Genomic DNA, 72089 nt, shown 5'->3' on the forward strand with positions numbered 1-72089 from the left:
GCACGCTGTTAAATTAATGGACATCTCATGTATCCTGGCTAAAAGAACAATAGCGATGGCCTGGAAGACGCCGTCGGGCCCCAGGCAAGAGAGATGGCTCAAAGAACTCGAGAGATGGACAACAGCTGAAACCAGGGCCTGGCAGGAAGGAATCACGAACAGTGGCGAAACCGAAGGTGGCACTTTGGAATCATGGAAGGCCCTCCTCAGAGACATACGCTTCAGCGCTGACTACAAACCCCCCTGAAGTCCCACACCACTGCATTGACACTGCTCGGATGCCGGCATTGGTGGAACCACCCCTGTGTTTGACCCCTCTTGCTTCCTGAAACTTTGGGTCATTGCCCCTAACCCACCCGTCCACTGTAAGTTTGCTACAACATGAAGACTGTTGTTGATTTGTTTGTTCCCCCCCCCTTGTTTCCCCCTCACCGTCTCCTCCCCAGTTCAAACCAATGTTGATTTCTTGTTGTATTGCACGTTTTCTTTTTCTTTTTTCTATCAAAACCAATAAAATACGTTTTAAAAAAATAAAAAAAAAATAAAAAGGAACATGACATATGTAAGAACTAAAGCTAGAAATATATAAAACAATACCCATATAAGAAATGGATACATTTACTTTCTACCTATACTTTCATTTTCAATACTACATCATAATAATAAAAAACATAAAAATCATTCATAACAACTCTAATATTTTTGTCCACATATAATAGACTGCAAAGTTGAATAGCATTGACTTCCCTGAATATATACTTTCCAAATCATGATCATAGGTTGTATTTGTAAATTCATATTTTAACCTTCCATAACCTTTTTCATAGATTTCATCCAATTTTGGACATGATGTAAGTAAGTGTCTGGGGGTTTCAAATGCTTAATTGCATAACCTGCATGTGCTAGATTCATACAGTAGGCCCACTCAGGCACCAGTTCGAGAGAGAGCATAGAAAGCAATCCCAAACATAAAAACAATACAAATCTTCTCACTCTCGGGTCAAAGAGTTTGACAAGGTAATGACGCACATATGATCCACATTTTTTAAATTTAGAGACATTTGCATTACAATCTCAAGTGGTGGCAGTTTATTTTCCAACACCCCAAGGGGATCATCAGCATTCATTTGGAAGCCTATCTCTACAAAGAACAGGCATACTTCCTTCAACCACTGCTTTAGGGGGTTGTTTGGCCCTACTTCCACCAATAAATTAGTAAAGGCAGCGAAAATAGAGTCCCTGTCATCCTTCTTATCAAGTGCATTAGGAAAGAATATTCCCATTTTAGTTCTCAAGTGGGTGTCTAAAGATAGTAATCCCAATTCACAATTTATCACTTCAGTTGGAGTATTTATATCCAAGCGCTCTTCTCCACAATCTCCCTTCCAGGATCTGGACCCACTGTCTTTCTTTGTTTGTAAATATCTCCAGTCCACAGTCAATACAGGGCATGATGCAGGTTTTAAAGAGTTTTACCAAACCTCTGATAGAATAACCAGCCTCCTGTCCAAGTAGATTAAGGACAGCTACAAATCTTCTTTCAACTTTCTGGGAGACGTAATTCTCCAGACATTTTCTGATCAGTGTGCTAGATATATGTACCCATACATCTACAACTTCAATGGATACTCCATCCATCATCCATACAAATTTAGTTCTGCCCTTCATATCATAACCTTATAACCAATAGACATTATTTTGGGTTTACTATAATATAATTTACTATAATTTATACTTAGATTATTCAACCACGAGTATTCACACAAACTGTTCATATTGCGCTGTAATCCGATCAGGGTACAATAAACCAATAGGGTATCGTCCGCATAGGCTAGCCAGCTGAAAAATTCTTTATCAATCTTAGGAGGGAAGTTACCAGTGTCCCTCATATGCTGACCCATATCGGCCACATATAAATTATAGAGGCCAATGTAAAGCCTTGTTTTAGGGCAACATTTGTGTTAACCTTTTTCGGCAAGGGAGCCCTCCTGATTCCATCGAACTTGTGTATAGTATCAGAGTACAATTCACGGATGAAGTATAAGATTGCCGGATTCAGATTCCAAGTTTTTAACTTAGTCCACAGGTTTTTTCCTGTCTACCGTGTCAAAAGCACTCTTGGAATATATAAAGCAGCGATACAATGAATCAAGTTTCATAAATCTGGCTTAGCACATAAGAAAGATTAGGGATCGTAGATTGGACAGGGATCCCATCCCCTGCCTAAAACCAGTTTGGAATTTCGGTCATTAATTATCTTTCTTTTTCCATTTCTTCAATTGAGCTAAAAGGAGCTGGTAGAAAATCTTGGAGCAAGCATCGGTCATGGCCAAGAGCCTATCATTTTCAGGATTATCTCTAGAGCCCTTTTTAAACACTGGTATCAGTATTGAAGCCCTCCAACTCAATGGTATAAAGCCTGTGTTAACAACATTTTGAAATAGGTGAGACAGAATAGAGCCCCAGTATCAGTATTCAGGCTTAGGATTATAAATTAAATGAGGTATCCCATCTGGTCCAGGAGCCTTAGATGGCTTAAATTTCCTAATAATCTCAACCACTGTATCATATTCTGTGTCGATTATAGATTCATCATCGCTTTGGCTGAAAGGATCTTTCTTGGTAATCTCAGGGTTTTATAATACAAGCGAGTAATATGTCTCATCCACGCCTCTTCAGGAATGGGATTTATCTCAATTCCCTTTCTTATATCGTTGGCTAATGAGTTTTTATAGATGTACCAAAATTAACGCCCGTCAGCTTGTCTTAGGGCATTGTACATGGAGAGCCGTTTAGCATTGTGGATCATTGCTTTATGTCTTTTAAGGAAATTTGTGTACTTAGTTTTAATATGTGACGTTTTTTCCTATCTCAACTCAGCAGTTAGACCCTTCAGTACTCACATTTACGCTTTTCACAGGCTACATCAGTGTCATAGGGTTTTATTTTAATAGCTGTTTATTTACACTACTACAGGTTTCTGGATATATCTCTTACCACACTCTGATAGCCAAACAAACATTTTGACAGAGAACTCTCCCTTGGATGTATTCTTAGGACAATAGTAGTCAAAGTAAGAAATTAATCAATTGAAGTTTTTTATCGACCACTGTGTCCAGTTACCAGTTGAGTTTACACACATCTCACCAACCATCTTTGTTTTCATATTTATATCTGAGATGATAGTACACTTTTTCATCACATGGTCACTTTCAGTGGTGGGAGTGATTTCGAGTATTCCAAGGAATTGGCACATAGCAAAGGTTACAAGAATATAATCAATCCACGATCTATAATTTCTAGCAAACCAAAGCCATAAGGATGGCCATCAGACCCCCAACTGGTAGGGTGCAACTGCAATAAACCACTAGAGTTAATAGAAATGTCCCAGGGATCATCATTACCTATGATTTCATCATCTGCTATAACAAAAGAAGCTTAATTATTATTTGATATTAGTTCAAAGTTTGAGTAAATGTCTTTTTGATGGAATCTTGTGTAGTTAAGATCTCCAACAATCAAGTACAGGCAGCCTATGTTATCTTTAGTCCATTCCTCCAACAGCCTCTTAAGATCAGAGATAATCAGAGGTGAGGAGACATTTTTCAGAGGATTATATATATTGATGATGAGAATATTTTGTAAGTACACATCAATTTTGCATTCTAATATTCCCGCTAGTATATTAGTAGACAAGAGGGGTACAGACATAAGGTCTCAAAGACAAATCTGATTGTATTCCCAAGATGAGTTCCCCCAAGGGCCTCCCAGAATTCTGGCAGCTAGCTTTTAGCTGGAAAATCTGATAGCCATCCATTGTATAATCACCCATCATGCATGTTTCTTGCAGAAAAAACATATCTGCCTCCAATAAAAAGGCCATCTCATCTCTATTTGATACAAAAGAATGAAAACCTCTGGTGTTCCATGAGATGATTCTTAAACAACCCCCTCCCCATCATTACATCAATCATTAGCTTCACAAGGGTTCCCACAGTTATGTTCCATATTTTGTCCACAGACATCAGAGGCACTCCCCCAGAGACTCTTAACAATTTGTTTAACCAATTTTTCCAACTCAGTATCGGAATTAATTTTGGACGTGTCTTTGCTCTTATGCAATTTACTTTTTCCTTGGGTGGCTTTTCATCAGTTTTACTTATGTCGTATCCCAGCTTCCTAAACTGTGTGGCATATGAGAATATGCATTCAGTGACAATAGGGGAAACTAGGCCCAATTCAGATCATATATCGATTTGGGTACCTCTACTCTAGTTAGGTCACGGGTCCCAATAGCTTTTAAGTCTGGTATTTGATGTCTAAGTTCCAGAACATTGGATCTATTCAAGAAGGGACTCTGTGCCGTGGCGTATGGGTCACTGATTCGAATCCTCTTTATTTGTGATTTAGGATGGCATAGTATATCCCTCAAACTTGTTTTTCCGCTTTTGATAGTATCCCTTATCTGGTTATCATTTACCAAAGCATGACTAGGTATACACCCCCACTGTTGTTTTTCCAAGTCTTCAGCATCAACAAGTAGTTCACCTTCAGAGCACTGTTCAACATTATCCCTATCGGGTGCGGAATCAGCATTGACGTTGTTTTTTTTATCACCTTTCCTAGCTCCAACTGTGGTTCAAGGTTGCCTTGTGTGGCTATTTTGTTTGTTGCTGCTAGTTGAACTACTCTACCAGCTTTATCATTCTTTATTTTACCTCTTTTATGGTCTTGATTGCCTCCCTCACACTCTTCCTCTTCCATTAAGTGGAAACATGAGGAAGATGCCACACATAAAACCTTCTCTGCAGATGCAGTAGCCAAGGCCTGCTGCACCTTATTATTTTTATTTTTGCAATTTTTTGGGGGCAATAACTTGGGTTTTTTCCTAGACCTTTTTTTTCTTTTTACAATAACTATTGCCTCATCTCTTTCTTTACTTGAGGCTCTCTTTCACTGTGGTGTATACTCAGGACCCTTTACCGACTTTTACAGGTCATCATGTACAGTTAAAATAGAATCATCCACATCTAACTCGCTCGTTTGTGGCATTACTGTCTTTGCCTTGTCACCTGGCGCATGTCTAGTCAGATTGGCCTGCGTGCCTATAAATCTATAGTCAATATTATTTAAAACCACCTCTACCAACTTGGTTACACCTACTTTCAAAAACTGTTGTTCTTTATATATGGAATTGCACACAGTAAAGAGGGCCTTCAGTATCCCCATACACTCAGACTCACCCCCAGCTCCTCGTCCAATGTCAGTGATGAGGAGAAAGAGTCCTCTGGATAGGTTGAGGATGCCTGTGCCTCAGATAGATCTATGTCATTACATCCGCCAATGCCAGGATGGACTTCTACGACCGTGCATGCAGCAGTACTGCACTGTATAATAATAAATTTCAGGTAAATTGTGATCTTATCTTGCGCCTTAATAGGCTTTCCTCTCTTGTCCCAAACCATTTCAATCACCCCCTGCGTCATACTCTCTGAGGGCGTACAAGCTCTGGTTTTGGTTCTAGCAATGAGCGGTTTCCTACCAATCAATACACCTGCACAACGTTTGCAAGCAAGTTTTGCATTACTACGCAATTGGTATAATTTACTGGCTGCCGGCATATTTAATGGGGTACCACCAAGATATATTAAGAAATCCCCACTCACCCAACTCACACCACGAACAGCGAACAGCACTCAATGGTGAACTCGCTCGGTGAGCGTGCGCAGGTGCGCGTGACCTTCTGTTTAAATAGCGTGGGCAGGTGTTAGGGGGCGTGGCCAATTTCCAGGATCAAAACACTGCAAAAAAAGTAAATTAATAAGATTTAGTAAGGGTAAATCCTTTGAATGTCCAATATATAGCCCCAGTGTAATCAACAATCAGCAGTATACCTCCAACAATGGAAGGTCAGTAAAAAACAGTAGCACCTCAGTTGATGGCACAGGAAGGTCACGGGAGGTTCCCAACAGCGACCAGCACTCAACAGTGCACTCGCTCAGTGCGCACATGCAGGTGGGCGTGCCCCGCTGTTTAAATAGTGTGGTCAGGTGTTAGGAGACATGACCAATTTCCAGGATCAAAACAATGCAAAAAAAGTAAATTAATATGATTTAGTAAGGGTAAATCCTTTGAATGTCCAATATATAGCCCCAGTGTAGTCAACAATCAGCAGTATACCTCCAACAATGGAAGGTCAGTGAAAAACAGTAGCACCTCAGTTGATGGCACAGGAAGGCCACGGGAGGTTCCTAATGGCGACCAGCACTCAATGGTGCACTCACTCGTGGCACACGCCCCACTGTTTAAATAGCGTGGTCAGGTGTTAGGGGGCGTGGCCAATTTCTGTGATCAAAGCACTCCAACAATGAAAGGTCAGTGAAAACAGCAGCACCTCAGTTGATGGCACAGGAAGGCAGCAGGAGGTTCCCAACAGCGAACAGCACTCAACAGTGCACTCGCTCAGTGCGCACATGCAGGTGGGCGTGCCCCGCTGTTTAAATAGCGCGGGCAGGTGTTAGGGGGCGTGGCCAATTTCCAGGATCAAAACACTGCAAAAAAAGTAAATTAATATGATTTAGTAAGGGTAAATCCTTTGAATATCCAATATATAGCCCCAGTGTAGTCAACAATCAGCAGTATACCTCCAACAATGGAAGGTCAGTGAAAAACAGTAGCACCTCAGTTGATGGCACAGGAAGGCCACGGGAGGTTCCCAATGGCGACCAGCACTCAATGGTGCACTCGCTCGTGGCGCACGCCCCACTGTTTAAATAGCGTGGTCAGGTGTTAGGGGGTGTGGCCAATTTCTGTGATCAAAACACTCCAACAATGAAAGGTCAGTGAAAACAGCAGCACCTCAGTTGATGGCACAGGAAGGCAGCAGGAGGTAACCAACAGCGACCAGCACTCAACGGTGCACTCGCTCAGTGCGCACATGCAGGTGTGCGAGCCCCACTATTTAAATAGCATGTTCAGGTGTTAGGGGGCGTTGCCAATTTCCAGAATCAAAACAATTTGTGCACATTAGTCACTGATACCGTTTATACTCCTTTACAACAAGAACATCAACACATTATGTTCCCTCGATACTACATCGCCACTGGCAACGTAGAGCTCTTTTCATTAGTATCATGTTGGCTTTTAAAACACATCATGCAAGTATTTTTGTGCAACGGCAATGTTGTCAAATAAATGATTACTTTAATGTATAATGAAATATACAAAAGGACCAGTGTGGGTTTCTTCTAATATTGCATAAATCTAAATGTCCCTCAGATTAAGCCCTTAATGGCACTTGGTGAGGTGCCATGCTGTGGATAATGTTTTGCAGCAGGTGTAACAACAAATTATCCATAAATGTGTCTCAGGGTAGAACACAGACAACACAATTGCCAGCCATGGTATTCGCCCCATGGTCATTTCCTACTTCAGCAACCACTTGGTGACTCTTGCGTTCCAACTAAACACAATGTGGGTTGGCCAGCCAATCAGCGGCAACATGGCCATGGGCTGCACCTACTGGTGAAAGCCTGCATTCCCAGCAGTCTGGTGACTGCTCCCACACGCAGCTCCCGTTTACCTCCTGCTGACCCCGTTTTAAAGAAAAATAAGATTACCTTTATCCCTAACTCCTTAGTCCTCCATTGCCCTCCACTTACGCTGCAGGTAAGATGTCATGAAAATAGAAAAGGAGCTCTTTCATGGCGGCCATACATTTTTGATAGGTATTAGTTGTTTTGAGCAAACAGGTTTTCACTACATGCTCAAAGCAAATCTGTTTTCCAAAAATTAAACTAAATCCGCTAAGGGTGGTATTTGTGTGTACGGGCGTGTGTTTATGAGGACTTACTCTGACCCTCTTTTGTAATCTCTTGAATGAGTTCTGAGAATAAAGGTGAAAGGGGCAGATTTGTGGTGCACCAGTGCCACTTTTGCTAGCTGGAGAGAATGCCAAAGCTGGGGGGATAGATCAGGGTATACGTGCTCATCTTGGAAACAAGGCTACACTGGTTTGATACCAAATGCAGCATGAAGCGCCATATGAGGACCCAATTTCGCTGATCTCTTTTTAACTAACTGTGGAGCATGTATAATGCCACAGAATAGCTTGTGGATATGGACAATATTTTAAGAACAACTTCAGGAAATGTGTGGTTTGGGCTTTTATTTCTGCCCTTAAAGAAAAATTGGAAAACTATACTATTATGAAAACTATACTATTATAGCATTGTTATAAAAACAAAATGAGTTGGTTAACACGTTACAGCAAATGCTCCTCTTATAAATGTGAGGATAACTTGGCAAGTGTGAGTAATTTAGTTAATCTGCACCTGTGATAGGAAAATATGTGGCGCTCCCTCTTCTGACAAGGCCAGTGCCATTGGCACACTAATTTGCCAAAGAACACACGTGGTGCCCCTTCACTGAAACGAAGATCTGGGTCTCTCTGTTCACCGGACACAATGATATAGATGGAGTGGCACTACATGCAATTTAAAAGATTAAGAGAGAATACAGATCTGTCGAAAAGTCCCTTGCCGGGTGTAAACTGTTAAGCCAGTCCTGGCTGCAAATCATCTTAAATTAAGCTTGCATGCAAGTGCATTAAAAGGATGCACAATGCACAAAGATGGCAGCTAAAAGTGGGTGCCCTGTGGAATATCTTTTGGGAGCTCTTTATATTTTTTGAAAATAAGTATAAATGATGGAGTGGTGCAAGATTAGAACAGTGGGCAACAGTTTGCCAACATTCCTAGTGTGATGTCTGGGCCACCACGGATGGCCTCGGAGCGAAGGCACAAATAAGGAAATGCTCAGTCAGGTTTGGTTGGTTGGACGAAAGAACCATTGGTGAGCTTTTATTACCCTTTATTAGCTTGGCCACATGGGCTGTCATGGCCACGCTCTCTCTGGTTCTCTTGGTCCCCTGACCATCACATCCCTCCCCAACTTGGTCAACAAAAAACAGATTGTTTTAACTAGGTAATGTCTTCCAGTCCATCTGTTGGGCCAAACAAATAAACACAGTTCTATCTTACTGTCTCATCGCCTCCCTCCTTCTAGGGTCTCCCACTCGTTGGTAGATCCCATACAGTGCAAACCCTTACAGCCTAGGGGACAGTGCTGGTTGCTGCCAGAGTGAGTAGCGGCTGCTTCCTTCCCTCCTCTGGGTATCTTCGGTCCTGGGAGATGCCGGTTCTTCTTTTGACTTGGTATGCGTTGGCTGTGTCTGGTCAGGTGACCCTGTCCAGGCTCTCTGATCTGGCCTGCTGATCTGGTGCGGTGTGTGTGGTCAGTGTTGATGGGTTCTCTAGGACCTCTTGCCAGGTGGTCACTCGTATCCGTCTGAAGTGGGATGCATTCTGTGTCACTGTCTCAGGCCTCGGGATGCTGTCCCCATTCCATGGTTCTTGTGTGTGACAATCCACAGTTGTGATTCATACAGGAGAGCCATTTTACTGGGAGGGGCATGGTTCCTGACTAGTGTTGTGTCCCCCACTTGTAGCTGGCTGGGCGTTGCTCGCCTTTCTTTACGCTCCCTTTCGTTGTGTTTTTGTCATAGCTCGACTTGTTACCCGTGTGGTGAAGGGGGAGTCCTGCTTGGATGGGGACTCCAAATATGAGTGCTGCTGGGCTGACTAAGGTGGATGAGTGTGGTGTTTGCCGGTATGATCGGAGGATCCGGTAGAGCTCCGGAAGCCAGGGTCGGCATTTGTCTTTTGCTATCTGCACTACTTTGCTGATCAAATATATGAACCTCTTGGCATCTCTGTTGGCCTGCGGCCAGTATGGCATGATGTTATGGTGCCGTACCCCCATGTTGTTGAGGAATACCTTGAATTCATTGTTCCCGAAATGCGGGCCATTGTCACTCTTGATTGATGATGGTATTCTGTGGATGGCGAACATCTTTTCCAGTGCCGTTGCCACCGAGGTCGCATCAGTGGATCGTGTGGGGTGAAATATAGCACCTGGATGCGAGAAATAAAGAGGCCAGAGTAATTTGTGCATGCTCCCCGAAATATAAGGCCAGACCAGAAATTAGGTCCGACATAAGGCCTATTGAACTTAAATCATAAAGGAAAGAAAGTGGGCCTAAATCCAAAAGTGCAAAGATGTGTGCAATGCATTTCAGGAAGGAAAAGGAAGACATGTGGCTGACAATCCACGAGAAAGCTGCACTGACATATAAAGAAACTGCAGTGCACAGTATCTTCAATGGGATACCGGAATTGTGCTCCAAACAGCAAAAGTGAAACAGAGCATTTCATGTGAAATAAATAAAATAATGTCTTTTTCGTTTTTCCCTCCTCCAAATTGACAATATGCTAAGCGAAATGCTCACCAGACTTTCGAAGTGTGAACATGGTTTCTGCAAATAACAGCCTATGGACAAATTCGAAGTGACATTTATATCTGTTGAAACTGTGAAAGCCGTATAAGGTGCTGTGTAAAGTTACAATTATGTGCAAGTTTAAAGGCTATTTTCTCCCAGTGTGAAACTAAGCTCCAGGACCTCCCCTCTGCTGTCCTGAAGACAGGCCTGGTTGTCACCATCAATCAAGTGCCCTTCTTTAAAAATAAAGGAAATAAATACTTTTTAGATCAGAAACACAGTGAAGACCAGTTAACCCATCTCTGTTCTTGCAGCAGGAGTGACCTCCAGGTCACAAGTCCCATGATTGAAAGGTCCATTAGTGTGGCCATCAGGCATTGAAGGGGGAGGCGGGACCTAAACATGAGCCTCTCTGCTTAGTCACATGCCTGAAGAGAAACACGGAGAGCAAGGGTGGGGGCCCAGTGAAGGAGGAGATGAAACTGCCGTTTGATTAAATGGGAGAAATACATTTTATCGCATAAAATAGGCAGTGCACATGCCACAACGGTAATTCCAGACTTTTATTAAAGGTGATGGTAACCCCCTTATAACCATGCTAGAACGATTTCGGTGTCATAAACTTAACTAAAGTTATTAATGAAAATGTGATTTGGGCCTTTCCTTTGATTCCTAGAGATGGGAAAGTTGGTAGGAGCATGCCGGTAATAACTAATATGAAGACTGTAAAGTGGCATATTTTTCACTGATATGGCTCCTCAATAAATGAAGAAAAACGGTATCTCTGCATAGGAAGGGCGTGCAGATTTCAGACTAGTCTTATCTGATTCACCTTAAAATGTAGTTCTTAAAAATATATGCATGCATGTAAAGATTTGAAAATGCAGGGTACTTGCCATGTTGAGAAATTTTGAGTCAAAAAACATAACCGAGCCCATCTGTCAAAGTGGGATGATGAAGCTTTCTCCTCCCACAGCTATCCCAAATCACTCCCCCATCCCCTTGTCCTATTAGCACAATGGTGGGAGGTGGGTAGTGAGAACCAGCCAATCCCTTTAGCTAGAATCATGACAAGTGGTGATGTAATTTGCCCTATAAGTAAAGTTTGCATTAGAACTGGACTTTTGAGATCTTCCACTAATTCCGAGATCCAACCTGCTGCCAAAATCTGGCGAGAAACATCCCAGCACAGAGGCCTAAATCTTGCATTGCAGACAGGGGCCAGGAGACATAGAAGCTGACTGGGACCCCTTGAAGGAAAGAGAGGAGACTCTTGACTGACCCCCCTGCTGTCCCATTGGTGCCCTGATGCCTCCTTATGCCCAGTTCCAGGCCTCTCCTGTAAGACCACCCCAAAGACACATAGTGTGTAGGCCCTATATTTTCAAGGATTGTTTTAGTTATTTCCCCATAGAAAAATATCCTGTTTGTCTGTGTAGATCCCTTGCACATTTAATCAAAGTAAATCATTGAATTCCCCTATAGTGATCATAGGATGGGTATTGTTGCCATTCGAAACCAACAATCTTTTGCCAGTGTGTTCTGAAATGGTATAGACATAAAGACTTGCCAAAAGAATTAATCCCAAAAACATGTTTCCACATGAGTGCGCAGGGTGGAAAACGAAATTCCCAATTGACCCATTCAGTTTAAATCAGAAGGGGAAGCCTGATAGTGCCTTTGCCGATGCAAAGTGCAAAAACGAAATTGCCCCTTGGAATCCATTGTGTTCTGACTAAAACCCCAAAGCCCTGCTTGTTCTTTTTAGGTGTTGCAAAACACATTTTCCCCTTTGCATTTTGTACATTTGCATTGCATCTGTGCTAATAATACAAAAAACGATTTTCCCATTGTGCTCTGACTAAAAAAAACCAAGCCCTGCCTGTTCTCTTTAGGAGTGGCAAAGCGAATTTCCCATTGTTTTTCTTTCTCACTTTGCATCTTTGATTCTAATCAAGAATAACGATTTTTCCATTGTGCTCTGACCAAAACTCCAAAGCCCTGCCTGTTCTTAGGTGTGGCAAATCAAATTTCCCATTGCTTTTGTTTCTTTCATATTGTCACTGTGATTCAAACCCCAAATCCGATTTTCCTATTGTGTTCCCACTCTCTGCCACTGCCTACCATTCAGAGGAGTCAAGTCTAGTTGATGTTTGGAGGGTCAGCATTGCTGGGAGAACTGTATATCTGACCCAAATCTGCAATCACTGTGTGTCTTGAATTGTTCTTTTCTTATATTGGTGGATGATTTAAAAGGAAATAAGTTTCCCACCATCTTGTTCCTGATTAACTATTGCCCCATTCTCCTTGCCTTGTTCATTTTCTGAACCCATTCACCCTTTTACCCTTACCTGGCTCTGTTCAATCATCTTACCTCCTGCCTTCCCTCACTCTCAATCTCTGCCCCACTCTTCTGCAATCTTTCATTTTCCACTCTCCTGTCCCATCTGTGTCCATGTCACCTGCTCCCCCTCTACATTTCTCGCTCACTATCCTGCCCTTATTCCCTCTCTATTTCCATTTACTGCCCTGCAGCAGGGCTCTGTGGAGCTGGACTAGATATGAAGTGGTGGGTTGGAGTTAAGGAGTCTTTCAAGTGTCACAAGTGGCACCCACTAAAAAAGATAATCCCTGGTATGTTTTGAGATTAAAAGGTGAACTCCTTTAAGTCAGTGATGTTCAATGACATTACAAGTGAGTGGGGTAGGAACACAGGGAACATGCATACAATGGTTCTGCATGCTGTAGGAATTATCCCCTGATATCACCTCCTGTAATATCCCTTCCCATTGCCCATGTTACTGCTCATTGCCTTGAACCCCATCATTTCTAACATTAGCTTCAGGCTTGATCATTCAATATTACCACCAATGACAGCAAAACCTGGCGAGGAGACCCAGCTGTCTCTAGCAAGAGTCAGACCCGCAAACAGAAAACTGTATAAAAAAAACCCACTATAAACCCCGCCTCCATGACCCACCCAGCTGGAGCCCTCTGTCATTTTTGTCCACCTGCGCTTTTGTCTTAAATCCGCCACTGGCGTTACGGGGTGGGGTCTTGGGGCTCCGCATATATTTGCGGCAAAATCGACCAGTAATATTCTTTTTTCAAAACAACATTTTCGATAAGATTACATAGAACCATTGGACTCAACTTTGGAAAAGTAGCTGCCCGGTTTACTTTCTAGACTCAAGCCAATATCTCCACAACACTGCTGAGCAATGGTCCACAGGAGCCCACCCCCTGCTTCCCACCACCTGCCATGTTCTACTGATGAGTTCAGGCCAGTGGCAGTAGCTGTGTCATGCCACAAGGGGACGCTCCATTGTACCTGCCAGATAGGAATACATGTTTTACATTAACTACCAGGTGCAAAAAGTCTGCATTGTAGCCGTGTGTCATAAAATGAGTATATTTCCCCTAAATCAGAAATCAATATGACTTTATTCAATACATTAACAGTATATTAATTCTAAGGTAAATCCCAATCGTATTTGGAGTCCTGGCTGTAGTGGAAGCTGAATTAGCAAGCATTGGCAAAGCCTATCGATCTGGCTCTTGTACTGGAGAGATGTGCAAATACCCCAAGCGCAGTATACGCGCACCATCTTGTTGCCTGAAAACGTTGTCTTCTGAGATCTATTTTAAATGTTTCAACAAAGCTAGCGTAATGATCTGTCAGAGCACATTTAGAAATAGTCTTTTTCCTAGTTCTAGATGGGTTTGTTAAGGTTGCCATTAAAAGTTTTTAAATATTATGGAAGGTGCAGCAGTCAATAACAGCACCCTGCAGAGTTGATGCCACTGTTCCGATGAAAATGGAAATAGAAGAAATACGGTGAGCCTCATTACGAGTTTGGCGGCACAGCCTGATGAATTACTTCCAAGCTTTTTGTCAGTAAAGTGGCAGAAATACCTACAGCCAAAGGCCGAAAGCACCTCTTCCACTACACCACTAAACTTGAAATTTGGTGGCTTGGAAAAGTGATGCTATAGAGGCGGTAACAGAACTACTCCCCCTTACCGCTATTTTTGTCATGCAATGCCCAGCTCGGAATGAGTTTCTATGCCTAATGGGGTCCCTCTAGCTCCTTTATTTATCCATTTTTTTAACGGAAAAAATAGGGGTATGTCCCATATATTTAACACCTAAAATAATACCGTACAGGTTTTAAGAAACCTCGTTAGGGATGAGCTTACATATGATATTTTTCTGTAGAGGCCTGCATGGGACCCAAAAAGTTGATTACAACTTTTTAAATTAAATATAGGTTCCTGCAGGTGATTGCAGGTCACAGCAGGACTGTGGCCATTTGTGTTTAAGATTCCAACCTCGTCCCTGTTAAAAATGTGAAACATATTATTAATAACAGGATCTGGGTACGCCATTAAATAAAAGAAAAAAGGCCCTCAGATCTTTCCTCTTCCACTGGATCCTAATAATGTTTAAAATGTTTTTACGAAACAATGTTAAGCACCTTCCTTGACCCCTCACCCGGAAATAGTTGTTTTCTTATTTCTATGGCGCTACTGGCGGGACTTGAAAATGTTCTCAGTGAAACGTTTTACTAATATCAAGTGTCCTGGTGGGCAATGCAGGTTCCCAAGGCCCTGTGGGTATTTTTTTTTTTAAAGGACATGCAGGATTTGAGTTATAAAAAGAAAATCATACTGTTTCTAACATCATATACCTATTTTTTTTCTTCTTTGTATTTGTGTTTGGTAACAAAAATGTATTTGCACCTTTACAAAAACTTTTTTTTTTTGGACAATACATCATATACCTATTTAAGATTTAATAGCAAATGTTGCAATACTTATGAAGACAGCATGGGGGAGGAGGATGGACAAGGCCACATGAAAAATGCAATTGATCTGAAGACTAAGTGGCATCACGGAGCACCTGGTCGATGCCAGAGTGCCTCTAACGTTGGTGTGCAAGAGACCTGGCACACAGCTGAAGCTCCGCCCAGCCAGACCTAAAAAGGAGAGCTTCTGCGCAATCCACCCCGTGACGTGAGCCTCCGTGTGTGATGGCGATACCTGTCTGTGAGTGTGCCTGCTTTTTACACCTTGGAGAACAGACGAAGACATCAGGGGAGTATCCAGAATCGCAAGAGTGGGGGTTCAGGGAGGTTGTAGGGGGGTGAAGCGGCAGCCCCAAAAAAGTCCTGCTACTTTCCCTCCAAATGCAGTGCGCACAATTCCATATGGTCTCATTCGCACCCAGAGACCGCCCACCCCCGGCCCAATCTACCTTTTTGGTGACATTAGTGACAGATGGCATTATAACACAAAACAAAAAAAATGCAGAATCATTACAGATGCAGGAAACTCATCTTTTAAAGCTCTGTCCAGGTGCTCTGGGGCAAACTACATGCAAACCTCCTAATGTGCATGTGGATTGCACCAACAGAAATGACTTCACAGAAAAGGGCAAAAAAACTTGTGGTGCAAAATACCTCAATTGCACTATTGTTATATATGGAGCAACTGTATAGTCATGCTTGTTTTAAATAATGGGATGATATATTAACATAAACTCTGAAGTGAACCACTTACAGAGCTGCAGACAAGACAGTGCGATTAAATGATTTGCCTAGGATCACACAGTTTGGTTAAATGGTGAAACCGGGATGTGGACAATTTAAGCAACTGAGCACATCTTCACAAGTTTAGTTGATATAGGTATTTGTTAAGGTTTCTCTTTGCATTTCATGTGCTTAAATAATACTTTATTTATAGCACTGCTTTGGAAGCAAAGCACATTACATAATAAACTATACTGTCATAATTAACTTTCTGATGCTTGTTAATCCGTTTAGAATCACAGGCTCGGCATATAGTCAGACATCTAGTGCTAATCGCGTAGTATTGCATCTTTCTTTTGAAGATCGAAAGGGGACGTCGACATGGGGGTGCCTGTAACACTATCCCTAACGTGACGTGTAGTGTACCCAAAATCCCTCACGTGTCGAGGTTAGAAATGCTATTACGGTAAGTAATGCATGTCTTACACTATATGCATCATCATCGAAATATGTTTAGCAATGGGAGTATGGCTTTCGTTTTATTCTGCTCATCCTGCATGCAAAGTCACAATAGCATCATGCAGAATAATGTGAGCCTAACAAATCCCCCTTGGGTAAAGTTATAGGGCCTCATTACGACCCAGGCGGTAAGGGGTTTACAGCAGCGTAAACAGCGCCGACCCTTACCGCCTGAGTACGAGGTCCCTTAGCGCCATGGAGCTTTTAACACCCAGGTGTTAAAATCCATGGCGCTAAGGGACCATGGAGTTAATTACGCCACCGTAATTTACGGTGGCGTAATTAACGCCTTCCCCACTCCCATTATGCCCTATGGGGCAAAAATGGGAATGGGGAAGGGTAAATGGGGATTGGGGACTTACCGCCCCGCCGACCTCGGAATGGGGCGGTAAATCCGCCTACCACCATGGCGTAAACGTAGTTTACGCCATGGTGGTAAAGTCACGGCCCAGGCGGTAACTTACCGCCTGGGTCGTAATGAGGCCCATAGTCATTATTGAATAAAACCTGCAGCATTATGCACCCTTTTCACCGCTGATCTCTCCCTCCCATGCACATTTCTAAAGGGACAAAAGTCCCTGCTAATAGTCCCCCCTCCCTCCCATCAGTGCCTAATGGCTCACATTGAAATGTTCTGTTGACACAAAGCAACGTGGGAGCCCCTCTGCTGCCTGGATCTCCTTGGGACGTTGTCCTGGAAGCGGGACACCTCTCCCGATCGGAAAGGGTAAGGTATCCTGCTGCCAGGGAAATGACTGTGCTGAGCAGAATTTGTTCGGCACACATTGTACTCCCAGTGGGACACCTTTCCCGTTCGGCATCCTCATTGAGGTGCCGAACGGGAGAGGTGTCCCACTGACAAATGTCCCGGTCAGGCTCTCAAAAGAGCCTGCGGGGTGGCAGCTTGACTCCTCTTCCCCCACCCGCCACCATTGCTCGGTTTGCCACTGGAAGACATCAGTGTAGCGTGGCCAGGTGTGTTGTGAATGGCCTAGATTTACTTTTTGTCGCATGACATGTTTAGTCATTCTGCGTGCCCACACAGATTGTAAATTTGTAAAGAACCCTTGCGGAGCTGAATTTTAAAAAGAGGTGTAAATTGATCCTTTTTTTCATTTGCTCTGTGGCTTGCAAAAATGGTGGCGCAGGCGACTTTCTACCTCCCTTTTGCACTCCGCAATGCAAAATGAGTACACGCTGCCTGCCATTTACACATGGGCAGCATGACCATGCCATGCTCGTGTAAAACTAAGTGGGTTTTGGAGGTGGAAGGGAAAAGGCGGGGGGGGGACATAACTCACATTCTGCGCCACTCCCATGACCCTACACCCCTGCCTTCAAAAAGCACTATTATGCCCCAAAGCGTGAACAAACGTCTTAAGATAGGCGTAACATTTTTACGCCTCTCTTTTGCACCTTTGCTGACGCTCCGACGGAATCTGCCTGTTGTATGAATGCCTAAACCTTACTGACCTTTTCAGAAGTACCACCAGTGCTTTAAGTGGGCTGGGGCTAGCCGGGGCGAGCTCCGCTAGGCTCTGAAAATTCTGCCTGAGACAGGGCCCTGCCGTGGCCCTTTTAAGTCCCCTGCTAACCCCATCCCAGCAGGCTTCTAGATGGCAACGTTTTTTTTCTAAAGCCCGATGCTCCGGCAGGGGGTCAGCACTGCAATTTGAAGCCAATGCAACACTTACCTGACCTGAATGTTGGCAGTCAGGCCAGGGCCCTTTTGCAAAATCGAGCCAGGACTCTTATGGGAATGTGGCCTAACAGACAGCATTCAGGTGAGGGAAGTGTTGCCCATAATTGAGGTGCTGACCCCCTGCCAGGCTATGCCGCCTAAGAGCCCCTGCTCCAGTCTGCAGGCCACTTAAAGCACTGCAGTACCACTCGGGTTAAGAACCCTGACTTGTGACAGACTTCTTCTTGACGAGAAATGGGAAGACTTCCTGAACGGCCTCAGCCATACTGTCGGACGTTGCACCCTATTCTTAGCAGGCTGCCTGTGAATGGTCTTGTGATGCCGGGATCCGGAAGAGGAAAAGGGAAGAATACAATCGTTAAAAAAAGCCCGCCTGAGATTTCCCTGCAGCCACAATACTTCCTTGTCAGCCAGTGGGGAAGGCAGGTGCCGTCCGGGGGAAACCACAGAGTGTAAACTTCCTGCAACCAATCCTCCCTCCTGGAAGAGGCGACGTGCCACAAAACCAATCAAAGAAACCCCAAGGTAGCCGTCAGTAAATAGCGCAAGGGCGCTTTGCAAATGCTGTGTCACATAACTGCTGGGGCGAACATTGACACATGTGCTACTATTTCAGCACGTGGTAAATTCTTCCACTTGTCATTTCATTGCTGCCGGTAATAACGATCATAGAAGAAAAAAATGGTCAAAAATGTTGTTAATTAGCATTGAAAACAAGACTGTTTTTAAGCCCGTTATTAAACCCAGCCAAAATTAAAACCTGCTTCCATCAGCTGATGGGCAGACTTGGGATGCCGCTTAGCATTGAGATGGTGTTCTGAGGGGCTTGCGGCACTTTCCCTGACATTGATGTATGTTATGGCTAACAGTATGCATTTTACCACAGGTTTTACTCCTGGTGGCATTTCTTTAACTTCAAAATCGTAAAATGTGTGTTTCACCTAATGGGATACTATAGTACCACTATCGGTGACACAGTGCAGTCATAATATGCAATTGCACTACCGCCGAGACTACCGCTCAACTGAGCACAACACCCTAAAAAGGAGACCCATGGAAGATTCTAGTTCTGGATGTGGACCCGGAAACCTGGCAGCAAAATATCTGTCCTGGAGCCTTACAAAATTCCCCTGAACCTTCATTAGTGATTGAGGAGGTAGCCATCTGCCCCGCGGCAGAGGGGAAGAAGCGCGGTTTCGCAACGGAGCAATCATGAACCACCTTCTGCTGTGTCTGCTATGCCACAGGCCTTCGGACTCCTTCAGTCCCAGCCATGCACCCACCACCCTGCTGCCTCCTGTCCACTGTGCGCTGTAAAGCTAGACAGCCACCCAAGGCGTCGCCAACCGAGGGTTGCCACATTCCACCTACAGGCAGCCATGGTTGCCTGCGCGTGGGGGGAGGGAGTACACCGCCTTTTCCTTTCGCATGCGGGGATACAAATCCTTGCTCAGTCCCAGAGTGAAAAACCACGCACCCCCCATGGTGAAGGGAGGACTGCACATTTTCCAGGGCTGCCTGACAGTGCGGCCCCAAATGAAAAGCCCTTTTCTTTTACTCTTTTCAAAATAGTTTCATGCGTGAGATATGCTAGTAGTGGAGTAACCCCCCTTTCATCAACTGACAGGCCTTAACCACGCCCTAACCGGATGTCCCGCCCCTTGGGGTGTCCATGGCAACGCATGTCCCGCCTTAGCGGATGTCCCTGTGCTGTAGTGACGTCATGTGTTGTGTTGAGGGGCGTGGTGATGTAGGAAAGGGCGTTTCCGGGGGGTGATGTCGTGGGTGATGTAATATTTTGGGGGCTAGGCGTGGTCTAGCAGGTGTGGTGACATCGCGGGAGTGTCCCTGAAGTTTCCCCTAAGGCCTAACCTAACAGTGACGTCATGGCTTGTGTTTAGGGCGTGGTGGTGTAGGAAAGGGTGTTTCCCGGTGGTGATGCTGTGCATGAGGTAATATTTTGGGGGCTAGGCATGTCCCAGCAGGGATGGTGACATCACGGGCGTGTCCCTGATTTTTTTTTTGTAAGGCCTAACCTAACAGTGATGTCATGGCTTGTGTTTAGGGCGTGGTGGTGTAGGAAAGGGTGTTTCCCGGTGGTGATGTCGTGCATGAGGTAATATTTTGGGGGCTAGGCGTGGTCCAGCAGGGATGGTGACATCACGGGCGTGTCCCTGATTTTTTTTGTAAGGCCTAACCCAATAGTGATGTCATGGCTTGTGTTTAGGGCGTGGTGTAGGTAAGGGCGTTTCCCGGTAGTGATGTCGTGGATGAGGTAATATTTTGGGGGCTAGGCGTGTCCCAGCAGGGATGGTGACATCACGGGCGTGTCCCTGAAGTTTTTTCTAAGGCCTAACCTAACAGTGACGTCATGGCTTGTGTTTAGGGCGTGGTGGTGTAGGAAAGGGTGTTTCCCGGTGGTGATGTCGTGCATGAGGTAATATTTTGGGGGGTAGTCGTGGTCCAGCAGGGATGATGACATCCCTCTGGGGTCAAGGTCCAGGGTTTTGATGAGATGATGTAGGTATGAAGTTGTGATGTCAGGGGGGCAGGCCGGGGGGCGTTGTGGGGGTGATGTAGTTGTGGGTCCTCCCCTAGGGGTGGAGTATGGTGTATATATACAGAAGGAGCTCTGGAGAGAGGTAGACGGCGCTCTTGGAGTCTGACTGTACTATTTGCATAACGCTTACAATACCCCTGAATCATGAAGCGTTACAGCTACTACTCTAAGAATACAGGAGGGAAGACGTCAGCAACACCGCTGAAAAGGCTGATAGTCCTAGAAGTCTGACAACAATAATTCCTGTAGCTGATGAGGAATCGCAAGGTCCCACTTATAGTGGAATGGCGTATGAGGATGAGTTGAGCCAGGGCATTTTTTTAATGAATCTGGGTGATATGACACCTCCTGATTCTTATCCATTTAAAGATGCTGATGGGGTAGAGGCTGGTATAATGGATGCAGACTATACAGAGGCCGATCTGAAGGCTATGGACGAATCTATGAAGACTTCTGAAGAGCCTTTGTATGCGGATCTGGGGGTTTTGGACGAGCTGTATCCAGAGGTAGCCATGACCCCGGAGTTGGAAACAAGCGCTGATGAAGATAGGCTGTTTATGGAGACAGCAGATGCTGTGGAAGCCGGTTTGTCTATGGATGCAGCTGTTGCTATGGAGGCGGAGGGACCTGTTCTGTGTAAATTGGTATGTAGGAAAAGGGGTGTGTGTGTGTGTGTGTGTGTGAACTATGTGTTAAAAAAAAAAAAAAAAAAAAAATATATATATATATATATATATATATATATATATATATATATATATATATATATATGTATTGAAGAGTTACATTTCTTTCTTTTTTGAATTGCAGAAAACGGCAGATAAAGTTGACGGTACTGAAAGTCAGCGGTCTTCATTTAATACCGTCAATTTTTACTGTGTGTGCTGTTCAAAAATGATCGAAAGTCCAGCAACACAAGCCCGCAATATGTGTAAGAAGTGTGTTTGTTTAAAGCGCTTTGAAAGTTCTGATGAAGAAGAAGAGGAAGCTATGACTTTTTTGGAAACCTCAACTGTTCAGGCTTTTGCGGCCTGTGTAGTGAAAGTGTGTTTGAAGCGTGATTATTACCGCTGGTGTTATGGACATAAAAGCGATGACCCGCAACAGGATGCTCATGACTGTTTACTTCTGAATTATCACGCTAGAGCAATATGTCAGATATTTTTTCTGTTGAATTCATATAAAGGTTTTCAGCTGCTTAAAGCTGTATATAAAGGCATGGGCATGCGTGTACATGCTAGTATGGAGAGTGTTCTATCTAAAACATGGATAGAAATATACCATTGCCGCAATCCCGAGAAAAAATTGAGATCTTTACACATGGCTGGTCCTGTGCGTTTTACAAACAGGGTAGCCCGTTTAATGGATAAAGGTTTTTGTGACCTATACACTTTTGGGAATCCCCTGAAGCCTTGTGTAGCACGCCGTAGACTGTTTTAAAGAGAGAGGAGAAATAAACAGAGTTTTGTTTCTTATATGTGTATATTTGTTTCTAGGATAAGATTTCTGAAGGGCCAGCAAGGCGTGTGGATCGTAAACTGAAACCGGGCCGTGTATGTGTGGAAAAACTGTTATACGCTATGCTGAAAGAGCGGATATCGGAAATTGCCCCAGATACCCTGAAATATCTACAGATACCTACCCCCCGACCAGACCCAATTTGTAAAAGTTTGATGTGTATAGTTAACATATGTACCAACACATGGCTCCCGGTATTGGATGAATACTGGCATTTGTACAAATATGATGTGGGTTCTTTATATTTACACCCTAGAGAGGTGTTACATCAGCTGTTGGAGCAATTGTATGAACATTACTTTAGCATTAAAGGATACGTTTTACAGGACCGCGAATTGTATGAACTTTTAAATGCCTCAAGTGTTTTATGTATACAGAGTTATATGCGGGGGGAACGGGGAGTTTTGTATAATGCTATTTATAAGGCTGCAGAAAAAATATCAAAAAGGGTCACGTTGTGCCAGACGCTATATGTATAAGAGTTGTAATAAAATCATCTTTCACCCATTATGCCTTTGTTTATTTTTTGAAGTGTTTCAGCGGTGAACATCTCTTATTGAAGCATGCATGAAAGCTATTATGATGAAAGCGGTGTTGGCAGTTATGGGGGTGTTGATGCTCTTTATAAAAAATTACAAAATGACAAGAAACCTATCTCACGCGGAGCTGTTAAGGAATGGTTATCTGGTGAAGAGGCATATAGTCTTCATAAAAATGCTAGAAAACGTTTTAACAGAAGAAGAACAGTGGTTTCCCAAATAGACGAACAATGGCAGGGTGATACTGTGGATATGCGGACCTATGGGAAGCAGAACGACGGGGCGCAGTACATCTTGACGGTTATTGATATTTTATCAAAATACGCCTTTGCCGAAGTTTTGAAGGATAAGACTGGATCAAGAGTGACGGCAGCTTTTAAACATGTTTTTAGCAAAGGCCGGGTGCCTGTAAAATTACAAACGGATGCTGGTAAGGAGTTTTTAAATAGACCCTTCCAAAATCTTTTAAAACAACATAACGTGTATCATTTTGTAACGTATAACAAAGTTAAGGCGGCTGTTGTTGAGCGCTTTAATAGAACCTTAAAATCTAAGATTTGGCGATATTTTACAGCAAAGAATACACATCGTTATGTGGACGTATTACAACGTTTCATAGAGGCGTACAACCATAGCTATCATCGCTCTATAAAAATGACTCCAAATTCTGTAACGTCTGAAAATTCTCTAACTGTTTGGAAAAACTTGTACGCTGACATGGTAAAGAAGAAGGTCAAGAAACCATCCTTTCGCGTGGGGGACCATGTCCGTGTTTCTAAGCTTAAAGGTGTCTTTACAAAGGGGTATCAGCAATCATTTATGGATGAAATATTTATAGTGACCAAAGTAACTGTGAAAGAGGGGGTTTACATCTATCAGCTGGTTGATTATGATGGTGATGGTGTGAGCGGTAATTTTTATACCGAAGAGTTACAGAAGGTCACCAATGAGCCCCAACGCTTTTATAGGGTTGAGAAAATTCTTCAGAGTAAAGGTAAAGGAAATAAAAAACAAAGTCTGGTAAAATGGACAGGGTGGCCTGAGAAATTTAACAGTTGGGTTAGCGCTTCATCTCTAAAGGATCTACAAAGCAAAGGCGCTCCCTGAGAAGATGGAAAGCAGTGGATTTTATATCACCTTACCCAGTAACGCTTCTCACGATACATCCCCAAACAATGAAATATCAAATTATTGTGTTAAAATGGCTAAACCCGTTGATTTACAAGGATTGTGGGAAGCGGGTCTAATGGAGATTCAATACCCCCATACCTGGGACACTGTGTCTAGAAGAGAGGCCAAATTTACCATCAAACGTGAAGGTCCTATTGAACTGTTACACGCCGGTTTTCCTCATGGATTTTACAGCAGTATACAAGTTTTGTTAGAGGCTATCAATAAAAGTCTCGCAAACATTGAACGCTATTCTGATATACAATTGTTTCTGGATAAGGTGCAGAGAAAAGTATTTCTAAAATCGACGGATCTTACCACCGAGTTTATATGTACTGGGAAACTTTTTCGTGTTTTGGGAACCGTTCAACATGTAAAAAGTACTAAAGATTTGGACAAAACACGTGCTGATATTGATGGGGGATTTTACAGTCTTATGATCTACAGTGATATAGTAGAATATCAAAGGGTCGGTGACTCGTACGCCCCGCTAATGAGAACAGCCCAGGTGAAAGGTGAAAATAATGGCATTGTTAATATACAATATATTAAACCTGATTATATACCGGTTTCTAAGAGTCATTTTGACACCATCAATATACAGATAAGGGATGATCAGGGGGAGTTGGTGTCATTTAAATACGGGAAGGTCCTAGTGAAACTACACCTCCGTCCTAGGCTAGAAAAAGACTATTAAAAAACATGGTATTTATGAAAAACTATGGGGAGCCGTACGTTTATAGGGATTATTACCGCCGACAAGCTGGTTATGGCAATCAACCTTACTTTCAAGGGGCACCCGTTATGTATGGTGCGGGTTTCGGAAGTATTTTTAGAAGCCTCTTTCGAAGGGCTATGCCGTTTCTACGAAAGGGGTTTGAATTAGCCAAACCACATGTGAAAACAGCAGCCACAAATATTGCTAAAGATGTGGTGTCTACGGCTACAATATCCATCGCAAATCGTTTTAACCAACCACCGCAAGAGGGTTCTGGGCTGGTTTATGTGAAAAACAACACAAACAAAAGAAAAAGGAAATCATTGCACAGATGGGGCCCTCCAGGAATGCATAAAAAACTAGGATCAGCAACGAAAACGGCTCAGAAGAGAAAAAGAACTCGCAAGAACAGATCGTCAAGAAAAAAAAAAAACAGCCCCGGCATTAATATTTTCTAAAAGATGGCGTTTATCCATTGTGCGTCAGGGGAATGTGTGAAATCTGAACTCGATCTGTTTGCTGTACCCCCGACACAAACTAGCATTGAAAACAGCTTTTTCATGGAAGTGGCTCCCCTTGCTGCACTATCTCCGCTAGCGCCTATAGAGTTTTATATATCAGGCTCAACAGAGATGTATCTGGATTTAAATGACACGTTACATTACCTCACTTGTAAAATAACAAAAGCTGATGGATTAGCTATCCCCGCAACGGCTAAAGTTGCTACGATTGCTTACCCTGTGGCTACCCTCTTTAATCAAGTGGATATTACTCTAGGCGACCGGCTGATTACACAGAGCGACAACATGGATGCGTACAGGGCCTATATAGAAAGCATTTTGAACTACAGCAATGACGCTTTGGACACTCAGTTTACAGCGGGGCTTTTCTATAAGGACACAGCAGGCCATATGGAGGATTATGCTCTAGATGGGGCTAATGCAGGTTTTATAAAAAGAGCTACACCTGCCAGAGGGAGCAGAAATTTTGATTTACTAGGCCGTCTACACTCCGATCTATTTTTCCAGGAGAAACTAATGGTAAACGGCGTTGATCTGAAAATTAAACTTTCTAGAAATAAAGATGCTTTTTGCCTCAACAGCGATGATGCTGAAGCCTACAAGCTGATTATAGTATCAGCTAGTTTATTTATTAAAAGGGTGAATGTGTCACCCACGGTCAGATTAGCTCATGCTGATGCTCTACAAGTATCAAACTTAAAATATCCGGTGGAGCGGACATCTTTGAAAGTTTTCAGTGTTCCAGCGGGTAGCTGTGTCGCCAGTCAAGATAACATATTCCTTGGACAGTTACCGAAAATAATCATCATTGGTTTTGTGGACAACACAGCTTTTTCTTGGGCTTACGCCAGCAACCCTTTTAATTTTAAAGGAGAGTTCCGGGACTTTTTTTTTTATTGTCCCTACGGTTCGGCCATGTGTTTTTAAGCATAAATCGGTAGATGGTAGAAAACTTTCCTATGGACCTTACCCGACTTTTCGTCCATTAACGCACTCGAAATCAGCCGCCATTTTCTGATAATCCTATCATTTCCCCCCATCGCCCTGGCTCACCTGCTTTTGCGGCACTAAATCAAATCCCCCGGCCCTGAAACAGACTTTATCAAAACATTCATATTCCCCGCCTCTATCCGTGACGTGACTGTGCTGCGTAGGCAAACGCGCCCAGGCGTCTTCTACGCGACTCCACACAGAACCCGGAAATCAACACAGATCAGCTCACAACACAGCGCGCCACAATTGGGAATATGAAACTGTACTTTTAAATCAAACCGCAAGATTGTAAATTTGGTAAAGTACATTTACTTGACATCAAATGTTTAGAGAATATTCAGCGATTTTCATTTTTATTTGCTCACGTTCCAAAAAGTTCGTTTTGAGGCACGCGATGTTCCTTTGCTGTACACAGGGTCTTAGATCATCTCACAATACAGCGCCACAATTCGGAATATGAAACTGTGGTTTAAAAGCAAACGGCAAGATTGTACATTTGGCAAAGTACATTTATTGGACATCAAATGTTTAGAGAATATTCAGAGATTTGCATTTTTCTTTGCTCTCGATCCAAAATAGTTCCTCTTGAGGCAAGCGATGTTCGTGTGCAGTACACAGGGTGTTGGTTTACGATAAAATAAGCTCTTCGGTCGCACTGATAATCGCATGGCTGTTCCAACAACGAGGCACTAGGCCACCACAACGGTCTGTATGTTGCATCTAGCCGTTAGTACCGCGTAAGGGCATACTTGTACTTGGCGATCGTCCCATAAAATGGTCAGGGTGGTAACGTTGTTCACGCGGAGAAGCAACTGGCGGTTGAAAAACCCATCCGCCGGTGTCTGGTACTCGTGACACATACAATAATGAGTGATGTACCTGTTTTAAAAACATAAAAAATGAAATTAGTCTCACCATCAGATCTTTATTAAAATTATTCATTTTATATATTAGGTCGGGAAATTATTTCATAGCTAGGACAGTGCAACTGGGTATTATACGTCATTTCCAGTAACCCACCCCCTCTCTTCCGCCTTTTTCACAGCCGCCTGAGCGCCAGTGGACCACTTCGTCACTGATATGATATAATATGGCATTTGCAACGCGCCTATACACAAGTGTTTCAAGGCGTGGCGAGGCGGGGGGGGGACAAGGAGAAGACAGACAACGATCCTACAAGGCCAGGTGTCATTCAGATCGCGCAAGTGCAGGGGTAGGGGGAAGGTAAAAGTGCAAGGGGAAGGGGAGGGGGGAAGTGGAGTACAAGGTAAGTAGCATAAAATAATAAATACATAGGGCCAGCTGGTGGCGAGTGCAAGGTAAGTGCAGAACAAGTGCTGGGAAGGGGGGGCTGTAGGATACTGTGACAGTCCCCCAGTGCAGGGGTTGACAGGGAGGCAGTGCAGGTGGAGAGTGGAAGGGCCCAGGACTGAGGTCGCAGACAGTGGACCAGTTGTAGCAGGGGAGAGGGAGAGAGAAAGCAGAAGCAAAGAGTAAGGTTTTGAGGTGCTTCCGTAAAAGGAGATTGTTCTCCTCAAGATAGTGCGCGGTACAAAACAATATGCCACATTGAACGAACAAGTACAACTTAACCCGTCTTTAAAGCTACTGTATAGTAATTAAATTGCGGTATAAACTGATCTAAAGAGTTACTTACATTATATTTGCATTTTCCATCGTTTCTTACGTTATTGCACCACACCCCCAAAAAGAAGTCTTTCGGGATGGTCCCGGCCTGTCAAGGTCAAATAACAATAGAACCTTATACTGAGTCGTGGGCCATTCCGGCACCCGAGCAAAAAATCAAAGCAGCTGACCTTCACTTTGAACGAGCACACATTCCTAGTTAGCTACATTCAGTGTAAGGCCATCTCACAGGACTTGAAATTTACACTCCATCTTTGCATTTTGTCTGCGTGCTTTGCAGCCCCAGAGAACCATAAATACGGAGACATTCTATATTTTTTGAAAAATTATTTATATTACTGTTTGGTTTAATTTAATGCGCAAATGAACAAGGTTGGACAGACACATTGCATGTACACTGAGCAATCACTTTTATTTACACAATACATAGCTACACATATTCAATGGGCCTGCGACATGAGGAGACTCGAGAGCAAAGTCACAGGTGACACCCGGGTGGTTCGCACTACTGCACGGTGAAGGGAGGGGCAAGGGTGGAGAGACACATTGCATGTACACTGAGCAATCACTTTTATTTACACAATACATAGCTACACATATTCAATGGGCCTGCGACATGAGGAGACTCGAGAGAACAGACAATCAAATTACAATCATTTAAACCGTGATGTGTATTTCTCAATGAGCTCTGCTTTAGGTGGACATGGAACAGAGGCAATGTTGGGTGGCAATGCAGTTGTCCCCTGCACAGGTTCGTTCACAACTCCATGTATGTGCCTATCTAGGACATCAACAATAAGTCTCTCAATAAACTCATATTGCATATCCTCAAACACTGGTTTGATCATCCATTGTTTACTTCTTTTAGTGAAGGCCTTATTGTAGCGAAGTGTCCCTAAAGTTCCGGTCGTCCTACTTTGTTGACGGCCAACATTATGGTTATGTGCCAAGACCGCTAGAAGAGTCCGATTTATCATGCCCTCCATGCCAAAATGCAATCGTTTTGGCCTGTACTTTAGGCACATATTGTGGAACACCTCCAAATCTCCTGTGTGGCAGAATTCCGTGAGTCCCCTCAAATCTCTTGTTATAGTTTTATTAAATACAATCTTTTCAATGGCTTTGTGAGTGGGTGATGAAGGAATCAACCACTTCTTCTTCCGTGCCTCCTCTGTGGACAAATGGCCATGTTCACAATTGTGGAAATGTTGGTTTGTGTTCCAACGGTGAACGTTGGTACAGTGTAGCATTACTGACCGCCATTTTTCCAGTAGAATTTCCAACGACCCTCCACATGTTTTTGAGCTCCACCAAAGATGGTTGCTGATTGACTTGGACCACTGTGAAATACCTTGCATATCTTTTTTTTTTACCTGCAGCCGACATTTTTTTATTGATTGTTTTTGCAAGATGCCAAACGTCAAATTGGTGATTTATATTTTTGTACTCTTCTCTCATTGTCTTGGCAATTGAAACGTGTCTGTCCGTGGCTATCAGGTCGATCACCATTCCCCGCGATTGTAGTTCTTGCAATGATGCTACAAAGCCAACTTTCTCCATGGCCACTGAGGATGTACTTTGTGACACCTGCACGACCACCGAACTCACAATTTTCTTACTTTCCATGTCCTGAAAGTGGTAGGTGCAGTACTTGGCTGAAAATCCTGGGCTGTCGCACTGTCCATCACCGGCTAGCCTGAACCGTTTGCCCGCGAATGTACGATCAATAGACATTTTTTCCATTCTCCAAGCTTCGCTAATGGCTGGAAATAGATAATCGGTTTGGTATTTGTAGAACTGAGTTTTCGCAATGAAATGGATTCCCACAAACTGAAAGAAAGACTCTAACTTTTTAAAACTTGAACCACTAAAAAGTGCAGCCGCTGCACAAAGTAGATTGCCTGCTGGCAGTTGCCCCAGCATGGGTTGTGCAGACCATGAGAAAGGATGATATTTTGTACAGGTGGCATGTATTTTAAGGTTAGTGCCTCGAATTGCACGAGTCACATTAATCAATGGCTCCCCACATACTTCCCCACCAACCGAATGCCCACATTTCATCCGAATAATAATATCAATCAAACAACTATCGAATACAATGAATTTGGCCTCTTTCCTTATACTTTCACTCTGCATCCCAGCTGGTTCGGCCTGTAACGTTGAGGACATGTCACTCACATGAAAGGTAGAATCTCTGATATCGTCTTCCGCTATGTTCAGTGATATTGATGGTGTTTCATTGTCGTCCACTTCATTCTCTTCCATTGCAACATCTGTTCCTTCTCCGGCGATGGGTGAATAAAACAATTTCTTCAACTTTCTCGCGGTCTTAGTTTTTGCGGGTGTGGATTCTGTGAATTGATCTCCGACTGCATCCGAACTACCAGGAGGACATTCACTATCAATGGCTGGTGGTGGTATAGCTACGTTGTCAATCACTTCATATTCTTCCCATTGGCACGATGCATCTCCAGTCTCAAGTCCCTGCCAAAAGGTTTGACAAGCAACATCTCTCGTTCGCTTCACTGTCTGTGTAGATCTAGTTCGTACACCCACTCGCAACTAGAGGACAGATTGGAAAAGGGATGTTCAGTTTAAACACAACTTACAGTATTGAACTATTAACAGTGAAAAACAACATAATATAGTGACCAGGACACTAACCTTCTTTTGCTTTCTTTTCTTTGAAACTTTCTTGCCTCGAACTTCAACATCAGGACGCTGTTGCTCCGACTCGTGTGTGCATGTCTCCACTTCCTCTTGCGCTGCAACGACTATATTTTCATGATAAGCACATCCATCACGCACTGACGCTCCATTGACTCCCTGAAACATAGAACTTTCATTAGTATGTATAATAATATCGAAAACACAAAATGTACTTGGGGACCAATACCCACGTACATCTCAATAGCAAAACACGAATGAACGCTTTGTGTAGAACATTCAAACGACAATTATTCACGCATTGTTGATCTAGTTAGATGGAACTGTCAAGATCCATACCTCGGGCTCCTCATAGACTTCCATTGATGATATTATTGAAGATGATGCTTCAGTAACTCCCTGAAACACAGTAATTGCATTAGTATGGTTTTCTATTTTGTTAAAAAGAACATAAACTTTGTGCAGGCGTCAACGGCTCATCTAAATAGACCTGCACAAATGATCAGTTGTCTAAAATAAATAATGGATATGTAAATATGATTCGATTTGCTCGATCGTTGGAAGTGTCACCACCCAGAGATCTGCATCAACTACTAGGGGTGATGTTCTTGTAGAAGAAGCTCCGTCATCTCCCTGAAACATAGTACTTGCGTTAATAAAGAAGGAAGTATAGAGGATGTAATCACGTCATATGATTTCGCTTGATCGAACTGTCAGTATCCATACCTCGAAATGCATAAGAACATCAAGGGACGATGTAACTGCGGTGCACACTTCTGCAAGCTGTTGCACAGACCCGTAACTGCATGCTCCCCCTTCTTCTTGGACTAATGCTCCATCGACTCCCTGAAACATAGGACTTTCATTAGTAATGAACACAATATTGAAAAAAGAAGACACATAGGAGGGCGACGACAGAAGGACATATCAATGGCTAAAAACGAAAGAAACATTGTGTGTAACAATCACGCTACAAGAATGCAAGATCTGATGATCTCCATCGATGGAACTGTCCGGAAACGTACCTCGAGCATCTGAGTGACATCAACGGTTGTCGTCAATACGTTGGACTCCTCAGCATCTCCCTGAAAGACAGTACTTGCATTATTTTGGATAACAATAATTATAACTGAAAACAAAGACTAGAGGACGAGTACAAGGGTGTACCATTAGGTAAAATAATTACACGATAAATTAAAACTATTGATTTACATGCCTAAAACAAGTCAGTGGCAGAATAGCCAAGTAAGATTACCCGATAGGCGCTTGAAGTGGCTGATGACTGCAATAACGACACGGATGGAGAATCTTCCGCCTTCATATTGAGAGGATACATAAATGGGGAAATTATTGTTAGCTAATGCTACACACTACCGCAAGGCCGAGAGATAAATACGTAAACTTGACTCACCAGTGGAGGGATGTGGACGAATAGAGTGGGAATAGCGGTTGAGAGCAATTTTCGCCTCGCTCGCGGTGTGTTCTTCTTTATTAGCAATGATGTGGAGTACATGTCTGAGCTAAAGTGCCTGCTGCAGATACGGTATCGATCACCCCTCTTGTCCGCAAAGACTTCTAGGACTCTACTTTCAAGCTCAGACGGTGTATATCCGCAATATCGGACCCATTCTCTTATCTGATCTATTGTCTTAGGGAAAACATGCATTATAGTACCTTCAGATTTATTATGGGTCTTCGAAGGGCAACCGCCAATGGAACAGGCAGGCATTGTGGAAAGTTCTGAAAAGTAATGATCAACAATTCTCTATGAATACCAATGTAAACTCAGAACATGTGACTAGTTCCTTGCATGTACTGTCTTGAACGAAAAGAAAGTGGATGCAAAATGATTATGGTACATGGCCTTACCTTGACGAACAAACAGTTAGATGCAGGGATCAGAGTAGTTTCTTGTCGTAGAACAGGGAGCAGTTCACAGGTTGCAAACTGAGGAGTTTCCTCGAAGTGTTCACGGAAGTTCACAGAGACGAAGAGCAGATAACCAGCACCTTCACGGGTTGACTAGCAAAGCGCAAAGAAGTGCTCATTAGAAATATGAAGTGGGTTATAAAGAATTCGAAACAGGGGTGTGTTTGTGAATGAATGACGTGTATATGTCGTGGCATTATGCGGTTTGCAGGGGGCCGTCCAGCGTGAGGGGGGATGCTTGGCAGGAGACACGGGGTCTGGAGGTAGACATGGGAACAACAACCCATGCTCTATAGACCACTTTGAAGTGTACATGGTCTTTGGCACCTCTTGGCCTTTATCGCTCCCTGACAGCTCCACTTGCCAGCACAAGTACCCCGGTGCGAACTGCCTTTGATAGGGCGGGGGTGGATTGAGGCGGTGGTCGTGCAGACAAGACACAGGAAGACTCGTGAATGGAGACACACTTATGTGGATTGCAGGGGGCCGTCCAGCGTGAGGGGGGGATGCTTGGCAGGAGACACAGGGTCTGGAGGTAGACATGGGCACAACAACCCATGCTCTATAGACCACTTTGAAGTGTACATGGTCTTTGGCACCTCTTGGCCTTTATCGCTCCCTGACAGCTCCACTTGCCAGCACAAGCACCCCGGTGCGAACTGCCTTTGATAGGGCGGGGGTGGATTGGGGCGGTGGTCGTGCAGACAAGACACAGGAAGACTCGTGAATGGAGACACACTTATGTGGATTGCAGGGGGCCGTCCAGCGTGAGGGGGGATGCTTGGCAGGAGACACGGGGTCTGGAGGTAGACATGGGAACAACAACCCATGCTCTATAGACCACTTTGAAGTGTACATGGTCTTTGGCACCTCTTGGCCTTTATCGCTCCCTGACAGCTCCACTTGCCAGCACAAGTACCCCGGTGCGAACTGCCTTTGATAGGGCGGGGGTGGATTGGGGCGGTGGTCGTGCAGACAAGACACAGGAAGACTCGTGAATGGAGACACACTTATGTGGATTGCAGGGGGCCGTCCAGCGTGAGGGGGGATGCTTGGCAGGAGACACGGGGTCTGGAGGTAGATATGGGAACAACAACCCATGCTCTATAGACCACTTTGAAGTGTACATAGTCTTTGGCACATCTTGGCCTTTATCGCTCCCTGACAGCTCCACTTGCCAGCACAAGTACCCCGGTGCGAACTGCCTTTGATAGGGCGGGGGGGGGTGGATTGGGGCGGTGGTCGTGCAGACAAGACTCGTTTGCCGCAGGGCCTCACCAAGGAGAGGCCATCTAACTGCATGTAAGAGGCAGACTGCAGGATCTAGTACATGGAAGGCAGGGGGGTGAGTTTATATATACCTCACCCTCCCAGGAGAATATATGGGTGCAGTTCACCCTGGAGACCCTGGATGCCTAGGCAGTTAGTCAGCAGCAGGCTGTCCTGTGGTGGCAAGGCGGCACGGGCCAGAGGGGGTCATCTCTGTACCCGGTGCCCAAAAGGATGATTTATTATGATCAACTATATTGATTATTTACCTATAACCATGTTTTGTATCAATAAAATCCAACGGCCTTTTATTGCCAACGCTTGAACAAAGTGGTGTGGTAAGTATTTTTGGGGGAGGAGGCAAGGCCGGGAGGCTTGATGCCAACCCGCAAAATAACATATGTATGTCTGCTGCATATGGGTTCAACGGTTATGTGGATTGAAGGTGGGTGGCCAGCGTGAGGGAGGATGCTGGCCGGAGACATGTGGTGTGACAAGACAAGGCACAGGAAGACTATTCAATGGAGACACACTAGATTCATTTAAAAAATCAAAACAACCATTGTTAAAATATATGTTGGGTTTTATTTTAGATCTTAATTTCAATTGAACATAAATAATAAACATTACACATTGTAAAGTTCCGGTTGCAGCACATCCAGGGAAAATCCGCGGTATTGTCCACTGTCGATGGGGAAATGTTGTCTAATGGCAAGTACCGCACAGGCAGGTATTACTCTCCAAACGCTGTGTCCGAGCCTCCCGTGAAGCCACCAAGTGAAGCAACGATATGCCACCAGCCTGTACCACCTGTGAAAATGAAAGATGCAAACTGTATTAAAATGACAAAACTTTCTTATCACTGTCGATTCAGGTAAAAAATGTCATTCTGCTTTGAAAAAAATTCGATCTAGAAAATGCACAATATGGAACCAATTTACATGCATTCGAATGATATGTAGATGTAATTTTATATATGGGAGACGACCATGAAATAGTAGTGGCATCACTGACATCACAACCAGAGTATACTTACTCGTTACTCGGTTTACGTGGACGAACAGTGCCGCGAAGATCGTGCATAAGCACCATCATCATCCTCAACACGGTCCGTGAGAGGCAGGCTTCCCTGAACTCTGGCAGCTCGGTGATGCATTGCGGACTTGGCTCGCCTTCCGAAATGTAGGCCAAGCACCCGGAATTTTCTCGGCAGCAGCAGTTCTCCTCCTCAGTTGGCATTAGCTCGCACCGATTGCACGTGCACCAGGTGGAGACGCCGTCCATGCGACATGGTCCAGGCTCTTCATCCGTTGACTGGTCCTCCCAACTGCCGTCCGAATCCCCATCGTTTTCGCGTGCTTGCCTTTCCAGTAGTTCTTCCTCGGTGTACTCGGGCTCGTACATATACGGCCTTATTGTAGCCATTGTGTGGTAAAGAAAGTAAAATAATTTACAGAGATGGTACTGGTGTTCACAAGGCCTAGAAGCGGCGAAGGTAGCTGACCAGAGCACAGAAACGAGTCACAGAATACTCAAAGTAACACAGAGAGAGTAATGGAATCGAAAATCTGCTGCTGTGTGTTGTGAAACGGTGTGTTTATACTTATTGAGGAAAGAGGCGTCCTGCCATTTCCATGGCGACACTTCATTAGCTGAGGCGCAGCGATTGTTGACACGAAACGTGCTTTGGCGTTGGGAAATGGGCGGTACGCGTCTGCTGATGTCAGGCTCAGGGGCGGGGGATTTGATTTAGTGCCGCAAAAGCAGGTGAGCCAGGGCGATGGGGGGAAATGATAGGATTATCAGAAAATGGCGGCTGATTTCGAGTGCGTTAATGGACGAAAAGTCGGGTAAGGTCCATAGGAAAGTTTTCTACCATCTACCGATTTATGCTTAAAAACACATGGCCGAACCGTAGGGACAATAAAAAAAAGTCCCGGAACTCTCCTTTAAACATTACAACATCAACTACGCAGCTCTTTTTAAAGACGGGGTCGTTATACCGTCTAAAGCCTACAGTCCCAGTTTTCAACAAAAAAATACAATTAGGGAGTATTTGGGACTTGTCTCCATCAGCGGTAAACATCTGCATGATAAAGGTTTTGTGATACCCCGGGACGATTATGATGGGGGTTATACTCTCTTAGCTTTTGATTTGAGACCTGATAATACATCAACCGGTCATTATAATCTTATTAGAAATGGTAATCTACGCATAGAAGTACGCTTTGCTGCAAATTTACCCAACACGGTGAATCTAATTATTATGGCTCTATTTGACTCGGTTATGGAACTCAACAATCAACGACAAGTCCTGTACGACATGTAATGGATACTTACCAGATCAAGCGTTTTCTAAGTAAAGACAAACACGCTAAGAAAACATTCAAGGGTGTGTATTCATGTGATAACCTTCCAAGAGACATAAGTAATGAGCGACCCATTAGTCTTGTGGCGAACACCGATCCCCAAGATCAGGAAGGCACCCATTGGATAGGTATGTTTATAAACAAGGATACAATAACAGTCTTTGACAGCCTGGGGTGTTTCCCAAGCCACCCCATATACAGAGGCGCTATCCTGGACTATGTGAAGGATATAGCACCCGTTATACATTATAATAAAACACCTGTGCAACATCCTGAAGACATCACATGTGGCCAGCACTCCTGTTACTTTGTATCTAACATGTCTGAGAAACACTCGCTGATAAGGGTTATGCACACCTATTCACTGGACCTCCGGCAAAATGATGTCATGGTTACTGCTTTTGTGAATAAGAACAGCTTTCGGAGATCCCCTGTAAATGTTTTTGATCGTTGGCAAAAATGTACTCTTATTACTAAACCTTAAATTGTGTACACATATAAATAAACACATTTTCTTTTTAATTGAAAGTCTTTTTTGTCTTATTTTTTCATTTATTTAATATTTTATAAACATGTTAGACATGATCAAAATGATTAGACATAACGCCTTTGAAAGTATGAATAATATTTTTATTGCAATGAACTTATAAAAAAAAAAAAATAAGTTCATTGCAATAAAAATATTATTCATACTTTCAAAGGCGTTATGTCTAATCATTTTGATCATGTCTAACATGTTTATAAAATATTAAATAAATGAAAAAATAAGACAAAAAAGACTGTTTCAATTAAAAAGAAAATGTGTTTATTTATATGTGTACACAATTTAAGGTTTAGTAATAAGAGTACATTTTTGCCAACGATCAAAAACATTTACAGGGGATCTCCGAAAGCTGTTCTTATTCACAAAAGCAGTAACCATGACATCATTTTGCCGGAGGTCCAGTGAATAGGTGTGCATAACCCTTATCAGCGAGTGTTTCTCAGACATGTTAGATACAAAGTAACAGGAGTGCTGGCCACACGTGATGTCTTCAGGATGTTGCACAGGTGTTTTATTATAATGTATAACGGGTGCTATATCCTTCACATAGTCCAGGATAGCGCCTCTGTATATGGGGTGGCTTGGGAAACACCCCAGGCTGTCAAAGACTGTTATTGTATCCTTGTTTATAAACATACCTATCCAATGGGTGCCTTCCTGATCTTGGGGATCGGTGTTCGCCACAAGACTAATGGGTCGCTCATTACTTATGTCTCTTGGAAGGTTATCACATAAATACACACCCTTGAATGTTTTCATAGCGTGTTTGTCTTTACTTAGAAAACGCTTGATCTGGTAAGTATCCATTACATGTCGTACAGGACTTGTCGTTGATTGTTGAGTTCCATAACCGAGTCAAATAGAGCCATAATAGTTAGATTCACCGTGCTGGGTAAATTTGCAGCAAAGCGTACTTCTATGCGTAGATTACCATTTCTAATAAGATTATAATGGCCGGTTGATGTATTATCAGGTCTCAAATCAAAAGCTAAGAGAGTATAACCCCCATCATAATCGTCCCGGGATATCACAAAACCTTTATCATGCAGATGTTTACCGCTGATGGAGACAAGTCCCAAATACTCCCTAATTGTATTTTTTTGTTGAAAACTGGGACTGTAGGCTTAAGAAGGTATAACGACCCCGTCTTTAAAAAGAGCTGCGTAGTTGATGTTGTAATGTTTAAAATTAAAAGGGTTGCTGGCGTAAGCCCCAGAAAAAGCTGTGTTGTCCACAAAACCAATGATGATTATTTTCGGTAACTGTCCAAGGAATAAGTTATCTTGACTGGCGACACGGCTACCCGCTGGAACACTGAAAATTTTCAAAGATGTCCGCTCCACCGGATATTTTAAGTTTGATACTTGTAGAGCATCAGCATGAGCTAATCTGACCGTGGGTGACACATTCACCCTTTTAATAAATAAATTAGCTGATACTATAATCAGCTTGTAGGCTTCAGCATCATTGCTGTTGAGGCAAAAAGCATCTTTATTTCTAGAAAGTTTAATTTTCAGATCAACGCCGTTTACCATTAGTTTCTCCTGGAAAAATAGATCGGAGTGTAGATGGCCTAGTAAATCAAAATTTCTGCTCCCTCTGGCAGGTGTAGCTCTTTTTATAAAACCTGCATTAGCCCCATCTAGAGCATAATCCTCGATATGGCCTGATGTGTCCTTATAGAAAAGCCCCGCTGTAAACTGAGTGTCCAAAGCTTCATTGCTGTAGTTCAAAATGCTTTCTATATAGGCCCTGTACGCATACATGTTGTCTCTCTGTGTAATCAGCCGGTCGCCTAGAGTAATATCCACTTGATTAAAGAGGGTAGCCACAGGGTAAGCAATCGTAGCAACTTTAGCCGTTGCGGGGATAGCTGATCCATCAGCTTTTGTTATTTTACAAGTGAGGTAAAGTAACGTGTCATTTAAATCCAGATACATCTCTGTTGAGCCTGATATATAAAACTCTATAGGCGCTAGCGGAGATAGTGCAGCAAGGGGAGCCACTTCCATGAAAAAGCTGTTTTCAATGCTAGTTTGTGTCGGGGGTACAGCAAACAGATCGAGTTCAGATTTCACACATTCCTCTGACGCACAATGGATAAACGCCATCTTTTAGAAAATATTAATGCCGGGGCTGTTTTTTTTTTTCTTGACCGATCTGTTCTTGCGAGTTCTTTTTCTCTTCTGAGCCGTTTTCGTTGCTGATCCTAGTTTTTTATGCATTCCTGGAGGGCCCCATCTGTGCAGTGATTTCCTTTTTCTTTTGTTTGTGTTGTTTTTCACATAAACCAGCCCAGAACCCTCTTGCGGTGGTTGGTTAAAACGATTTGCGATGGATGTTGTAGCCGTAGACACCACATCTTTAGCAATATTTGTGGCTGCTGTTTTCACATGTGGTTTGGCTAATTCAAACCCCTTTCGTAGAAACGGCATAGCCCTTCGAAAGAGGCTTCTAAAAATACTTCCGAAACCCGCACCATACATAACGGGTGCCCCTTGAAAGTAAGGTTGATTGCCATAACCAGCTTGTCGGCGGTAATAATCCCTATAAACGTACGGCTCCCCATAGTTTTTCATAAATACCATGTTTTTTAATAGTCTTTTTCTAGCCTAGGACGGAGGTGTAGTTTCACTAGGACCTTCCCGTATTTAAATGACACCAACTCCCCCTGATCATCCCTTATCTGTATATTGATGGTGTCAAAATGACTCTTAGAAACCAGTATATAATCAGGTTTAATATATTGTATATTAACAATGCCATTATTTTCACCTTTCACCTGGGCTGTTCTCATTAGCGGGGCGTACGAGTCACCGACCCTTTGATATTCTACTATATCACTGTAGATCATAAGACTGTAAAATCCCCCATCAATATCAGCACGTGTTTTGTCCAAATCTTTAGTACTTTTTACATGTTGAACGGTTCCCAAAACACGAAAAAGTTTCCCAGTACATATAAACTCGGTGGTAAGATCCGTCGATTTTAGAAATACTTTTCTCTGCACCTTATCCAGAAACAATTGTATATCAGAATAGCGTTCAATGTTTGCGAGACTTTTATTGATAGCCTCTAACAAAACTTGTATACTGCTGTAAAATCCATGAGGAAAACTGGCGTGTAACAGTTCAATAGGACCTTCACGTTTGATGGTAAATTTGGCCTCTCTTCTAGACACAGTGTCCCAGGTATGGGGGTATTGAATCTCCATTAGACCCGCTTCCCACAATCCTTGTAAATCAACGGGTTTAGCCATTTTAACACAATAATTTGATATTTCATTGTTTGGGGATGTATCCTGAGAAGCGTTACTGGGTAAGGTGATATAAAATCCACTGCTTTCCATCTTCTCAGGGAGCCCCTTTGCTTTGTAGATCCTTTAGAGATGAAGCGCTAACCCAACTGTTAAATTTCTCAGGCCACCCTGTCCATTTTACCAGACTTTGTTTTTTATTTCCTGTACCTTTACTCTGAAGAATTTTCTCAACCCTATAAAAGCGTTGGGGCTCATTGGTGACCTTCTGTAAATCTTCGGTATAAAAGTTACCGCTCACACCATCACCATCATAATCAACCAGCTGATAGATGTAAACCCCCTCTTTGACAGTTACTTTGGTCACTTTAAATATTTCATCCGTAAATGATTGCTGATACCCCTTTGTAAAGACACCTTTAAGCTTAGAAACTCGGACATGGTCCCCCACGCGAAAGGATGGTTTCTTGACCTTCTTCTTTACCATGTCAGCGTACAAGTTTTTCCAAACAGTTAGAGAATTTTCAGACGTTACAGAATTTGGAGTCATTTTTATAGAGCGATGATAGCTATGGTTGTACGCCTCTATGAAACGTTGTAATACGTCCACATAACGATGTGTATTCTTTGCTGTAAAATATCGCCAAATCTTAGATTTTAAGGTTCTATTAAAGCGCTCAACAACAGCCGCCTTAACTTCGTTATACGTTACAAAATGATACACGTTATGTTGTTTTAAAAGATTTTGGAAGGGTCTATTTAAAAACTCCTTACCAGCATCCGTTTGTAATTTTACAGGCACCCGGCCTTTGCTAAAAACCTGTTTAAAAGCTGCCGTCATTCTTGATCCAGTCTTATCCTTCAAAACTTCGGCAAAGGCGTATTTTGATAAAATATCAATAACCGTCAAGATGTACTGCGCCCCGTCGTTTTGCTTCCCATAGGTCCGCATATCCACAATATCACCCTGCCATTGTTCGTCTATTTGGGAAACCACTGTTCTTCTTCTGTTAAAACGTTTTCTAGCATTTTTATGAAGACTATATGCCTCTTCACCAGATAACCATTCCTTAACAGCTCCGCGTGAGATAGGTTTATTGTTATGTTGTAATTTTTTATAAAGAGCATCAACACCCCCATAACTTCCAAAACCGCTTTCATCATAATAGCTTTCATGCATGCTTCAATAAGAGATGTTCACCGCTGAAACACTTCAAAAAATAAACAAAGGCATAATGGGTGAAAGATGATTTTATTACAACTCTTATACATATAGCGTCTGGCACAACGTGACCCTTTTTGATATTTTTTCTGCAGCCTTATAAATAGCATTATACAAAACTCCCCGTTCCCCCCGCATATAACTCTGTATACATAAAACACTTGAGGCATTTAAAAGTTCATACAATTCGCAGTCCTGTAAAACGTATCCGTTAATGCTAAAGTAATGTTAATACAATTGCTCCAACAGCTGATGTAACACCTCTCTAGGGTGTAAATATAAAGAACCCACATCATATTTGTACAAATGCCAGTATTCATCCAATACTGGGAGCCATGTGTTGGTACATATGTTACCTATACACATCAAACTTTTACAAATTGGCTCTGGTCGGGGGGTAGGTATCTGTAGATATTTCAGGGTATCTGGGGCAATTTCCGATATCTGCTCTTTCAGCATAGCGTATAACAGTTTTTCCACACATACACGGCCCGGTTTCAGTTTACGATCCACACGCCTTGCTGGCCCTTCAGAAATCTTATCCTAGAAACAAATATACACATATAAGAAACAAAACTCTGTTTATTTCTCCTCTCTCTTTAAAACAGTTTACGGCGTGCTACACAAGGCTTCAGGGGATTCCCAAAAGTGTATAGGTCACAAAAATCATTATCCATTAAACGGGCTACCCTGTTTCTAAAACGCACAGGACCAGCCATGTGTAAAGATCTCAATTTTTTCTCGGGATTGCGGCAATGGTATATTTCTATCCATGTTTTAGATAGAACACTCTCCATACTAGCATGTACACGCATGCCCATGCCTTTATATACAGCTTTAAGCAGCTGAAAACCTTTATATGAATTCAACAGAAAACATATCCGACGTATTGCTCTAGCATGATAATTCAGAAGTAAACAGTCATGAGCATCCTGTTGCGGGTCATCGCTTTTATGTCCATAACACCAGCGGTAATAATCACGCTTCAAACACACTTTCACTACACAGGCCGCAAAAGCCTGAACAGTTGAGGTTTCCAAAAAAGTCATAGCTTCCTCTTCTTCTTCATCAGAACTTTCAAAGCGCTTTAAACAAATACACTTCTTACACATATTGCGGGCTTGTGTTGCTGGACTTTCGATCATTTTTGAACAGCACACACAGTAAAAATTGACGGTATTAAATGAAGACCGCTGACTTTCAGTACCGTCAACTTTATCTGCCGTTTTCTGCAATTTAAAAAAGAAAGAAATGTAACTCTTCAATACATATATATATATATTTTTTTTTTTTTAACACATAGTTCACACACACACACACACACACACCCCTTTTCCTACATACCAATTTACACAGAACAGGTCCCTCCGCCTCCGCCTCCATAGCAACAGCTGCATCCATAGACAAACCGGCCTCCACAGCATCTGCTGTCTCCATAAACAGCCTATCTTCATCAGCGCTTGTTTCCAACTCCGGGGTCATGGCTACCTCTGGAAACAGCTCGTCCAAAACCCCCAGATCCGCATACAAAGGCTCTTCAGAAGTCTTCATAGATTCGTCCATAGCCTTCAGATCGGCCTCTGTATAGTCTGCATCCATTATACCAGCCTCTACACCATCAGCATCTTTAAATGGATAAGAATCAGGAGGTGTCATATCACCCAGAATCATTAAAAAAATGCCCTGGCTCAACTCATCCTCATACGCCATTCCACTATAAGTGGGACCTTGCGATTCCTCATCAGCTACAGGAATTATTGTTGTCGTACTTCTAGGACTATCAGCCTTTTCAGCGGTGTTGCTGACGTCTTCCCTCCTGTATTCTTAGAGTAGTAGCTGTAACGCTTCATGATTCAGGGGTATTGTAAGCATTATGCAAATAGTACAGTCAGACTCCAAGAGCGCTGTCTACCTCTCTTCAGAGCTCCTTCTGTATATATACACCATACTCCACCCCTAGGGGAGGACCCACAACTACATCACCCCCACAACGCCCCCCGGCCTGCCCCCCTGACATCACAACTTCATACCTACATCATCTCATCAAAACCCTGGACCTTGACCCCAGAGGGATGTCATCATCCCTGCTGGACCACGCCTAGCCCCCAAAATATTACCTCATGCACGACATCACCACCGGGAAACACCCTTTCCTACACCACCACGCCCTAAACACAAGCCATGACGTCACTGTTAGGTTAGGCCTTAGAAAAAACTTCAGGGACACGCCCGTGAGGTCACCATCCCTGCTGGGACACGCCTAGCCCCCAAAATATTACCTCATCCACGACATCACCACCAGGAAATGCCCTTATCTACACCACTACGCCCTAAACACAAGCCATGACACCACTATTGGGTTAGGCCTTACAAAAAAAATCAGGGACACGCCCGTGATGTCACCATCCCTGCTGGACCACGCCTAGCCCCTAAAATATTACCTCATGCACGACATCACCACCGGGAAACACCCTTTCCTACACCACCACGCCCTAAACACAAGCCATGACATCACTGTTAGGTTAGGCCTTACAAAAAAAAAATCAGGGACACGCCCGTGATGTCACCATCCCTGCTGGGACACGCCTAGCCCCCAAAATATTACCTCATGCACAACATCACCACCGGGAAACACCCTTTCCTACACCACCACGCCCTAAACACAAGCCATGACGTCACTGTTAGGTCAGGCCTTAGGGGAAACTTCAGGGACACTCCCGTGATGTCACCACACCTGCTAGACCACGCCTAGCCCCCAAAATATTACATCACCCACGACATCACCCCCCGGAAACGCCCTTTCCTACACCAGCACGCCCCTCAACACAGCACATGACGTCACTACAGCAAAGGGACATCCGCTAAGACGGGACATGCGTTGCCATGGACACCCCAAGGGGCGGGACATCCGGTTAGGGCGTGGTTAAGGCCTGTCAGTTGATGAAAGGGGGGGGTTACTCCACTGCTTATGCTGTTTAAGTTTCTCCTTATATACGTCTCCGTTCACATGTAAATGTGCCCAAATCAGGTTGGCCTGGGCTGGTCTGCTTCGGGAAGGTGAAGAGCTCCAGACTTCTTCGGAAATGTGCTTGGCCGTCCACCTGAGAGCGTGCTCCAGTGATAGGGCCTGGAAGGTTCCAGGCCTTTGGGTTTCAGAATCTCACTTGTACCACCGTTGCTGAGCTATGAATGCATGGCCTTGGAAAGGAAGAGCCCTGCGTGTAATGCACAGGACCTTACCCTCCACTGGTACAGAGGCTGGGCCCCAATGAGTGGTGCCCAGTCTTGGGGCAATGGCCATTAAACAGAGTGGGTCTTCGCCCAGTTGGCTTGCATCTTCAAAGCCTCCAGCGTTGGTCGTCTCGCGGCTTAGGGCCACCTTCCTGCATGTGATCAGTACCCTCCTCCGTCAAGCCTAGGGCTGCCTGAACACATAATTAGCATGCCTAATCACACATGTAATGTGTAGGTTCAGCTGCAGGTCCGTAGGTGCTTACCCTGAGATCTTAGCTCACCCTGTAGGCCACAGGTGCAACTCAATGTTTCATTCTTCTTGGTTGATAATTTGTTTAGCATTAAAATGGCTAATATAAGCACTGGTGCTTTGAAGCAGGGTGATGAGCACTACATAAAAGCACACTGCTCTAACAGTTGCGTTTATTTTCACCAGGGTGCTTGCGCATAGTCTTGTGCACAGTCGGATTCATTACCTGGCAGCACATCCATTGCAGAAGTTGGTGTGTGTCTTCTTTTTGTGTGAAGTGGGCCTGAGCACAGAGGTGGTCAGGTGTGTGTGTATGTGAGCATGTGTGCATGTGTGTGCGCGTGTGTCTGGGCGCAATGGTTTAAGGGTTTTGAAAAAAGGGCCTCTGCAGTTTGCTGCTGCCTGGCTGCTGGTGGCATCCCTGGTCACCCCTGAGGCCGGTGCTGGGGAGATGTGGTCCCTTTGCTTCAGATGAATCCCCCTTTTTGCTTGACCCCTTGCTGCCAGATTGCCTGCCCTCCCCCCTTGTTAGCGCCCCGACCCCCCGTGTCTCTTTCTCCCTCACCGCGTCCTACCCCCATGACTTGTAGAGTGCTCCGTTGCTTCCTGAAGCCAGGTCCACACTCGATAAACACTCTACTAATGCCAGTCATGTCGCTGCATTGTGCAGTCTCTGTAGTCTGCACAGCTGGTGTTTCGGCAGTCACAGAGGAGACGCCGTTTGTGTAGTCCAGATGCAACATGAATGGGGGTGATAAGAGCTAGCACATGGTGGAGGACCATCAAGAGGACAAAGATTTTTAAAATGAAACCCCCCACCCACCGTAGAGGTGGATTTGGGGACAGCGAGAATTCTACATGATATAGCCTGGACACGTTCTTAACCATCCATGAAGGTTCAGGTCAACCTTCTGAGGCTTCAGGTCAGATGTTCTGGGACCAGGTTTCTGGGTCAACACCCACAACCGGAGCCTCCCAAGTATTTGCCGTCAGGATGTTATGGTGCATCCGTGCACCAATCTTACATACTGTGGGCTCTCCGTGCAGATCCCTAAATGATCTTAAAGAGTCGCTAGTGGATGTCACCCGGCTAGCTACACACTTTGACACCCAGACTGCATATCAAGAAACACAGGAACAGGACGAAGCCGTGAGGAACCATGCATTTAGAAAGATTACTTGGCACCGGGATGGTGGCATGGGTCCGATCCTGTGGCCTTCTTCTAAAGAGGACTTGATGCATCTAGAGAGAGAACATAGACTTGAGCATATGTGGAATATAAAACAATTTCCGTGCAAGAGGTGTTGTATGAAATATGAAATACAGTAAATATTAGTAAAACATAATACAACGAAACGGGTCATGCTGATAGGTACAAGGGGGGGCTGAAAGGCAATACTGGTACCACATAATATAACCATTTGACGTAGAAAGCCGTAGCCTTGCGGAGGAGACTGGCACACAAAAAAGGATCTAAGATCTATTGCAGAGGTATTCTTTCGGACACATCATTAAGGTAAACTTGCATTATGAGTCCACACCTTTATTTTACATATCATGATACCTTAGTTGGCAAAGACACTGGGGCACCCATCTTTATTGTTGAACTTGGGAACGGTGATTGGTGAGATGAGCATCTGAATACATTTTTTTAGGTTCCATCCCTTTATTCCTTCTAATATGTGTATGTTTCTCCATGGTGTAGAAATGCTGAGCTCTTGTCTGGTATGTGTATGTTTCTCCATGGTGTAGAAATGCTGAGCTCTTGTCTGGTATGTGTATGTTTCTCCATGGTGTAGAAATGCTGAACTCTTGTCTGGTATGTTTATGTTTTTCCATGGTGTAGAAATGCTGAGCTCTTGTCTGGTATGTGTATGTTTCCCATGGTGTAGAAATGCTGAGCTCTTGTCTGGTATGTGTATGTTTCTCCATGGTGTAGAAATGCTGAGCTCTTGTCTGGTATGTGTATGTTTCTCCATGGTGTAGAAATGCTGAGCTCTTGTCTGGTATGTGTTTGTTTTTCCATGGTGTAGAAATGCTGAGCTCTTGTCTGGTATGTGTATGTTTTTCCATGGTGTAGAAATGCTGAGCTCTTGTCTGGTATGTGTATGTTTCTCCATGGTGTAGAAATGCTGAGCTCTTGCCTGGTATGTGTATGTTTCTCCATGGTGTAGAAATGCTGAGCTCTTCTCTGGTATGTGTATGTTTCTCCATGGTGTAGAAATGCTGAGCTCTTGCCTGGTATGTTTCTCCATGGTGTAGAAATGCTGAGCTCTTCTCTATTATGTGTATGTTTCTCCATGGTGTAGAAATGCTGAACTCTTGTCTAGTATGCGTATGTTTCTCCATGGCGTAGAAATGCTGAGCTCTTCTATAGTATGCGTATGTTTCTCCATGGCGTAGAAATGCTGAGCTCTTGTCTAGTATGCGTATGTTTCTCCATGGCGTAGAAATGCTGAGCTCTTCTATAGTATGCGTATGTTTCTCCATGACGTAGAAATGCTGAGCTCTTCTCTAGTATGTGTATGTTTCTCCATGGCGTAGAAATGCTGAGCTCTTCTCTAGTATGTGTATGCTTCTCTATGGCGTAGAAATGCTGAGCTCTCGTCTAGTATGTGTATGTTTCGGCATTGGTGTAGAAATGCTGCGCTCTTATATAGTATGTATATGTTTCTCCATGGTGTAGAAATGCTGAGCTCTTGTCTAGTATGCGTATGTTTCTCCATGGTGTAGAAATGCTGAGCTCTTGTCTAGTATGCAAATGTTTCTCCATGGTGTAGAAATGCTGAGCTCTTCTCTAGTATGTGTATGATTCTCCATGGTGTAGAAATGCTGAACACTTCTCTAGTATGCATATGTTTCTCCATGGCGTAGAAATGCTGAGCTCTTCTCTAGTATGCGTATGTTTCTCGATGGGTAGAAATGCTGAGCTCTTCTCTAGTATGTGTATGTTTCTCCATGGCGTAGAAATGCTGAGCTCTTCTCTAGTATGTGTATGTTTTTCCATGGCGTAGAAATGCTGAGCTCTTCTCTAGTATGTGTGTGTTTCTCCATGGCCTAGAAATGCTGAGCTCTCGTCTAGTATGTGTATTTTTCTTCATGGTGTAGAAATGCTGCGCTCTTCTCTATTATGTGTATGTGTTACTCCATGGTGTAGAAATGCTGAGCTCTTTTCTAGTATGCGTATGTTTCTCCATGGTGTAGAAATGCTGAGCTCCTCTCTAGTATGCGTATGATTCTCCATGGTGTAGAAATGCTGAGCACTTCTCTAGTATGCGTATGTTTCGCCATGGCGTAGAAATGCTGAGCTCTTCTCTAGTATGTGTATGTTTCTCCATGGCGTAGAAATGCTGAGCACTTCTCTAGTATGCGTATGATTCTCCATGGTGTAGAAATGCTAGGCACTTCTCTAGTATGCGTATGTTTCTCCATGGCGTAGAAATGCTGAGCTCTTCTCTAGTATGTGTATGTTTCTCCATGGCGTAGAAATGCTGAGCTCTCGTCTAGTATGTGTATGTTTCGGCATTGATGTAGAAATGCTGCGCTCTTATATAGTATGCATATGTTTCTCCATGGTGTAGAAATGCTGAGCTCTTGTCTAGTATGCGTATGTTTCTCCATGGTGTAGAAATGCTGAGCTCTTGTCTAGTATGCAAATGTTTCTCCATGGTGTAGAAATTCTGAGCTCTTCTCTAGTATGTGTATGATTCTCCATGGTGTAGAAATGCTGAGCACTTCTCTAGTATGCGTATGTTTCTCCATGGCGTAGAAATGCTGAGCTCTTCTCTAGTATGCGTATGTTTCTCGATGGGTAGAAATGCTGAGCTCTTCTCTAGTATGTGTATGTTTCTCCATGGCGTAGAAATGCAGAGCTCTTCTCTAGTATGTGTATGTTTCTCCATGGCGTAGAAATGCTGAGCTCTCCTCTAGTATCTGTATGTTTCTCTATGGTGTAGAAATGCTGAGCTCTTCTCTAGTATGTTTATATTTCTCCATGGCGTAGAAATGCTGAGCTCTCCTCTAGTATGTGTATGTTTCTCTATGGTGTAGAAATGCTGAGCTCTTCTCTAGTATCTGTATATTTCTCCATGGCGTAGAAATGCTGAGCTCTTCTCTATTATGTGTACGTTTCTCCATGGTGTAGAAATGCTGAGCTCTCCTCTAGTATGCGTATGTTTCTCCATGGTGTAGAAATGCTGAGCTCTTCTATATTATGTGTGTGTTTCTCCATGGTGTAGAAATGCTGAGCTCTTTTCTAGTATGCGTATGTTTCTCCATGGTGTAGAAATGCTGAGCTCTTCTCTAGTATCTGTATGTTTCTCCATGGTGTAGAAATGCTGAGCACTTCTCTAGTATGCGTATGTTTCTCCATGGCGTAGAAATGCTGAGCTCTTCTCTAGTATGCGTATGTTTCTCGATGGGTAGAAATGCTGAGCTCTTCTCTAGTATGTGTATGTTTCTCCATGGCGTAGAAATGCAGAGCTCTTCTCTAGTATGTGTATGTTTCTCCATGGCGTAGAAATGCTGAGCTCTCCTCTAGTATCTGTATGTTTCTCTATGGTGTAGAAATGCTGAGCTCTTCTCTAGTATGTTTATATTTCTCCATGGCGTAGAAATGCTGAGCTCTCCTCTAGTATGTGTATGTTTCTCTATGGTGTAAAATGCTGAGCTCTTCTCTAGTATCTGTATGTTTCTCCATGGCGTAGAAATGCTGAGCTCTTCTCTATTATGTGTACGTTTCTCCATGGTGTAGAAATGCTGAGCTCTCCTCTAGTATGCGTATGTTTCTCCATGGTGTAGAAATGCTGAGCTCTTCTATATTATGTGTGTGTTTCTCCATGGTGTAGAAATGCTGAGCTCTTTTCTAGTATGCGTATGTTTCTCCATGGTGTAGAAATGCTGAGCTCTTCTCTAGTATCTGTATGTTTCTCCATGGTGTAGAAATGCTGAGTTCTTCTCTATTATGTGTGTGTTTCTCCATGGTGTAGAAATGCTTAGCTCTTCTCTAGTATGCGTAAGTTTCTCCATGGTGTAGAAATGCTGAGCTCTTCTCTAGTATGTGTATGTTTCTCCATGGCGTAGAAATGCTGAGCTCTTCTCTAGTATGTGTATGTTTCTCCATGGTGTAGAAATGCTGAGCTCTTCTCTAGTATGTGTATATTTCTCCATGGCGTGGAAATGCTGAGATCTTCTCTAGTATGTGTATATTTCTCCATGGCGTAGAAATGTTGAGCTCTTCTCTAGTATGTGTATGTTTCTCCATAGTGTAGAAATGCTGAGCTCTTCTCTAGTATGTGTATGTTTCTCCATGGTGTAGAAATGCTGAGCTCTCGTCTATTATGTGTGTGTTTCTCCATGGTGTAGAAATGCTGAGCTCTTTTCTAGTATGCGTATGTTTCTCCATGGTGTAGAAATGCTGAGCTCTTCTCTATTATGTGTGTGTTTCTCCATGGTGTAGAAATGCTTAGCTCTTCTCTAGTATGCGTAAGTTTCTCCATGGCGTAGAAATGCTGAGCTCTTCTCTAGTATGCGTAAGTTTCTCCATGGCGTAGAAATGCTGAGCTCTTCTCAAGTATGTGTATGTTTCTCCATGGCGTAGAAATGCTGAGCTCTTCTCTAGTATGTGTATGTTTCTCCATGGTGTAGAAATGCTGAGCTCTTCTCTAGTATGTGTATGTTTCTCCATGGTGTGGAAATGCTGAGATCTTCTCTAGTATGTGTATGTTTCTCCATAGTGTAGAAATGCTGAGCTCTTCTCTAGTATGTGTATGTTTCTCCATGGCGTAGAAATGCTGAGCTCTTCTCTAGTATGTGTATGTTTCTCCATGGCGTAGAAATGCTGAGCTCTTCTCTAGTATGTGTGTGTTTCTCCATGGTGTAGAAATGCTGAGCTCTCGTCTAGTATGTGTATGTTTCTCCTTGGTGTAGAAATGCTGAGCTCTTCACTGGTATGGGTATGCTTCTCCATGGTGTAGAACTGCTGAGCTCTGCTCTAGTATGTGTATGTTTCTCCATGGTATAGAAATGCTGAGCTCTCCTCTATTATGTGTGTGTTTCTCCATGGTGTAGAAATGCTGAACTCTTCTCTAGTTTGTATGTTTCTCCACGTGTAGAAATGCTGAGATCTTCTCTAGTACGTGTGTGTTTCTGAACGGTGTAGAAATGCTGAGCTCTTCTCTAATATGTGTGTGTTTCTCGAGGGTGTAGAAATGCTGAGCTCTTGTCTAGTATGTGTATGTTTCTCCATGGTGTAGAAATGCTGAGCTCTTCATTGCGGTAACTTTAAATCAGTCTAAGACCGTAGCTTCATGCACCCTGCCTTTAGATCATCAACTAAGATCCCTTACAGTACCTATGTGGGTCAACACTAAGATCACTATTCATGTAGTGTGATATACCAGAGCCTTCGTTAGCATCTTGTGAATAATTGATTATACAAGTGAGTGATACGGCTGCATGATGCTGAGCGGAATGCTGAGAGAATGCCCGAGTGAATGCTGTGTGAGAGCCAATTAAAGCATTGGAACTGGATGCTTGTATTCGTGGAGACCACCCTGCTGTAGTGTGTGGTGCTGAAGCAATTCTGCCTATCAGTGTGACAAAGGAGGAGTATGATAGAACATTCAGTAGTGGTAGGGAGGAGAAAAGTTGGGTAGATAGTTGGGATAAGGGCAAGGCATGGGTAAAATGCTCAGGAAGGAATGAGAAGAAAAAGGAGGAGCTATATGTACAACTGGACCGAATGTATCATGGGACTCAGCTGTATTCTATGGGTGCAGCGCTGAAAGGAGAGATGGCTGGAGAGGAGCAGAGGTGTTCGCTGCGCCAGGCGGTATGCCTGGAATGTACTCACGGCACAGTGATCCTGGCCATTTTGAGGCCATGCCCAAGAAAACACAAACAGCACATTTCTTTTACTTACTTCAGTAGTCCCTGAGCAACATGCATTTGGGAGGGGTTCTATGTCAGAAATCCGATTTGCCAAATTTGCAAAGCTCCCTGAAAAGTGAGCAACATTTTTGGGTTTCCTCATTTATGTCATGGTTACCAAAACCCTAGGCCTCTGCTTGGGTGTAAAGTGCTGAAGGACACAACCCCTGTCTATTGTTTGGCCGTGGTCAGACTTTTGAGCCTTCCACAGTGTCATGGTAAGCCAAGGCATGTAGAAACCAAGCCCAAGAAAACACTGTGTGCAAAGCCCCTGTGCTTACTCCGCCAAGCTCTGAGTGGCCACAAATGGCCAGGTTCTATAGATGGAAAAGCTGGAAGGAAATGTGGGCACATTTAACTGGCTTCCTTGGCAGCAGAAGCCCCAGCCGCCGTCCAGCCTTCCTGGAGGTTCCTACCTCCTGCTAAGCACATTAAGGCAATGGTTATCTAGATGTGTGAGGCACAAATCCTCTTATGCTGGGTGCCTATGGGAGTTCATTTACATAATCCAGCCTTTGACTAGCCTTCTCACCCTGGGCTGCAGTTTCTGTGTCCGGTTAATAGAGGCCATCATGCAAATGCAGATTAGATTTCTAAATCCAGCCTTCCAGTATTTCCTTTACCTTTTTAAGGGGTTGCTTCCTGCTGTTTTATGGCTGCTTGAAAGGCGTTTGAAAATTAGACATTTAAAGCAAAATATTATCATGAAACCTCAACATAATATAACATGACATAACCAGCAAGTATAAAAGGAAACAGACCTCAAATTCCTCTCCCCTTTCCTGAAAGAAGTGAATTAGTACATACAGTAGCTCTCAGGTAGATTCTAGTTAACATTATCTTTGGGAAAAAAACACATTGATCCCATCAGAGCAAGACAGTACACCACATATTTCTAATTCTTGTAAACATGGCAGGGCGGAGCGTAACATAACACAGGGAAGCATACCAAACCTAACGGAGTGCAGCACTTCAAAAAAAAGGACAGGCCTTAGATAATATATCTCAGTGCAACCATATTGTATTTTATTGTATTTTAATTGCCATTTGTATAACGCCTTTTCCCATTGGTATAATCTCAACGAGCTGTAGGCTTGAGCGCCCTCGGGGAACCGAAGTGCACGTATGAGAAAATCGTCAGAGGAGTTTTACAATCTGCGCGTGCATTTTAGCCAATACGAAGGCAGGTAGGGGCAGCCAAGTCCCTGCTAGCCACCCAATGTCGAGCTGGCATGCGGATGCGTGCTGAGAGGTAGCCTGGAGAGTATGCAAGAGCAGGAGAATCATTATGTGTGCAGCTAGTCTGCATTTTTGTTGTGGGGGATAGCTGTATTCTTATGGCAGGGGTGTTGTGCAATGTGTCTTAGAGTAGCATATGATAGCAGATGTGTGCGGGCGGGTGGCTGTGCTTTCGGCTAGCTTCCATAAGCATGGAGTGTGATACGTACCTGTGTGTCCTGACTGCTTCTTGGTTTTGTAGATGCTGCTGTATTTAGAAGGGGTCAAAAGCTCAGCTAAATTCGACACATTTGGCTATATTGAGATATGGCTGAATAAACATTGTGGCTGTACTCGAAAATGCTGCTAGATATAACACAGGCTAGACTCAGAATGTAGCTAAATATAACCTAGTGTCTAAGCCCAGGATGCAGTTGGGTATAACAAAGGCTATACAAAAAGAACCTCTCTGAAGCGAAGGAGGTCTTCGATGCGTCGGATGCTCAGGGGAATAGAATTCCAGATTGTGGGGGCATGAACGGAGAAGGAGGACCCTCCTAATCATGTCAATTTGAATGGGGGATCACGAGGAGTAGTGCAGTGCCTGAGCACAGGTTTCTGTTGGGTTGGTAGCAGGTGAGTTTGTATTGAAGTTATTCTGGGCTTGTTTTGTGTAGGGCACATTGGATGATGCGCATGGCTTTGAAAGTTGCCCTTCGTCCGACAGGCACCCAATGAAGGACCCAGAGATGCAGAGAAATGTCTTCTCTGGGGCCGAGGGCCAGTGGGAGGCTAGCTGCAGAGTTTTTGACCCGTTGGAGCTTGCCGGGTTGGTAATCGGGGGTAAATTCCATAATTTAGGAAGGGGAGAGGATGATGGCAATGATTGCAGCGACTCTGTGAGGGTATAGAGGAGGATGCGTCTGAGAATGCGGAGGTGTAGATAGCAGGATTTAGAGACAGTGTTAATGAGGTGTGAGAGTATTAGGTCAGCGTCCATGGTGCATCGTAGGTTCTATACTGAGTTATTTGAGGGAGGGTGTTTCCTCAGTGATATCATGGTTACCAAAAGGATTTCTTTGAGCAAAACCCTAGGCTTCAGCTTCTGGTCAGCGTGCTTAAGGGCACAAATGCCATTGGCTATGTATTCGTAAGACTTATGCGGAGGTGCCCCATTCACGTTCCTTTCGAAGTGACCTCTTCTCCCACCTTTCCTGATCCAGTAACTGAACCTGTAACCTGAAGAAAATAAAGAAGCTTGGAACAAGTACTTGAGGTTACTGATTGATTCAGAAGCAGTCTTAACTTTCTGGCGACATTGATGGAAGGTAAGGGCCAGGGGAGTGTCAACCTCTTTCTTCATATGGTTACTAAACCCTCACTGTATTGCAGTCTTGTAAGTGGAGAGGGACATGGGGGCAGCCACCCCACTCTAAAAGGGACACTACCATAAGCTGGAAGGTACAGGGTAGCATCAAGAGGACCATCGTGCTGCGACTCTGGGGTGAGGACATTCTACATTGCGCAATGACCGAGAATGAGCACATCCTCCATGGTGAGGACCATCCACATGGACCATTGGTCACAATTACATCGCTCCAGCAAAAAAGGAAAAAGGAATAATGTGGGTCTGCCTCAGCGGGCTGCTTTTTGAGACCAGTGTTCTCAAGGGCTCCCTTTGCTTCTTGCAGCAGACCACATCACAAAACTCCATTGTTGGTTGGCCCGGGAACTGACTCCCAGAGGCGAAGAGCAAAGGAGGACATGGGGCGGGGGTGTAGAGGGGAGAGGGGGTGGATCTCCCACTTCAACCCAGGCTTTTCGCGCCCCATGCTTCTGCAGAGTTTGGGGTTCTCCCTCTTGGGTAACACTACAATGTGCGACCCTGTAGCGATGGTCGGCTCGAGCGGCCCTCCCATGCTGATATCATTTCAAGCATTAGCCCTGCCACTCTTGTGCCCGTAGACACGGTGGGCTTGAGTGGATCACCCCTGCTGGCATCATTTGAAACAGTGGCTCACGTAACTCATCCTAGCCGTGGGTCCTCCTTCCTACCTCTAGCGTGTGAAGATTTCTGCAGCCCTGCTGGGAGTGAGCACTGTGCTGAGTTGGAGGCACTCCTCATCCTTTGCTGGGAGGGGCGGAGTCCTGGGGGACTCAGGTGGTCCGGCATCATCTGATATCCCTTCTAGAGGGTGAATGGAGCGGGATTCTCTTTGAACATCACCGCCTCTGAGACACGTATTACGTTTTCCTTTTGGCAGATGCCAGAACTGCAACCGACACAACGAGACGACAAGCCCCAGAAGCCCCTGCCCCAGAACAGGACAAACCGCGGAGCAAAGTTAAACACTAATTTAGCAAAACCAACACAACACACGCATCAGAGAAGAATGAAGAATTCAGGCTGCCCGTAACTCGCACATGTGCTGGGAATGCCGTACCAATTGGGCCAGGGCACACTAGCAGGCACAGAGCACCAGAGAACTGCAAACACACACATACAGGCTTCCAGGATGGCGCCTATGGCACAGCACAACGTTAAGGCCCAAGAACCTCACTTAAGAATAATGAAGCCCATGTCCCTCGTAAATAACAGGCAGGGAATAGTGAACATTGTATCAAACCCCAGTTAAGGAACCAATCGAGAAGGGGGAAATCAGGGGATCCGAGACAGGACACCAAAGGGAAATACGAATCATGGACCGGCTTAGAAGGATACACCAGCCAAGGTTTATAAAAGGGGCTGGAGGAAGAATTTGAGGGGCGCAGACCAGGAGAAAGCAGACATGCTACTGGCTGCTCCCTGGGGAAATAGGGAGACAGCTACCTGGACTGAGGTAGTTTACCTGTTGGACTCGATGCATGACAGTGGTGTGAAGGAGGTGGATCCGACAGCAGCTATCATAGTAACCTGGAAGGAGGAAGTCCTGAGGACTCGGCCCTCATGAGAGAATTCAGAGCAGAGAGTTACCTGAGAAAGAGAGTCCATTGGCAGGAGTGCGATCCTATTGATTGCCTGGCAAGGACCCAGATTGAGGGCAACAAAATACTCTTCCAATCAGAGAAATCACATCAAGAGCAGTGGGGAAAATCCAAGCCCAAGACAGGACCAGAACCAAGTAACCCGGCCCATGGGAAAATGGAGCGATGAGAAGAAACTGCATCAAGAAAATGGAATGTTGATAAGAAAATGGAGATGAGAAAATGGAAGTTTTAGAAGAAAGGGAGAGACCATGGTCAGGTCCAGATGCATGTGAAAAGAGACAAGAGGTCATGGAAAGGTCACAGTCGTGAATACTGGGTGGAGGGGTGTGCCAAGGGAAGCCTCTGTGGTGTTTTGTTTTGTAGACTTGGGCTGGCCATTATTTGTTAAGGTTTGCGGATCGTTTGTTGGCCAATATATAGAAACATTTCTTCTGGAAGCACATGGTTAGCCAGGAAGCGAATGGACTTGGTAAGAATAGGTTTCAACTTTTATGCCGGCCACCACCTTTGGGCTTCGTTTAATAGAGCGGGAATTCCTGGCTATACAGAGACCTGTTAAGAGTCGATTTAAGGCATTTCTGTTAAATGGAACAAAGTTCTGGGAACAAGCTGGCGAACCCCACTTTGTGTTGTGCCATCCTTAACACTGTTTTACAGAGGCATTCCTTACTATTTCTGGGTTACTCCCTTAGCTCCAGTTGGCATTTTTCCAATCCAGGCCTTGAACTACTTAATACGAAACACCTAGGCCAGAACCCTGTCCTCTCTTGTGTCACTGCTCACCTTTCCTACAGCACTCAGCGTTGGCTTCGCGTGAAACTGAAGGCCCTGCATTAAGGAGACATAGGACCCCATGCTGTAGAGATTAGAGGAATGGCCCTCAGACGCGTTGATTCAGGTGCTGTGCTCCGCAGCGCAGTAGATGCAAAGTTGCCATATAAGGAAAGGTTCCACAATACATTTACCCGCTACCCGGCAGGTCCAGCAGTAAATCATGCTGCAGCCAGACCCCTGGATTCAACCCACAGCAAGGACTGTTGAGAATATGGAATCATTGATCTGCTTTACCCAGGGGTATTGCCAGGTCTGGAAAAGAACAGGGGCTAAGCTAATGTTGGGACTCACAGGATTCAGGGCTAGCTATAGCCTTTTGGTTGTAGCACCTGAGCTTCTTTCCGGGGTACAACCAAAAGACCTGGGGCTATAGTCCCCTCAGCCCCCCCTCCCCCTCCCCGCATCCCCCAGCAACACCTCTGGCTCTACCTCACCTTGGTGCTTTGGGTGATGCGGCTGCGCTGCAAAGATGCATTGCTTATAGCGAGTCTGAGCGAGCGTGAGTGCCCTTCCTAGTGCACCTGATCTCTGTGTTTAGTCACGTCATGGTCGTCCCTCAGCCATAATTGTGCGTGCGTGTGCGTGTGAGAGAGAGAGTGAGTGAGAGTGAGAAGGGGGAGGTGTTACATCCTGTGAATAAGTGATGACGTGAGTGAGTGTCAAGGCTGCGTGGCGCTGAGTGGGACGCTAGCAGAGGGCCCCTGAGTGGATGTTCTTTCCTGGAGGCGAGGGCGTGTCCTGATCCTGTAAAAGAACCTGTAACCTGAAAAGAATAAAGCAGCCTGGGGCAAGTGTGCCAGGCCACTGCCCGATTCTGCACATACTCCCATGCGCAGGCTGTGTGATAGAGGCCATGATCAGCTCTCTTCAGGGGCCAAAATGTTACAGCTAGGAGACATCAAAGATATTATGGCCCAAATCAGATTTCTCACATCTAACTCTAAATGTGCTTTTTTTTTAAAAAATTTAAATCTTGGTTTTCCATTTTTAGGTTGGATATTTCATGCGTGGCCACACGTATCATATTTTATTATTCTATTCTGCTGCACACTTAACACTGATCTCTCACATCCACTGTACTACACTTAACATTAGAATGCAGCTAACATGTGTAATCCGCACCAGCTGCACACACACCGAGTGCACCCAAGCACTGTATGCTGCATTACTGATACGGACCACGGTCCCGAGGGCGTTCAACCCACAGCGCGTTGAGATCATACCACTGGTACATAAGGCGCTATACAAATGCACTATAACATAACATGACATATTCTAGTCCGCCTTTGCATAATTAAAGTTTAATATTTTGTTGACTTTTCATTACACAGCCCTTCAAGCAACAAGGGGCCAATAACGTAGAAGTGTATCTAATTCATAGGTTTTAAAAAAAAATATGCAAACACCACACAGCTTCACTGATATTGCAGGGTAACCAATACACAAAGGAATGTGGGTGTTTAAAAATGCTCTGCCATCATTTAGCAACATGTCATGAAGGTGATGTTTGTGTAATCAAGAACTAATTAGGCAAACATATCACACGACACAATGGATACAGGAAGGCGAAAATTAATTTTCAAATGTAAAGTTGGTCGTTTTCAGACTGAAAAAATGCTCACAGCTCAATTTCAATATTGTCGAAATGCGGTGTCTTTTTATTCACACAAGCTGATTGTTAAGTCAATCAAAGAGAGTTCATACGGGTTTCGCACCTACATGTCAACTCTTCAGGACTTCAAGTAATCAGCAGTTTAACCTTATGTTACCCCCGTGGTACAGATGCTGTCACTGATGAGATGTGTTGCTGTATTTGTGAAGTCTGTGTTGAGGGGTCCTATCTGTTGTAAATCACAAATGGCTAGTAACATGTGAAGTGAATAATTAATTTGACAGCTGCTGCACTGTCTCCTTCTCAGAATTCAGGTTCTCAGTGGCGTTGATGCTGTACCTGAAACAGATGCATGTTCCTGAAAAGCAAATATTGAAACTGGAACAATGGGAAGTAATGCCTATTTCACCTCCACAAGGCAGTCGGAACATTCCCCCAGGGGGACAGAATATTCTAGAATGGAACCAGGATCTCCCAGAGAGAGCAACTGTGCAGACTGCGCCTCAGGCCACCTCAATGAGAGGAGAAAGGAGGGTGGAGCCTTCTGTTGGACGCACAGGTTTTCCCGCCCAGAAAGAGCACAGTCCAGGGGCATGGACAACTCCAGAATCTCTGCTCATATCTGCCCTCTTCATCAGGGCCTGGCCAGCAGACTGGCCAGCCAGGTTCCCAGATCGAGGACGGTTGCCGACCGAATGGAGAGGCCCGCGAGGCGAGCGTAGTCGGAGCTGGTGCAGAGCAAAGGGGAGCTGCGGGTGAGAGCAAAACATCAGCCCGTAGTCGCCTGCAGTGGGTGTGAAGGCCATTCCCTACACAGGATCTCATTTTCTATGGGGGGCATAACGTAAATAGAAGACGTAAAAGCAGAGGCGTTGCTACGGAGGGGTGTCTGAGGGGGCTATAGCCCCGGGTCTTTTGGTTGAAGCCCCAGATAGAAGCTCAGGCACTACAACCAAAAGGCTATAGCTAACACCGAATCCCGCCAGTCCCGACATTAGCTTAGCCCCTGATCTTTTCCAGACCTACAACACCCCTGTGTAAAAGCCTTGCCTAAGGCTTTTTCCTACGCCACCATTAACGCCGCACCCCATTTTCAAGTGTTTGTATGGCAGAGAGGAGGGACGAAATGTAACGTATGTGTCTGCTGCTCCCTTCCTCTGCGCCATTTTCAGGCCGATGGAATGGTTGGGAATCCCTATTGAGTCCAACGCTTTTTGCACCAGCAAAAAGCTGGCAGACTACACACGAATCCATTGTAAGCGCTGCCCGCCATGCATACGTGGCAGGCAGCGTTTATTCAATTTGCACAGCAGAGTGCAAAAGGGCGCCATACAAATGTGTACCCTGCCCTTTTCCACTCCCCTTTTGCGCTCCGCCATGCAAATGAGGAGCATTTGGTGGCAGGGACCTGTCTACGTTAAAGTGTTAACATAACAGGTCCCCACTGCCGAATTACGGGGGCCTTAAAAATAAGCCCGGCAGATCTCTCTGTCTCCAAAAGCGCTGCATGGTGCAGACCTAAAAGCCCAACGCACTATGGTGTCTGGTGGAGGGCAATACCGATCGGAGCAACTTGTGTTCGAAACCTCAGCTGAGCAGCTACATATATCGAAGGGTCCCACGTGGTACACTACTGTGGAAGCCATACTCCAATTCTGACTCTGGTAGGTGCAGTGCCATGCAGTATCCCTAGCAATAGGAATAAAGGGGTGAGAAATTAGAAACCTATAATGGAAAAGTCTACCTGTAGCAAAAACCACCTGCGTCCAAATAGCTGCCACCCTGAGCTGCCAACATGTTGATTGAAAAACAGTGAAATAAATAAGAAGCGTTGGCAAAGGGAACAGTTTGGCCTTTTCTGTAGGCATGGGATTCACATTTTACCGCCACTGCCATAGCAGCACTACCTGGTCGTAAGATGGCAACAGCTGGCAAATGGAGCTATTAGCTGGGCATATTCGGGCATTGCCCGGAAAATGCCTTTCCATTGCCTATACACGAGCCACTACTGTTGTCTTTTCCAATGCATGTTTTAGCAGGAGTGCAAGCAACAGTGCAAGGGACATTTGCCAGGACACACATACTGTTTATAAATCAAGTGGCTGAAGGCACACTTGGTTAAGGCAGTTTCATTGCACGAGGAGCTGGTTCACAGCTTTGACTAAGCCATTACCTTTGAGAAGGCTGCTCAGGTGATTGTGTTTTCGGCAGGGAGGGGCAGCTAGTGGGTGGGATCAGCCGTGGCCGGTCAATGGGTGGGTCAATAACCAAACAGCACCCATTTAACGTGCGCCCCTCCTCACAGCTCATCTCTTTCCTATCTTCACTTTCCATGACAATGGTTCCAGCTTGTAGGCAGCACTCTCAGCGCCACCGAATTTCCCAAAAAGGACATTTTAAGCAGGGAAACCTTTCTAAATGGGTAATAACACAGACAGGGAATGTTTAATTATTCAATGAAAGTCATGAAATTTAATGATTAGGTGTTCGCATAGGAAATTAGAAATCTTACATTTTGTGAACGTGTGCATCCTGTGGTGTGCTTTGAGTAAAGCCTTCTAGGAACTCTTCATTCTTCTCCAGTGAGAGATTTAGTCACATGTTTAAGAGGAAGGCGGCAGAGGCTGCAGGCATAGTGACCCATTCAAAAACAATTTCCCATTAACATCAGGAACATCGAGTACTTTCTCATTTCAAAAGAATAGATTTTAGACACAGCAATAACAGTGCTTGATTTCAGAGATGTGCAGAAGCTATGACGAATAAAGAGATAAGACGTTTTGAACCGTCTCCATCTTGGCAACACATCAGGCCAATATCTGTGTGCTTTGGCACTGGGACTGAGAAATTGTAAAACAGCCCACTGAATGGATGTCATTGTTGAAGTTATCGAGCCATAAAAACATCTACGGTGCTCTATTTCATCACTCGGATCCAGTAGAGCCGTTGACCTGCACGGCAAAGTACACATGCAACGTACAGGCACTCTAGACACTCTTCAGCGCTCAAGGGGAAGTTAAGTATCAAACTTTCACCATTGGATACAGAAACAATAGGGAAAAATGAACTGTACCGATTCTCTCCATGAATGTCAGAATCAAGGGAAAGCAATACAAAAAGCCACACATAGTGTTCTGAATGTCATTGCGAGTGTTTCTGGTGGAGGGTGTTAACTACCCTCAGAAAGAGATCAAAGAAGAGGCCTGGCCATTCCGGTTCCTGTCCTGCCATTCGGCAGTCGCAACCCGTCTGACCAGAGTACACATCACCTTTCACAGCTGAGCTGGCTCACAGGAGCTGACACACATGTGATATCAATTTGGATGTGGTGGCCATGATCATAAGTAACACTATGCACTATGCCTAACCTCAGGCACTGCTCTCTTTTGGAGTTTATCCTGCCACCAAGATGGGTTACTTAGGATGATCGTAGTTTTGGTACAGGGGGCATGTCTTGGCTGTCGCTGCGGCTATTGATGGGACACCCCTGCCCTCTGAATCTGCTCTGTGCCACGGGTAGAGCAGGCTACTGATGCAAAAGAGCACAAGCACACAATGCTTGTAGCATGGAGCCTAGTCAAAGGGTATCAGATCAGCAGATTACCCTTTCGGGGATGGAATTATCCACATCATTTTATCCATTGATAAAAATAAAAAAAAGTCAGGGCTTTGCACCTGTGCCAGATGGCAATTCCGTCGTCAAACCGTAAAGGGATTTGTAATCTTTTCTTCATATAACTGGTCTGAGTATTCGAGTTACTTTGCTAACTATATGCAGAATAAATACACTGCCCCTTCTTTCATATATTCCCCACAATCTGAATCAGTCATTGGCCTGGCTCTTGACCCTAGATCCTATAAACATCCCTAACATAGCTGGCCATACCAGTTGAAGTCATAGTATTGAGTATCTCTTCTTGTCCCCACATCAGTGTTTTTATTCTTGTTGTACAATGCCACCCAGGACATGTTCCACTTCTTTCCACTGTTCAATTATAACAGTGTTGTGGTGCGTTCCAATTACTTTCATCGGGGCACTGAATTTCGAAGAGTTATCTTTATTTTTGTGAGGCATCTTTATCATTATAATGTGTCTGAGGTTGACACTCCTTGTAGCTACGACATTAGTTTTGCCAAATGTCTGTCTTCATCATTTTTGGTCGTCCAACACCTTTTTATGGCTCTCTGATAGACTTTGCCCATGTTTCTAAATGCGATTTATCCACAACGGAGTCAGCTTTGTGCATGCCTTGCATTCTCATTACTTGAAAAGGGTTGACCCCTGTTTTGGAATGTATCATTACATTACTCTGTGTGATGAGAGCTACTTCTGTACTGTTTCAGAACAGTCCAAGCTATTTGCTCTGGGTTGTTGAATTGCTTAATTTATCATTCTATTTGCTTCTCCACCTGCCTATTGCTCCTGGGGTGGTAAAGTGCTACACAAATGTATTGTATGTTCTTTGTTTGAATAAAATGTACCATTCCATTGGATACAAACTGGACACTTGTCTGACTCTAGCGTCTCAGGACACCCTTCTCTTAGAAAAACTGTGGTGAGTACTCCAATAGTTGTTGCTGTGGTTATCAATGGCATAAAATGTGCTTCCACCCATTTCAATGTGTAATCGACGAGGGCTAAGGCATATTTCTGTTCTTCAGGCATGTGCTCTAAGGGACCAACGAATCAATTCTGGTTTTCTTCCAGGGAACTGCTGTCCATTCTACTTACCTCATGAGTGGCATGCAAATAAGGAGGTGTTGTTAGGACTCTCCCCAATTCCTGGTCTTTGTAGCACTGTTGGAGGCCCCGACATTCTAATGGTATCTTCACCCCCTCAAGATAGCGTTTCCTTAATGGGACATTTTTGTACTCCACTCAGCTTTCTAGCCTTTTTCCAAAATGGCTGCTGCAGTCTGTTGTCAGGGCAACGGTACGCATTGTAAACACTATTTTTGCAGACCGAGAACTCAGCCCGCTGCGTTGCTTCACGCTACTTGGCCCTTGCTGCGCCCTTCTTCTGTTTCGTTTTTGCTTCTTTCCTGGGTGTCGGCTCCTCTGTCACCTCCTGGCTTCTCAAGTTTGCAGCCTCTGTACCGTTCCCCCTGTTTGCTTGTTTCCAACTACCTTGGGGTCCAGGTCCTCCGGCACTCTGCCTTTGGCATCGCTGGGTCGGGCTCCTCCCTTCTCGCTGCTGTTCTCCTTGCTCCGGTTACTCCAGCTTCACTGGGCCAGGCTTCTTCCCTCTCACAGCCACAAGTCTTGTTGGGTGCCGGCTCCTCCAGCACTCTGCTTTCGGCATCGCTGGGTCGGGCTCCTCCCTTCTTGCTGCCGTTCTCCCTGCTCCGGTCGCTTTGGCTTTGTTGGGTCGGGCTTCTTCCTTCTCACAGCCGCAAGTCTTGTTGGGTGCCGGCTCCTCCTGCACGCTGCTTCTGGCATCGCTCGGTCGGACTCCTCCCTTTTTGCTGACGTTCTCCTTGTTTCGATTTCTCCCACTCTGGACTTTCTTCTTGCTTGTTCTTGGGTTCCTACTCCAACTCTCTGGTTCGTTGTTCCTTCTTTGGCTCTCTCTCTGGTTTCCCTTGTGATTCTCCTTGCTCTAAATATGCATTCCACTCTTCTGCGCTTCAGCCCGCTGTCCTCTGGATTTCTCACAGTGTTGCTCAATGTGGTACAATGTGGTTCTTTCTCTTGACCATACACTATTATGCCGTCCTGCAAGAAGGCAACTTTGAGCACGTCCTCGAGCTGATTTGTAATGAGCCCTTGGGACACAGCTGCCACAGAGAACAGACCAAAAAAGCATCCTTGGTGTATCGAAATGTGCCTTCTGGTGTGAAGAAGGCAGTGTACACTTTTGATTCTTGCTGTATGCAAACATGGTGGCAGGCACTCTTCAAGTCCAATTTTAGCGAAGTCCTTAGCATCCTGCACCCGAAGTAATAGTTCTGTGATATTTGGTAATGGGCATGAGTCTATAACAATGTTTGTGTTTAAGCTGTGTTGCACCACCCACAGGTGCAGTTTCTGACTACCTTGCTCCTTCGTGAGCACAATGGGACTTATCCATTCAGAGGCTTCTACTGGTTAAATGAAGCCTTGCTTCGATAATTCGCTGAGTAGTTCCCTGAGATCATTGCGCGCCATCAAGCGCACCGCGTGCGCTACCGGGACGGCATCCAGACGCAGCATGATCTTGTGAACATGCTGCCTGAGCATTTTAGTTGCTTTCCGAAAATGTTCTGACGGTAAGTGAGTAGCTCCAGAATAGTTGGTGCTGGACACACGCAGAGGCGTAGACAGGGTAGGGCCTAAGCGTGCAAGGCCCGCCCAAAATCTGTGTGGCCATTTATAGATGTTAGCGTCACTGCGGTGGACCCAACTACATTAGCTCCAGGCTCCATTTGCTGGGCAATCCTGGCTACGTTGTTCCATGGATCAAGGATCATATTTGATGCTTAAGAGTCTCTGATCACCCAACCCAACGCAAGAACGGATGGTCTGTTTGTTGATGCATTTAGCTTCACCACAGCTGGCCGTTCTTTGAGAGAAACCATGATTCCCCCGTCTATTCTGTTTTCCCTGTTATTCCCCGACTCTATGTCTGCTTCATGGAGGCATTTTTCGCAGTGTGGGAGCAGCTTGAAATATTTATTTTGCGGGAGAATGTTGTACTCTGACCCCGAATCTGCAAGAATGTTGGGAAATACATTTTCTTTCTTCCTGTCACAGAGTGGTTTTCTGAAAAGATTCTTGTCATCCAGGCTACACAATTGCTCTAGTTGTTTGCTCAGCTGTTTATCCAGTGATGAGTCTTGTACTGCTGCCACTATTCGTCATTTCCTGGTGCTGTACGTTGTTGCAAAATGCCCTACCTTGTGGCACTCCATGCATTCCTTTCACGTGACTGGCCATGATTTGTCACTAGCAACGTGGTTGAACCGGCAACCTCAAAAACACTCACGTGATGGTTCTTTCCCCTGGTAGTCTGGAGGACATTTGCCTTGATCTTCTTTGGTGGTTCTGCGGTCTGTTATAAATCTTCCCCTATCCGTTCTTCGTCTTACCACATAGACTTCCTCTTTGATGTGGGTTTCATTTGCTTCTTTGCTTGAACACAGAGAGCACTCCACTTTTTTGGCAATGGTGATGGCCTGTTTGAGCGTGGGGTCTCTACTCATCCACAATGTGTCCTGAGTTTTGGGATTGTGAAAGTGACCGATGAGCTTATCTATCGTGAGCTGGTCATCTATGTCACCTTCCTTGAGGGCGCTGACAAAGTTGCCTTTCGGTTCTGATGGTGACTGCATTCTGATATAGAATGTTGATGTTCATGCAATATGCCAGGGATTTTCCAGAACCTGCTTTCCAATCTGGTTAATACTACCTCAAAAGCGTCATTGAGCGCCGACCCTCAGGTTTCTTGGCTTTTTCAGTTAAAGTATGATATGATATTTATAACGCGCTTAATACCCAGAGGTTTCTAAGCGCGGACCCGGGGATCGAACCTATGGTGCTCCGTGTCGTGTTGCTTTCAAGGCGAGCCTGTTGCCCCTGAGCTATCCTCCTGAGACTAAAGCAAATAGGAGTTGGCCCTCGGATCCTCGGGCGTTCCCAAGCAGAGCAGATCTTCTTACTGGGGCAAATTCAGTCGCATCCATGGCTTCAAGATATGTGCGGAACTCAGATTTCCACAGAGCCCGTGGAATAGGCGCCTCACTTGGGGCAAGATTACAGAAACTTTGCATCGGTGCAAGTGCAAAGTTGCACGGTATTAGCATTAGGGCAACGTTTGCCCTATTTTTAAAAACACTGGCACATATTAGAAAAATATTTCACTATGACAAGTGTAGTTTGAGATGTTATAAGCACCAGGGAAAAAATTGCCTGAGTGCAAAAAGATATTTTCTCGCTGCATTTTGGCACCAGGGCAAACTTTGCCCTGGTGCAAAAATGCATCAAAAATGTATCTTTTTTTTACATTAGGGCAATTTCTACCCTGGTGTTTATAACATCCCAAACTACACTAGTCATGGCACACTGGTTTTCTAACATGTCCCAGTGTTTTTCAAAACAGGACAAACTTTGCCCTAGTGCTAATACCACGCGACCTTGCACTTGAATTAATAAAGGAGACACGCCCCAGAAGGGATGCAGTGAGGGTCAAGGGGGTATTCAGAAATTCAATCTCAGGATGTCAAAGCAAGTGTTTCTTTCATAGAATACGTTGGTCAGAGTGGCAAAACAAATGTCTCTTTCATACAGCATGTTTATCAAGAGGATAAAGCAAAGGTCTCTTTCCACAACACGGCTTATCATGACAACGTTTCTCTTTCACACAACTGTTCCTTACCTGGTTTACTCTCCTGCCAGGAATAGCCCCCTTTTGGCTCTTGCAGATCTCCTGGTGTGCTCTGCTGCCAGGTATCTCTGTCCAAAAGGATTCACTGCCTGATATCTAACCATCACCAGGTCTTCTTCACAGTGTTCACTTTGCTTTAGAGCACAACTGTGTTGCACTTTCTCACAGTTTACACTTTGTTGACTCCAAGTATTACTTGTTCCAACTTCCCCCTTACAGGAGTTCCAGATATAGAGGTTTATTCAAGTACTGTCTGCCAGCTTCCTTCTTAGTACCTTTTTGGTTCTGGCAATGCTTGTTCCAGGTTTCCTCAAACTGAATATCTCATGTAAGGAGAATTGTACAATGTTTGCCCTTTTATTTCTTCTTTAATGTCTCTTGGCTTGTGGCAATGACTGTTCCAGGGTTCTCCACACCGACATCTCAAGTGAGGAGAATTGTACAAAATGTACCCTTCTATCTCTTCTTTAATGTCTCTTGGCTTATGGCAATGCAGGTTCCAGGTTTCCCCAAATTGACATCTCAGGTGAGGAGAATTGTACCCTTTTTGCCCTTCTGTCTCTTCTTTTCTACATGCTCGGTATTCAAATTGCCTCCCCAAGTATTTGTTAACTTTATAGCATGTCCCAGGGCCCCAACTCTTTTTGGTTGACTCACCGGTGTAACGTGCAGCTGCAACGAAGAACCGTTGCCGGGCAGGCTTCCCCAGCTGCACAGGGTCTCTCTCGGTTCCCGCCTCAGTCTCTCACTCCTTCTCCAAAGGAACCTTTGCCGCTCCACAAGACCCCATCTCGTCCTGTCCTACGGCAGCTGACTTTCACCGAAGTCTCTCTTCTCTGGTACGCGACGCCTCCAGGCGGGGTGCCTGTGAGCGTCCTGTTCCTCCAGCATGGCTCGCCTCAGTGACTCTGCCTCTGAGTTTGCTTCCTGCTCTGCATCCTCTGCAGCTCTCCTCTCCTTCTCCTTCGTTCTGACTATGACCACCACCTCCTCCTCCTGTCCTTCCACCTGGTTCGTAAAGCGTCACACCATTTTAAAATCTTCCGCACAGCTGATGTTCATTCAAACAATTCGTCTGCACCTTTACCTCAATGTTGTTCCTATTCTACATTGACTCCTTTGTCCTCTTCTTCGTCCCAGTGCCATAGGTGTGATGGGAGTTGAAGACCACATTGTTTCTAAACTTTCCAAGGCTATATTGTTTTTAATGCTTGTTGAAATAGAGTTAGTCAGAAACAGGAGATGTTATGTGAACATCATGGGCAGTGATATTATGTTCAGGATTCTCATCCAGGACAGAACCATTACAATTAAGGGTGGTGAAATGTGAACCATGTATTCCTGAGGTGCAAATCTTACTCTGCTTAGGCGGTTTTTCATACAAGGTTCTCTGTGTTTTAACATGGGAGAGACTTGAAAAGTGATAGCATGCCATCAGGTATTTGGGGATCATAGGATCTTCATCTTCACAGAAAGAAGGATACCACGTCTCTCTTAAAGGAGGTCCAGGATCAGGTAGCAGCTGCCTTCCCCTGGCTACATGGCAGGCTGGGGATCAATGATGGCTGCAGGATTCATCAAAGGCTCCTAGAGAGAAAGTAAATAAATGAGAAAAGAGGGTTTACACAATCTACGCCTTATTCTCCTTTCTGATGGTGCGGCACCACAACAAAAAACATGCTGGGTATGTGCTTGGCATGCTCTGATTAGCAAAAAAATGTAAATTTCATTTGTTAGTAAATTCAATTTAAAAAGACTAGCTGCATGGCAAGCATGTGCTGACACATAATTTACATTGGTTTAGTTTGTGTATTCAAATCTATAAAGGCATGCTGGCCCATGGCAGCACATACTTACTATTTGTTTTTGTTTCAATATTGCAATCCAAACATACACACTGGGTAACTGTGCACAGGCCCATATCTGCACATTCACTGAATTTTTAGGGAGGCATGTTTTGTTGTACCGGAAATGCTGGCCAGACCCTGTCTACAACTTCTTAGGATGGTGATACCACTCCCGTGATATGCAAAATCACCTTGGGTTTTTATACTGAGCCTAATTACCATTCCAGTGGTCTCAAAGTGCCTATCCTTAGCCAAGATTCAATTGTTGTCACCAGACAATAAATTCATGTTCTCTCTCAAACTCATTGCTTTTAATCAGACAGTGTACAAAGACACTGTGCACAGGATATAGTAAAAACAAAAATAAATAAATGTTTGTCTGTATTGCCTGCTACCCTCCTTCACAGCACCAGTGTTAATTTTCTTTTCTAAAATTTATTAAAGTGCATATGGTTGTGCATCATCAACCTTTTACACTGTATTTAAGAGATTTGCATGCATCTATAAAGTATAAAATAATAACATTAGTAAAATGACAATCTTCAAAAACAATATACATTTCAACATAAAATAATATATAGATCTCGTACATATTATAATAAAGAAATACATTGTTAACAACAGTTCATAAAATTATATTTGGAAATATAATTGCCATATATGACAGGAAGCAGTTGTCGCCATGGGCGATTCAGCACCACAAATCATACTCCAGAACTGATCAGAGTGGTATGACTTAAATTTAAAATAACCTTTCTCATAAAATGGTCTGAGCGCTTTACATTGAGTGAGAATATTTTTTGCAGAGTCGGCAGAACCGCAAGGAATGCCCTTCCAAGCAGCCATGTTTTCTAGAACAGGTAACATTTCTAAACATAGATATAACATAAAAAGGATCAATGGAGGAGTTTGCAATTTGATTAGATAGCTTCGCGGAAATACACTAAACATTCCTTTTTGGGAATAAAGCGTTGCCAAGTGGGCCAATGATTGGATGCGATCAACAAGCCTGGTTTTCTTTGCAAATTTAGACAGATATAAGGCTTCCCCAGACTCTGGCAAACAAGGCAAGCCAATGTCGATACAATGGCAAAGGACCAAGCTCTCCATGTCCCTAAACCATATACTACGTGAGCACCACCTCATGTGCCCAACTTTAAGCCTTAAAAGTGAACCATCATCAGGCCTGCCATATCGATTTTTGGCCCAGAACTTACAAACAGAGGTTTTCCATAGTGAAATCAAAGACTCCAGGCCCAGTTCTAATCTAATAGCCTGTACAGGTACTGCTCCAGGGAGACCAAGCAGTGATCACAACCATTTTAGCCTCAAGTTACGTCAACCATATAACAGCCTTCTCAGGAAATACTTCCAAGGCATAGAAAATACCAGGGGTAATAAATATCTTATAAGCATTCATCTTGGCCTCAATGATGGTGAGGCCCCCGCAGCTATCAATATCTTTTTTAATAGAGAGCCATTTCTGCCAGGCCTCCAAAGGTATACCATCTGCTAAATAAGTTGTGGAGGGAGTAGCTTTGATGCAAATGCCTATGTACTTAAATTATTTTATTTTTTCCAGTCGAGTGCCACCCAGGTTCCATATGAAGGACCGGCTACTATATACCTGTTTACCTATTGTCATAATCTTGGTCTTGATAGCATTAGGACAAAGGCCATTCACACCAGCAAATTGATGCAATGCGTGTAAAGAATGTTGAAGACCCACAGCCGTTCGATCTAAAATGACTGTATCATCCGCATGTTAGGCAGTTAATATGCTCTCTGCCATAACGAGGTTTGATGGTTATACGCGGTCTTCAAAAACAGGGCAAGAACCGCAACATATAAATAAAATGGCAAGGATGCAAGGACGCACCCCTGCTTAAGCTCTCTACTAGTGGGAAAGGACTTGGATAGCATACCCTCCTGAGACAACCTAACCTTGCGCTGCGTGTCCGAAATTAAGGTGAGTAGGACCCAGATAGAATGTGGAGTGCTGCAGCCCTTCCTAAAGCCCGTCTGTTGAAAGGTCATTCGGCCATTATGAGCCGCCATAGCAGAACATAGTTCCATAAGAAGATTTGTGAAAATGGTGGCCAAAAGCCTGTAATTTACAGGTGACCGGCGTGCGCCCCTCTTATAAACGGGGATCAGGATGGACTGTTGCCAGGTCAGTGGACTAATGCCAATCTCACAAATAAGCAGTACAATTATTTTTGCAATAAATCTGACCTGGGTGTCACACTTAATGACTGCGTTGGACATTTAGCCCTAGAAGCTCTTGGTAATATTGTCGACTAGATGAGCATCCTTAATATGCACCCAGACCACGGACCCGACCATTGTTTTTGAACGTTCCACTGAACTGGTTTCCGTTTCATTCTAGTATGTGTCCCCAATAAAGGTGCCCCACAATTACTCTGTAATACCATATATTTCAATTGCAGTCCGGCCTACTCTGTGGGTTCGTATCAAGTGCCATCATTTTTTGGAATCAGGAGTTCTTATTAGGAACTTAATAAACATCCAACAATAAGTGGTTTCTTTAAACTTGTATTCTCGTAACCAATGCTTATATTGAGATCTTACCTTAGCGACACATTTAATGTTCTCCACATTTTGTAGAGTACAACTTCTCTTCATTCTACGCACTACAGCATTAGGTTATTTTTTCTTTTTAGCTATGCCGAGGTGATAAGTCGCTTCAGGCTTACCCAAGTGCCTACTACTAACTAAGTACTAAGTGTCTGTGTTCAAAAGGCCAATGCAAGTCCAACTTCATCTCTAGGTCCCAATGACATACCCTCAGTATTTCAGCACAAGCCATCCCACTACAGGTTAGTATAGCATTAAGATCATTAATATTACAAGAAATCCACCGTAACCTATTTCCCTGCAGTTTAACCGAGGGATTATATCATCCTTTTCGTTGGGGTTTGGGTGGGCAGGCATGCAATTGCATAGAGAGTATTGCATGATCGCTCATATCCAGGGAACATATCTGAAGCTCAGGAAGATAATTTAACAAATATAAAATCAATGCATATGCTGTAAATACCATTTCACCAAGTTGGTTGTGGTTCAGAGTCCCTAGTTATTAATAATTGGAGATCAAACTCTGCCAGTGCCACCCGCCACTCTTTGCCTTTTGTAATAGCCAAGGCCCCTTCCCCCCACAAGTTCTTTAATGAATTGGTCAAGCAATCTACGTTAATATCCCTGGTACATATAATCTCACCCTTTGGGTGCTGTGAGTGCCACGTTCTAAGGGTGTCTGTCACAATTGCTATATGGTTCTCAGTGGAACCGCCCCCCGGAGGATCATATAGCGCTGCCACCAGCGTGCCCTCAGTTCCAAAAGGGAATTTTGTTAAAAAGGCACATAAAAAATAGTTTTGGGGTCCCTGGTACATATAATCCCACCCTTTGGGTGCTGTGAGTGCCACGTTCTAAGGGTGGGTGTCTGTCACAATTGCTATATGGTTCTCAGTGGAACCGCCCCCCGGAGGATCATATAGCGCTGCCACCAGCGTGCCCTCAGTTCCAAAAGGGAATTTTGTTAAAAAGGCACATAAAAAATTGTTTTGGGGTCTAGCAGCTGGGAATTCAGCCAAGTTATAACATACCTTTGCACCAATGCATATTTCACCCATTAATGGAGGAGGAGACAGGCGGAATATGAAAGAATAGCCATCCATGTCAAAGGGGAAACTTAACTAGGTCTCCTGTACACAAAACAATTGTGCCATGATTAACCTATCTCGTCCAGAAATATTATTAAGAAAAGACTGATATT

This window comes from Ambystoma mexicanum, chromosome 3p (genome assembly GCF_040938575.1).
Source record: "Ambystoma mexicanum isolate Mex_15411 chromosome 3p, UKY_AmexF1_1, whole genome shotgun sequence".
NCBI lineage: Eukaryota > Metazoa > Chordata > Amphibia > Caudata > Ambystomatidae > Ambystoma > Ambystoma mexicanum.